The sequence below is a fragment of the Triticum urartu genome, chromosome 1, assembly GCF_003073215.2.
Source record: "Triticum urartu cultivar G1812 chromosome 1, Tu2.1, whole genome shotgun sequence".
NCBI classification, from domain to species: Eukaryota; Viridiplantae; Streptophyta; class Magnoliopsida; order Poales; family Poaceae; genus Triticum; species Triticum urartu.
The window spans coordinates 459,381,403-459,453,491 of record NC_053022.1 but is presented as its reverse complement, the minus strand read 5'-3'; the positions used below and the strand labels follow the sequence as shown (position 1 = coordinate 459,453,491).

The 72,089-nt window shown below is 45.1% G+C and overlaps 2 protein-coding genes and 1 non-coding gene across 3 annotated transcripts; all 3 read right to left on the bottom strand.

The window, feature by feature from the left end:
• Positions 1–49,101: 49,101 nt before the first annotated feature.
• Positions 49,102–49,183, bottom strand: TRNAS-AGA. Its single transcript has one exon. It is a non-coding gene; the product is annotated as a tRNA-Ser (tRNA).
• Positions 49,184–52,200: 3,017 nt separating this feature from the next.
• LOC125518861 (cytochrome c) lies at positions 52,201–54,495 on the bottom strand. Its single transcript, XM_048683736.1, has 3 exons — positions 54,287–54,495; positions 53,358–53,491; positions 52,201–52,625 (listed from the first exon to the last, which is right to left on the bottom strand). The coding sequence occupies exons 1-3, from the start codon at positions 54,396–54,398 to the stop codon at positions 52,530–52,532; spliced, it is 342 nt and encodes a 113-aa protein (XP_048539693.1). The 5' UTR covers positions 54,399–54,495; the 3' UTR covers positions 52,201–52,529.
• Positions 54,496–56,015: 1,520 nt separating this feature from the next.
• On the bottom strand, positions 56,016–61,716 carry LOC125518852 (proteoglycan 4-like). Its single transcript, XM_048683731.1, has 10 exons — positions 61,118–61,716; positions 60,080–60,187; positions 59,021–59,683; positions 57,738–58,790; positions 57,595–57,656; positions 57,463–57,513; positions 57,283–57,370; positions 56,806–56,895; positions 56,595–56,683; positions 56,016–56,455 (listed from the first exon to the last, which is right to left on the bottom strand). The coding sequence occupies exons 2-10, from the start codon at positions 60,149–60,151 to the stop codon at positions 56,431–56,433; spliced, it is 2,193 nt and encodes a 730-aa protein (XP_048539688.1). The 5' UTR covers positions 60,152–60,187; positions 61,118–61,716; the 3' UTR covers positions 56,016–56,430.
• Between the last annotated feature and the right edge of the window lie 10,373 nt (positions 61,717–72,089).

The following is a 72,089-nucleotide window of genomic DNA, read 5'->3' as shown; positions in this document are numbered from 1 at the left end:
CTCCCACTTCCTCCGAGGCCTAGGCCTCACTCTGGATCCCTTCGTCAGGGGTTTGATGTTCTATTACGGGCTAGATTTCCATGATCTAGCTCCGGACTCTTTTCTCCACATCTCGACATTTATTTTTGTGTGTGAGGCCTTCCTCCGCATTACCCCTCACTTCGGCCTGTGGCTCAAGACCTTTGAAGTGAAGCCGAAGATGATCGAGGGGCAACATGCAGCGTGCGGAGGTGCATCAATAGGCAAGATGGCAGGAGCTCCATGGCCGAAAGGTTCCTTTCCAGAGGTGTCCGAATTATGGCAACGGGAGTGGTTTTACGTCACGACTCCCAGAAGTGCCAAGTGGGTGGCTGCCCCTGCTTTCCGCTCGGGCCCCCACCATGACTAATGTCATGGATTAGCAGAGGTCTGAGCTGGGGTCCAGCCAAGGACGTGCCTATACTACAAAGCCACATTCGAGATCTCTTCGAGGGAGATTTTAAGTTGGTCGTGGTAATACAAGTTATGCTGGTTCGTCAAGTCCAGCCTTGCAAACGCCGGCCCCTTCGCTTGTGGGAGTTCAACCCAGAAGGACCGCGTGCCATTCAAAGTTTCCTCGGCCTGACGCATGAGGAGATGTACAAGTCATTCTTCGGACCTCAAATAGAGTGTCCGGATACTACCGAGGACGTGGGCCTGAGCAGTAACCGCGCCGCCAAACAAGTAAGAAATCCTATAGCCGAACACACTGTCCTTTATTCATCATGAAGTTATTTCTGAGAGTTCGCTCTTTGACCAGGACTGGCTAACAAAGGAGAAGATGATTCGGTGTTTGGCCCCCCTCCCTGAGGGTTTGGAAAATCCGGTATTGGAAAAGATGCTCGAGCTCGCACCTTGCCCGGAGCCCTCGAAGGAAGATACGGGGCGGATAATACGGGCGGACGAGGGCCCCCATCGCTGCTAGTTCCCACCGAGGGAATGAGCGAGGAAAAGGACTGCTTCCGAGGATCCAGAAGCCGAGGCCTCCAAACGGGAGAAGAAGTCTCCCATAGAGGGTCCTGCCTCGGGGGGTGCCTTTGCCGCACAAAGTCCGCGGGGGGATCAGCCCTCCAACGAGTCGTAAGTGATCCAAAAAATACTTTAATAGTGAAGGTATACTATCTTTCTTCTGAGAAAATAACCACCGCATATATCTTGCAGTTCGGGCCTTAGCCCCTCTCAGCTGAGCTCGTCTTCGGGGGATCTTCTTCCAGATATGATGGAGAGCGAAACGCCTCCCCCGGACTCCTCCGCTCAAGAAGCGGGCGACCCCAAAGTGTCGTCACGGAGGGCCTCTCCGGATACGGTGAGGCCAGAAGATAATCTCATAGACCCCCGAAGTCCCCAATGTCCGGCTCCCGAAGAGAGAAAACAAAAGAATCCGGCACCGTCTGGTATGCGGTCGGACGTTCTGAGGGAGCTGGTGGGGCGAGCGGCCATCTCAGAAGAACACCGTATGATGATGGGTACGGTGATGGAGAGAATTTCGTCCGCCGAAAGCGGATTACATGAAGCCTTTATAAGTCTACTGACAGGCTTTGAGGTACGTGAGATAATATGTGATAGTACCGCACATGTTAGGTGTGCCCTGTGTAGATAGTAGCCCCTGAGACTCTGGTTGTCGTCGAGAATGGCGGCGAACAGAGGATCATAGTCCCAGGCAATAACCAGACTGCCCTTATGTGCAGGTGGTGGAAGCTCCGGTGGCTAGCCGGACTAGTGAGTTTGCCAAATTAAAACGGCAACTGGATGCGGCAGACGCCGACATCGAGCTTGTTAACAAGAGGCTTGACGAGGCACATGGTAAGTGTTATTATCTGGTGAACGCCACATAGTAAGAGCAGCATGATGCCAGTATCTTTAATATGTTGTGACTGCAGATGGAGCTGCCACCGTGGAAACCTTGCGGGCAGAACTTGCCCAAGCCAAGGAACAAGCGAGGATTAGTAATGCGGCTGCTTTGAAGGCGGCCGAAGAGTTGAAAGCCGAGAAGGCCGCACATTGCGAGAGTTAAGAGAAGATGGCCAAGATGGCCGTAGAACTAAAAGACACTGCCGACCGTTGCTAGCTCCTTGAAAAAGAAAACCGAGTGAAGGCAACGGACCTTGAGAAGGCCACGATGGTGGACAAAGACACCCGCTCTGCTATGAGAGCAAAGAAGGAGGAGCTGCGGGAAGCCGGGGATATTGCGGCTGGGAAGCCCTTCATGCTACGAAGGAAGTTCAGAGATCCACGGTATGCCCCTCTGGATCGGCTGTGGAGTTCAGCAGATGCGTATATGGACTTGGCGGCGAGCGCTGCCGATGCGGCCAAATACTTCCAAGGTCAAATGGATCGTGAAGTGGACAAGCTGTTCTGGTTGCAATTCAACATTCCAGAGCGTCCGCTTCCATTGACTGATCAGCTAGCCGAATGGGCCAAACTAAATAGGTTGTCCGGACTCGCCATGAGGTCTGTCGTGGATCAGCTATGGCCGGAAAAGCCAAAGCCGAACAGCTATTTCAGTTTGGTGCAGCGGTTCCTCGGTGCGGTGCCGCACATTAATGCGATGCAGAGGTCGGCGTGCATAGAAGGCTCGCGGATGGCCCTTGCCCGTGTTAAAGCATACTGGGCGGAGATGGACACTACCGCTGTTGCGGCGCAGGGTTCGGCCATAGGCCGATTGGCTGCCGAGCACTATTTCGAGGAGGTTCTCGAGGGTGCTCGTTTGATAGAGGCCCGGTGCTCGAAGAATATTATGTTTGAGTGATATGTATTCTCATTGTAAACACAATGCTTTTATGAAATTTTATAAGGCTATGTTTATACTTTTTCCTGAAAGTAGTATGATGCCTCCTGTGCGGCCGTTTATGTATACATGTGTATAACCTGAAAGATTGCAGCCGTCGGCTTCAACCCCCATGCATATAATGCGGAGGTGCTCACGAAAAACGCATGTTCACACTTAACCCAACGTCTTGGTCCTATTAAGGAGGTGATAGCGTAGCGAACGAGGCAACCGAACTATAATGCTTTAACACTTTCACTTAGCCATAGAAGTTTGACAGTGGGGCTACTAGATAGCCCCTGGTGGCTCCGCACTCTCTCGATCTCGGGGTGCCTACATGCCTGGCCGGAAAACAACCCTTCGTTAAGGCGGAGGAATTCTAACATTTCGATAGGTCATCGAGTGGTTGACCAGTCTCACGCTATATCATGACAGTCAGTTTTTGGCTTTCTCTACTGAGGTGCTTGTCCGGATGAACCAGGGCACAATCGCAGTAGTTCTCCTGGTGCTGCCTTAGCCGATAAAGCGGAACGTAAGGCACCAAAACACAGGAGCTGGGCAAACCCAACATTTGACCAAAGACAATGATTCGGAGCTGATGCATATAAGGCCAAACTCGCGACGCCGAACACTCCCTAAGGTATTCGGTCTTTATGGTATAAATCGAGCCTAAATAGTGCCCTTTGTAAGAAGCCCCTTGTGTCCAGGTACGTGCATTATTTTGACGTGGCCACATGTCAAGACGTCAGCATCCTTCTCAATTGTGCTAAGAATTCGGTGGATGTGTATCAACAAGAGACAGTAAAAAAGGTTTACGCAGGGTCTTAATCTAAAAAGAATCCTTGGAATGGGTCCCTGCTGCACGTTTGCGCCTGTGTCTCCGTTGTGCTGTATCCTGGACGGGTGTAGCACGATGGTCATCTGTAAAAGAGAGGAATTTAGGTGAAAAAGTTGTCGTGCAGAGAGATAGTTTTTAAAGGAACCATGTATAACTAGAAATGAGTATAAATTGCCACTTGTCTGCGCGCGTTGGGCCCCTTGTATTTGTAATAGGGGTGTGGCCATCAATCCGGTATAAATTACATATAGCAGCACCGGACTCGTCTAACCGCGTCCGTGGTCTTGACGACCTATCAAATACTTTAGTTGGCGAGGCCGTTTTTAGTGTGCGGCTGCCAAGGCAGTCGCATTCTTTTCGGCGCGCAAGGATCTCTTAATACTTCCGTTCGCTGTAATGATGCCGCGTGGACCGGGCATCTTGAGCGTCAGGGAAGCGTAATGTGGTATTGCATTAAAGCGAGCAAAAGCTTCGCGTCCAAGTAGTGATTGATAGCCACTTTGGAACGGAGCAATGTGGAAGGTTAAATGTTCGCTACGGAAGTTATTGGGGAAGCCGAATATAACTTTTAGTAGCAGGGAGCCCGTGCAATAAGCCCCTGGGTCTGGCGTTACTCCTTTAAAGGTAGTATTGCTATGGCAAATTTTCATTGGTCTATCCCCATTTCGCGGATTGTATCCTGGTATATCAGGTTGAGACTGCTGCCACCGTCCATCAGGACTCGTGTGAAGTGGTATCCATCAATTATTGGGTCTAATACTAGGGCAGCCCATCCTGCATGCCGGATACTTGCTGAGTAATCACGATGGTCGAAAGTGGTCGGTTGAGACGACCAGTGGCAGGACTCCGCGGTGATAGGCCCTTGGGCATATTTTTCTGGGAGTGTTGTTTTGTTTCTCCCCTTGATCACGTGTAACACGTTTACTGTTTTGACTTCTGGTGGAAATTTCTTTTGTTCCCCAGTGTCTTGCTTGAGAGGCTCATCCTCGTCTTCACTTGGTGTATCCTCCCCCTTGTGTACGGTGTTGAGCTAGCCGGACTGCTTGAAAACCCAACATTCTCTATGGGTATGATTAGCGGGTTTACCAGGGGTGCTATGGATCTGACATATTTGGTCCAGAATTTTGTTTAGGCTGGACAGTTCGTCTCTGGCGCCTTTAGAGGGCGGCTTTTGCTGACCTGGCCGAGAGCTTTTGAATCCGTCGTTTACTGTCGTGCTCTTCGTGCTGTCTTCTTTATTTCGGCGTTTGTTATTGGTGTTGTGCCGTAATTTCCCATTTCCATCTCTAACTTCGGATGTACTGGGGTTGCTGGTGTTGCATCTGGCTAGCCAGCTATCCTCACCCGCGCAAAAGCGGGTCATGAGGCATGTTAATGCTGCCATTGTTCTCGGCTTTTCTTGGCCGAGGTGTCTGGCAAGCCATTCGTCACGGACGCTGTGCTTAAAAGCTGCCAAGGCTTTGGCGTCCGGACAGTCGACAATTTGGTTCTTTTTAGTAGTTGTCCCAAAGCTTTCGGGCTGACTCTCCGGGCTGTTGAGTTATATGACTCAAATCATCCGCGTCCGGAGGTCGGACATAAGTCCCTTGAAAATTTGCCCGAAAGGCGTCTTCGAGCTCTTCCCAACTTCCAATGGAGCTTTCGGGGAGGCTCTTAAGCTAGTGCCGAGCTGGCCCTTTGAGTTTGAGGGGTAAATACTTAATGGCGTGGAGATCATCTCCCCAAGCCATGTGGATATGGAGGATATAGTCCTCAATCCAGACCCCAGGGTCTGTTGTTCCATCGTATGCCTCTATGTTTACGGGTTTGAATCCCTCTGGAAATTCATGGTCCAGCACCTCATCGGTGAAACATAGGGGGTGTGCGGCACCCCTATATCTGGGTGTACTGCGTTGTTCGGATGTTTGTTGTGTTGCATCGTATGCTGGAGCACGCTTGTGTGGTCCGTAGATGGATCTAGTTTCGCCCTCCTTTTGATGCGAGCCCTCACGTAGACCGCGTATTGGCTTATGTGCGGCATTGCTTGCCGCTTTATGTTGGCCGTGAGGTCGTCTATCCGACCAGATGGCTGTTTTAATTTTTGGTTGTGGGGGGTCTGAGGCCTCCTCATCAAATTCAGGTAGCAACTTCCGCTTTGGGTAGCTCTTGGTGGGGCGATTGCCGCCGTACTTCGCTGCTGTGTTGAGTACTTTACTCCATCTGATTTGGAGTGTGTCCTGCGCAGCCTTGAGCCTTTGCTTCTACTTTTTCAGACTCCTCGCGGTGGCAACAAGCCTTTGACGGGCATTCTGCTGCTCCGGGTGCCTGTCCGGCGTTATGTCGTCCGGACTATTATCTTTCACAGAATTGGTTTGTTCGGTTTGATTCTCCGTATTGCCGTGGTCCGGCGGTGGTTCGCCCTGCTCCAACGCTGGGTCTGTATGATCGTTATTTCTGCCGAGGCAGGATTTGGGGCAGCGCTTGCGCCGCCGCTTTGACTGCTTCTTGAGGGAACAAGCCTTCGTTGCGTCCTTCCGTTCCTCGTCGTCGTCTTCTTTTGGTGTGTCAACCATGTATACGTCAACCATGATGAGGTGGACGTCCAGCGCCCTGTGGGCGGTGGTTCCTCTTCACCTCCCGCATCGTCGTCCATACCGTCGATGTCTTCGGAGTCGAAGTCGAGCATGTCGGTTGAGTCATCGACAGTGGCTATTAAGTGGGTGGTGGGTGGGCATCGAATTTCTTCGTCGTCTGCATCCCAATCATGTTGGCCATAATCCGGCCAGGGCTCTCCTGACAAAGATAGAGACCTTAGTGAATTCAGAATATCGCCGAAGGGCGAGTGCTGAAAGATATCCGTGGAGGTGAATTCCATGATCGGCGCCCAATCGGATTCGATTGGCAGGGGTGCGGGCGGTTCGGAGTCAGAAAAAGAGTCCGGCACCTTGGAGTCACGGGCTGCACAGAGGATTAGGCTGGTGTTCGGCTCGATCGCCATTGAGACTGCAGCCCCTGAGCCGGTTTCTAACCACCCGTCCTCGATTGGCGCAGTTGTCTCCGAGCTAAGGGTCGAAGCTGATTCGGGCGCGGCCTCTGGGGTACTATTCGGCGGCAGAGCTAGGTCATACCTATCGTGACAGTGCAGCGCGCCCGGCTGTGGCCCGAATCCGTCAAAGATCAAGTCTCCGCGGATGTCGGCTGTGTAGTTCAAACTTCCAAATCTGACCTGACGGCCAGGGGCGTAGCTTTCAATCTGCTCCAGATGGCCAAGCGAATTAGCCCGCAGTGCAAAGCCGCCGAATACGAAGATCTGTCCGGGGAGAAAAGTCTCACCCTGGACCGCATCACTATCGATGATAGTAGGAGCCATCAAGCCTAATGGCGACGACACAGAGGAACTCTCAACGAAAGCACCAATGTCGGTGTCAAAACCGGCGGATCTCGGGTAGGGGGTCCCGAACTGTGCGTCTAGGCCGGATGGTAACAGGAGGTGGGGGACACGATGTTTTACCCAGGTTCGGGCCCTCTTGATGGAGGTAAAACCCTACGTCCTGCTTGATTGATATTGATGATATGGGTAGTACAAGAGTAGATCTACCACGAGATCAGAGAGGCTAAACCCTAGAAGCTAGCCTATGGTATGATTGTATGTTGTGATTGTTGTCCTACGGACTAAAACCATTCGGTTTATATAGACACCGGAGAGGGTTAGGGTTACACAAGGTCGGTTACAAAGGAGGAGATATCCATATCCGTATTGCCTAGCTTGCCTTCCATGCTAAGTAGAGTCCCATCCGGACACGAGACGAAGTCTTCAATCTTGTATCTTCATAGTCTAACAGTCCGGCCAATGGAGATAGTCCGGCTGTCCGGAGACCCAACCCAGGACTCCCTCAGTCACTGTCATGCTTCTCTGCTTGAAGTCATCAAACTCCCTTTTCTTGATCTTCATAATACTTCTGGGAATGTGTGCCCCATGAAAACCTGCTTTAAATTCTTCCCAGGTGATATTATTTTCATTGGGGTGCATGTGTAGGAAATTTTACCACCATGATGCAGCTGCTCTAGTGAGGTAGTGAGGCGCATAAAGTACCTTCTCACGGTCTGAACATTGTGCAATAATTAACTTCCTTTCAATGTCTCGAAGCCAATCATCGGCCTCAAGAGGTCTATCAGTGTGAGAGAACATTGGGAGACGTGTCTTTTGTAGCTCAGATAATTTGGAATGCTGCTGATATGGTTCACGGTGATTTCCCATATTGATAACATGGTTCATCATTTCTTGATGCTCCTGCTGGCCTTGCTCATAAAGGCGGCATACTTGAGAAAATGCTGTTTCACTGCCTTGCTGACTTGACTGCCCCTGTGTGAAATTATTACTTGTCTGGGTACCATAATTTTCTTCCGGCGGACTTGGCATGGAACGAGTCCAGGGACGAGGCATATTCCACTCTGGGGTATTTTTGCAAAACTCATGAGAAAAACTGAGTGGCAAAAATAAATAATTATGAAAAGGCGGAAATTTTAAGAACTCCACATTTTTCAAGAAAATACTTGATTGCGCATGGAGAAGGACCGCTCAGTACATATCTTACACGCAAGCTGTAATTATACAATACATCACTCAGGACGTGCGTACACATTCCTGACATGTTATTTAGGCTAGTGCACTTCTCCGAGTTCCTACATGATGCGCACACAAACTACTTCTCACCAAACCTATATACATATAAACATATCATACAAGTTGGTACATTGCACGGCTCCTAGGCGCATTCAGTCGGAAATGGTGAGAACTTCCCTCTGCCTGCCGAGGGTGAGACCCAGTGGTGCTGGAGACTCCACCTCCTCCTCACTAATAGGCTCCAGGCGCGAAGCACTGGTTTGTGGAACTGGTGCGGGCGCGGTAGGTGGTGCAGCTCTGACTGGAGTAGGAGCAATGACCTGGTCAAACTCCTTAGTGGTAGGCAGGCGGCGAGCGGTGTCTAAGATGGCAGGTGCATAGGATGCTGAGGACAAGACGTAAGTCAGTGGTGGTGGTGTATGGAGAAGCTCCCTCCTTTTGGCGGAACAGCCCTGAACGAAGTCCATACGAGCAGCCACAAGGTCGTCCACGAGGTTATCAAAATCTGCCTCAAGAGCCTTGAGATACTCAACCAACATTTCAATAGCCTCATCTCTCTCCCCCCCTAGCGCAAGCGAATGCATAGTGACAAGTGTATGGCACGTGGCATGAGAGGTAGCGGTAGCGACGAGTCTTCATTAAAGGGAGCGCATCCCGGAGACGAGCTATCGCCTCACGAGCGGCCATCTGCATGGCATGCCTCTCTGTAGGCATGGCCCTTCCCACGAATCGGAAGCGGCGTGACTCCGAACGTCCTCCCTTGAATTGCACCGAGGCCTGGTGCATAGATACGCTGTCGCTGAGCTTGTGCTGGTAGAGTGTGAACTCCGGGTGAGCCGATGGCCCAATCGCGACCTTGGTGATGGAGACGAGAACCTTGATAAACCCCGCAGGTACATTGGCGAACACCTATGACTCGCAGTCGTTGCCAACCATCTACAAAGGTAGGCAAAAATACCGAATAGTCAGTCAGATCATAAATTTATGACGACTAATAGAAAATTGCTACATTTGCAAAATGTTAAAATAGCACTTAATACGCTAATAACCGATTAGCGATCGCACCTAGTGGCTTCCTACAGTCAGCCTGGCTCTAATACCAACTTTGTCATGACCGGTTCTCCAATAAAACATTTATTGAAAAGCCGACCCTTGTATTGACCAGTATAGAAGGATCCTTCTTACCGGTAGACAAATCCTTGATACAGAAATCCAGAAGTACTAAATATTATACAAGGTTGAGCTGAGGTTGCTCAACAATTTATTACAGGTACGTCGATATTACACATAAAGGTGGATATGACACAAAGGTATGGTGGCATAACTACTGACTCGTAATAAAAGTGGCGTGGATATGTCACAGTGAAGTGGGTGACATGACTCCTAAATCCTACAGCTCATCAAGCGTCGGAGTGAGGCTCGATGATTTTATTTGCATAGTGGAAGCGTATATAATACAAGTGATCAACTCCAGGATCGCACGGGGCTGACTGGGACTCCTCTAGGTGTCTGACTCGCTATCGAACTCTTCATCCATAAGATCGCCTTCGTCAACATCTTGCCAAATCAACAAGCCAGGTGAGTACTTTGAATGTACTCGCAAGATAGTTTGGACATAAGATATAACAAATGCAAACATGATGCACATGAGCAGATTACTAATGCACATTCGGATAATTAAATTTGCACTGCACGATAAATAAAAGGAAATCAGGCAGTGGTCCTCCCGAAATCCCAATAAAATAACTGAAGACCGATCGGGTGTCTGAAGCGACGCCTTGAAAGGTAGAAATAAATTAACATGCCGCAGTCGGCGTCAGGGCGACACCACATAAAGGGCTTATATTGCAAAGTAAATAACAGTGCGTGCCACAGTCGGACGTCTAGGCAACATCTCGAAAAGGGCTTATAATGAAAGTAAATAACAAGGGTGCCACAGTCGGATGTCTGAGCGACATCACATAAAGGGCTTATATCGAAAGTAAACAACAAGCATGCCACAGTCGGACGTCTGAGAGACATCACATAAAGGGCTTATATCGAAAGTAAATAACAAGAATGCCATAGTCGAACGTCTGGGCGACATCACATAAAGGCTTATATCAAAGTAAATAACAAGAATGCCATAGTCAGACGTCTGAGCGACATCACATAAAGGGCTTATATCAAAGTAAATAACAAGAATGCCATAGTCAGATGTCTGAGCGACATCACATAAAGGGCTTATATCGAAAGTAAATAACAAGAATGCCATAGTCGGACGTCTGAGCGACATCACATAAAGGGCTTATAGTTTATCATTCGAATTCAAGTAGTTCCCGAATTTAAATCATCACAAGGCAAGGAAATACTCAGCCCATAATAATAAACTAGTTAGTCCATTCACGGGAATAACATTCAGCCGAGTCTACCACTCTCAGTTTCATGCTTATTCTCCGGAGACTGTCACTGGGTTGACACTGAGATCGACGCTGAGACTGACACTGACACTGAGATGATGTCCAAGTCCCTGGTCGTGGACATGGATACTAGAACAGTTTGACTCTGCAGAGTTTGTACTCTTTAACCACAGCCAACGGATTTCAGTAGTCACAAAGGACTAGTTCCGTTTACACTATTTTAGAAGAAACACATCTGACCAGTACACACCCATTCCACATTATGCTGCCAGGGGTCACCCTAGGCAACGTTCAAGAAAAACTTTGAGACGGGGAGGCTACAACCTCGAATAGCATGGGATCAAATTTATATTCGCGCGCTCTAAGGGGTGCCCCCCTCTCGGTCCCAACCGGAAACACCCATGCCCCCTGACCGGATGACGGGCTTTAATCCAGGGCCATGGAACCCTCATCACGGCCCCTCTATTTGGTGTGTACAAGGAGAGAGGTTTGCAACTTACTAAACCGCATTCTTTACAGAAAACATGTGGTAGTACGGACGGGGACGAATGGGAACAAGACTTGATCCACGTTAACACTGGAGTTACGCGGTTGACAAAAGACCGGCATGCTTCAACAATACCATCTTACAACCTATCATGCCACCACATGATCAGGTTATCTCACCACCATATGAAAACTTCAAACTTCGAAGCTCACCTGTAGCTTGCCTTGCATGCAATATAACATTCACAATATGCTTATATAAACATGCTATAAGAAAACTACTCAAGCAAACATGCAAAACACTCATCATATCAAAGGTTCAAACATGCTTGCCTAGTTCGGAGTAGTCGGAGTCTAGCTCGGCGAAGTTCGCGTTTTCGTCACCTCCTCCGGTATCTACGGTATAGAGAAATCGCATACTAACGTAAATACCGTGTGTGTATAAAAGTTGCTCCAAAAAATTTCAAATAAATATGATAAAAAACTAGACAGAAAAATAAAGATGACAGAAAAAGAATCAATTCAAAATCTTCTTCTGTTAAAAAGTTATAAAGGTTTTAGCCCAGGGACTCATCTATAATGAAACAAAAAGTTTCTAGGGGTTTAGATTATAAAAACAGAAAACATTTCAATTAGAAATACGCTAACCCAATAGGGAAAGCGTACTTTGCCCGAAGGCGTTTCTAGAAAACGTTTCGATTAGAATAAGAAAGGCTGACGAGGGGGTCCCACTCGTCAGGTTTAAATATTTGAAAATGAAAACAGAGTATGCCGGCGCCCGAGGACCGCGGTGGTCGCCGGCGTCAATCCACGGCGAGGTAGAGGGAAAGGAGGGTACCTACGGGTTCCCAGGGCTCTTCTGCACCTAAGGGTGGTGGAGTTGGTCGTCGGTGAGTACCACGTCGACGGCGGCCTCTGCTCCGGCGGACGGTGGTTCGGGCGGTGGTGGATCTCGTTGGGGAGGGCTGCAGATGTCAAATTGAGCCTAGGGTCAGATGAGTGGGTGCACTAGGAGGCTTCTGGCAAGGTTTGGGAGGCGGGGTGGTCTCACCAGAGGGAATCGTGCCGGAGCCCGAAACGGATCGGGGCGGCCAGAGTCGGGGAAGAAGGCCTCCCCGAGGTCTTCCTAGTAGCTAGGCGTGGCTCTGGTGAGGTGTAGGAGTGGTGCTGGGTCGAAGGCGATCTCGAGGCCTCCTTTTATAGCTGATCCGAGGCGGTTGCCATGAACGGGATAACTCCGGCGGCGATTATGGCGAGGCAGTGGCCGAACAGGCGGTTTAGGTGACTGGGCATCAACGTGTTGGTCTACTGGTTTCATCCAGAGGCTAAACTTGGCAAAACTTGGGCGATACTCCAAGTTCTCGACGGAACGGCTTCACGGGCACGGCGGCGGTAGAGAGCACGCTCTGCGCCTCTCAGGCCACGGCGATGGTGCTGCAGCGTGCACAGAGAAGGGGATGGCCACGCGGAGGCCTCTAGTGGTTTGGGCGGTGCCGGACGGCGTTGTTCTGCAGTGCTGGCCCCTGTTGGCCGCCACGGGTGGTTCTGCCACCGCGGAAGATGTCGGCGTTGGCGGGACACGTTGCCACCGACGCTTGTGCCCGTCCAAACGACCGTGCGGCGCTCTGGATAAGGAGGGGGAACAGGGAGCAAGGTGCCACTGCAGTTACTGGCGAGATCGACGCCGTGCTCTGAAGAAAACAACGCTATCGACTGAACCCAACACTGAAACTCTGAATTTTTTGAATTTGAACAGCAACAGTGCATGCCAACTGTTCGATGAAATGATCTTGGCATGTGGAAAAAATTTCTGGAGCTGATCTTTGGTGAGGTGGTCTCTTGATGCATCTAGGGGCTGCCTGAATTATCTCAGATTTTTAGGAAAAGAAAACAAATGAATTTTACCAAAAATGGCAAATCTGGTCCAAATTTGCAGTGGGCAAATTTTGAAAAATTTGAACTATGGGCCAGTGGATCTTGATGGATCTTGGTTGGGGGTGCTAAGGACTAGTCAGAGGAGTTTAATTGGAGTCAAAACTCAAAGGGAAAATGGCAGTTCCTTTGTAAACCACCAAAGTCCAAATAAATGACAGAAAATTATTTTGAGGGCAAAATAAATAGAAATAAAATTTAAAAGAGGTTGAGACTTGCTGGAATAGGATGCTTGGCTTGACTCAAAGTGGGGAGATTGTTTTGGAAGAAGATTTTCTTCAAAGGCCATGGCAAGAGGGTACTTTTTGAAAGGGGAAGAATAAATCCAAAAGTTTTAATGGAATTCTTTTTAATGAAAAGTATTGCAAAAACCTTCCAATGTTATTTGGGTTGAGCTAACACAAGATGAGAAATCCTTAAGCCCAAAGATCAAGATTTTGGTTGAACCCCAACAAAAAATACTTGTCATAAGAGAGAAATTTTTTTGAAAAGGAGAGTCCTTTAGAAAAATTTTAAATAACCCCCTTCAAATCAAATAAAGAATTTGGTGAAACCAAATCAAAAAATTTGGAGTGTTACAGCCTCCCAACAAGCGCTATCGTTTAACGCCCCTAGCTAGGCATAAAAGCGAGGATAGATCTAGGAATTGCCATCTTTGGTAGGCAATCCATAAGTGGCTCTCATAATAGATTCATATGGTAATTTAATTTTCTTTCTAGGGAAGTGTTCCATGCCTTTCCTTAACGGAAATTGGAATCTAATGTTCCCTTCCTTCATATCAATGATTGCACCAATCGTTCAAAGGAAAGGTCTACCAAGAATAATAGGACAAGAAGGATTGCAATCTATATCAAGAACAATGAAATCTACAGGCACATAATTCCTATTTGCAACAATAAGAACATCATTAATTCTTCCCATAGGTTTCTTAATAGTGGAATCCGCAAGGTGCAAGTTTAAAGAACAATCATCAAATTCACGGAAACCTAGCCAATCACACAAAGTTTTTGGGATCGTGGAAACACTAGCACCCAAATCACACAAAGCATAGCACTCATGATCTTTAATTTTTATTTTAATTGTAGGTTCCACTGATCATAAAGTTTTCTAGGGATAGAAACTTCCAACTCAAGTTTTTCTTCGTAGGATTGCATTAAACAATCAACGATATGTTTAGTAAAAGCTTTATTTTGACTATAAGCATGAGGAGAATTTAGCACGGATTGCAACAAGGAAATACAATCTATCAAAGAGCAATTATCATAATTAAATTCCTTGAAATCCAAGATAGTGGGTTCATTGCTATCTAAAGTTTTAACCTCTTCAATCCCACTTTTAATAATTTTTGCATCAAGATCTAAAAACTCTGAATTTTTGGGACGCCTTCTAACTAAAGTTGACTCATCTCCAGTCCCATAATTATCAAGATTCATATTGCAAAACAAGGATTTAATAGGGGACACATCAATCACTTTGAGATCTTCATCCTTATTATCATGAGAACCAGAAGAACACGCTTTCACAAAGCAAGCCCTTTTTGCACGCATCCTAGCGGTTCTTTCTTTGCACTCATCAATGGAAAATCTCATGGCTTTGAGAGACTCATTGATATCATGCTTAGGTGGAATAGATCTAAGTTTCAAAGAATCAACATCAAGAGAAATTCTATCCACGTTCCTAGCCAACTCATCAATCTTAAGCATTTTTTCTTCAATCAAAGCATTGAAACTCTTTTGCGAACTAATAAATTCTTTAATACTAGATTCAAAATCAGAGGGCACCTTATAATAATTTCCATAAGAATTGTTGTAGGAATTACCATAATTATTAGATGAATTATTAGGAAACGGCCTAGAATTAAAATTATCTCTATACGCGTTGTTACCAAAATTGTTCCTACCAACAAAATTCACATCCATAGATTCATTATTATTCTTAATTAAAGTAGACAAAGGCATATCATTGGGATCAGTAGGATACTCTTATTAGCAAACAATTTCATAAGTTCATCCATCTTTCCACTCAAAATATTAATCTCTTCAATTGCATGCACCTTTTTACTAGTAGATCTTTCAGTGTGCCATTGAGAATAATTAACCATAATATTATCTAGGAGTTTGGTAGCTCCTCCTAAAGTGATTTCCATAAAAGTGCCTCCCGTGGATGAATCTAAAAGATTTCTAGAAGCAAAATTCAATCCAGCATAAAAATTTTGTATAATCATCCATAAATTCAAACCATGTGTAGGGCAATTACGTATCATTAATTTCATCCTCTCCCACAATTGTGCAACATGCTCATGATCAAGTTGCTTAAAATTCATAATATCGTTTCTAAGAGAGATGATCTTAGTGGGAGGAAAATACTTAGAGATAAAAGCATGTTTGCACTTATTCCATGAATCAATACTATTTTTAGGCAAAGACGAAAACCAAGCTTTAGCACGATCTCTAAGCGAAAACGGAAATAGCTTAAGTTTAACAATATCATTATCCACATCTTTCTTCTTTTGCATATCACACAAATCAACAAAGTTTTTTAGATGGGTAGCGGCATCTTCACTAGGAAGGCCAGAAAACGGATCTTTCATGACAAGATTCAGCAAAGCAGTATTAATTTCACAAGATTCAGCAACGGTAAGAGGAGCAATCAGAGTGCTAATAAAATCATTATTGTTGGTATTGGAAAAGTCACACAATTTAGTATTATCTTGAGCCATTGCGACAAGCAAGCAATCCAACACACAAGCAAACAAGTGAAGATAAGGCAAACGGAAAGAGAGGGCGAAAGGAAAAGAGGGTGAATAAAACGGCAAGGGTGAAGTGGGGGAGAGGAAAACGAGAGGCAAATGGCAAATAATGTAATGCGAAGGGTAAGAGTTGTGATGGGTACTTGGTATGTATTAACTTGGCGTAGATCTCCCCGGCAATGACGCTAGAAATCCTTCTTGCTGCCTCTTGAGCATGCGTTGGTTTTCCCTTGAAGAGGAAAGGGTGATGCAGCAAAGGAGCGTAAGTATTTCCCTCAGTTTTTGAGAACCAAGGTATCAATCGAGTAGGAGACCACACACGAGTCACCTCGTACCTACACAAACAAATAAGAACCTCGCAACCAACGCGATAAAGGGGTTGTCAATCCCTTCACGGCCACTTGCAAGAGTGAGATCTGATAGAGATAATAATAATTAGATAAAAAATTTGGTATTTTTATGATATAAATTGAAAGTAAATATTGAAAAATAAAATAGATTGGAAACTTGTATGATGGAAAATAGACCCGGGGGCCATAGGTTTCACTAGTGGCTTCTCTCAAGATAGCATAAGTATTACTGTGGGTCAACAAATTACTGTCAAGCAATTGATAGAATTGAGCATAGTTATCAGAATATTTAGGTATGATCATGTATATAGGCATGACGTCCGTGACAAGTAGACCGACTCCTGCCTGCATCTACTACTATTACTCCACACATCGACCGCTATCCAGCATGCATCTAGAGTATTAAGTTCATAAGAACGGAGTAACGCTTTAAGCAAGATGACATGATGTAGAGGGATAAACTCATGCAATATGATATAAACCCCATCGTTTTATCCTTTATGGAAACAATACAATACGTGTCGTTTCCCCTACTATCAGTGGGATCGAGCACCGCAAGATTGAACCCAAAGCTAAGCACTTCTCCCATTGCAAGAAAGACCAATCTAGTAGGCCAAACCAAACTGATAATTCGAAGAGACTTGCAAAGATAACCAATCATACATAAAAGAATTCAGAGAAGATTCAAATATTGTTCATAGATAATCTTGATCATAAACCCACAATTCATCGGATCTCGACAAACACACCGCAAAAGGAGTTACATCGAATAGATCTCCAAGAAGATCGAGGAGAACTTTGTATTGAGATCCAAAGAGAGAGAAGAAGCCATCTACCTAATAACTATGGACCCGAAGGTCTGAGGTAAACTACTCACACATCATTGGAGAGGCTATGGTGTTGATGTAGAAGCCCTCCGTGATCAATGCCCCCTCCGGCGGAGCACCGGAAAAGGCTCCAAGATGGGATCTCACGGGTACAGAAGGTTGTGGCGGTGGAATTAGGTTTTCGTGGTGCTCTCCGATGTTTTGATGGTACGTAGGTATATATAGGAGGAAGAAGTAGGTCAGTGGAGCCACGAGGGGCCCACGAGGGTGGAGGGCACGCCCAGGGGGGTAGGCACGCCCCCTGCCTCGTGGCCTCCTCGTTGATTGCTTGACATCCACTCCAAGTCCTCTAGATCACGTTTGTTCCAAAAATCACGCTCCCAAAGGTTTCATTCCGTTTGGACTCTGTTTGATATTCTTTTTCTGCGAAACACTGAAATAGGCAAAAAAACAGCAATTTGGGCTGGGCCTCCGGTTAATAGGTCAGTCCCAAAAATAATATAAAAGTGTATAAATAAGCCCATTAAACATACAAAACAGAATATATAATAGCATGGAACAATCAAAAATTATAGATACGTTGGAGATGTATCACTATCCTACATGCCCCATTATTCTTGGTAGACCTTTCCTTAAAACGGTTGGTGCAATTATCGATATGAAAGAAGGAAACATTAGATTTCAATTTCCGTTAAGGAAGGGCATGGAACACTTTCCAAGAAAGAAAATAAAGTTGCCATATGAATCTATTATGAGGGCCACTTATGGATTGAATGCCAATGATGAAAATACCTAGATCTATGCAATATGCCTAGCTAGGAGCGTAAAATAACAACCCAATTTTTATTTTATGCTTTTTTGTTATTGCTTCTATTTTTTATTAAATATGCAATTATACTTCTGCTATGACTGTATTTTAGAGTTTTAATTAGTGTTTGTGCCAAGTAAGACCTTTGGGATGATTTGGGTGATAGTTAATTTGATTTTGCTAAAAATATATAAACGTTTGCGTCTAGTACAAGAATTGTTCAAATTCACTGGAGCGTGATAAAATTCTAAGTTTTTTACACAAGATTGATATACAAATTTTATACGTGATCCTAATTTTTTCAGATTTTTTTTCAGTTACATAAGTTTGGCTAAGGTCCGTATTACTGCAGACTATTCTGTTTTTGACAGATTCTGTTTTCATTGTGTTGTTTGCTTCTTTTGATGAATCTATGGGTAGTATCGGGGGGTATGAACCATGGTGAATTTAGAATATAGTAGATATAATGCAAATATAAAATTGGAATGAGTTTACAACAGTGCCTAAAAGTGGTTATTTGCTTTGTTTCACTAATGGATCTCACGAGTTTTCTGTTGAGTTTTGTGTTGTGAAGTTTTCAAGTTTTGGGTAAGTTTCGATGGACTATGGAATAAGGAGTGGCAAAAGCCTAAGATTGGGGATGCCCAAGGCACCCCAAGGTAATATTCAAGGATAACCAAGCATCTGAGCTTGGGGATGCCCCGGATGGCATCCCCTGTTTTGTCTATGATCCATCGGTAAATTACTTGAGGCTATATTTTTATTCACCACATGATATGTGTTTTGCTTGGAGCGTCTTGTATTATATGAGTCTTTGCTTTTTAGTTTTCCATAGTCATCTTTTTTTACACACCTTTTGATAGGGACACACATTAATTGTGAATTTATTAGAATACTCTATGTGCTTCACTTATATCTTTTGATGTAGGTAGTTGCTCTAGTGCTTCACTTATATCTTTTTAGAGCACGGCGGTGGTTTTATTTTGAAGAAATAGATGAACTCTCATGCTTCACTTATATTATTTTGATAGTCTTATAAGTAGTATGGCAATTTGCTTGGGTTATGAATTTAGTCCTAATATGATGGGTATTCAAGAGGGATATAATAAAAACTTTCATAAAGATCATTGAATATATGGGAAGTTTGATTCCTTGCATTTGTTTTGAGATACAAAAATGGTGATATTAGAGTCATGCTAGTGAGTAATTGTGGTTTAGTAAGAATATTTTGTTAAGGTTTGTGATTCCCGAAGCATGCACGTATGGTCTCTCGTTATGCGGCGAAGCTGGAGCATGATTTACTTTTGATTGTCTTCCTTATGATTGGTGGTCGAGGACGAGCGATGGTCTTTTCCTACCAATCTATCCCCCTAGGAGCATGCGTAGTAATACTTTGCTTTGAGGGCTAATAAACTTAAACTTTTGCAATAAGTATGTGAGTTCTTTATGACTAATGTTGAGTCCATGGATTATACACACTCTCACCCTTCCACCATTTCTAGCCTCTTTGGTACCGTGCATTGCCCTTTCTCACCTTGATAGTTGGTGCAAACTTCGCTAGTGCATCCAAATCCCGTGATATGATGCGCTCTTTCGCACATAAGCCACCTTATATCTTCCTCAAAATAGCCACCATACCTACCTATTATGGCATTTCCATAGCCATTCCAAGATGTATTATGCCATGCAACTTCCACCATTCGGTTATTATGACACATACCATCATTGTCATATTGCTTTGCATGATCATATAGTTGACATAGTGTTTGTGGCTTGGCCACTGTTCTTATTTTGTATACATGTCACGCTAGATCAATGCATGAGGCATTCATATAGAGTCATATTTTTGTTCTAAGTATCGAGTTGTAATTCTTGAGTTGTAAGTAAATAAAAGTGTGATGATCATAATTATTAGAGCATTGTATCATGTGAGTAAAGGGTAATGGAGACTATGATTCCCCCACGACTTGGGATTAGACTCCGGACTTAAATAAATAAAAAGATCCCAAAGAGCTCAAAAAAGAGAGGCCAAAGAGCCCGAGAAAAGAAAAGAAAGAAAGAAAAAAAGAGAAAAAAGGAGAGAAGAGACAATGTTACTATCCTTTTCCAAACTTGTGCTTCAAAGTAGCACCATGTTCTTCATGATAGAGAGTCTCCTATTTTGTCACTTTCATATATTACTAGTGGGAATTTTTCATTATAGAACTTGGCTTGTATATTCCAATGATGGGCTTCCTCAAATTGCCCTAGGTCTTTGTGAGCAAGCAAGTTGGATGCACACCCACTTAGTTTTCTTTTTGAGCTTTCATACACTTATAGCTCTAGTGCATCCGTTGCATGGCAATCCCTACTAACTTGCGTTGACATTAATTGATGGGCATCTCCATAACCATTGATTAGCCTCGTCGATGTGAGACTTTCTCCTTTTTTATCTTCTCCACACAACCTCCACCATCATATTCTATTCCACCTGTCGTGGGTTTGTCACGGCAGATGTCCTCGCGAAAGGACTTAGTCGTGGAGCCATCGCGACGGGTTAGCTTAAAGGGGTTAAACCGGACAAGGGGACACGGGAGTTTATACTAGTTCGGCCCCTTCGATGAAGGTAAAAGCCTACGTCTAGTTGTGATTGGTATTGCTAGGGTTTCGAAGGCCAGGGAGCGAATCCACTTTGTCTGGCTCTCGAGTTGTTGTTGTCTGTCCCTAAACCGCGGCCGGGTCGTCCCTTTATATACATAGGTTGACGCCCGCCGGGCTACCGAGTCTCGAAGCCGGTTTATAAACATATCCGGTTCGGCCTCTCTCTTTCTATCTTACTATACAAGTTACATGACTAGGCTGGTTTACATTTACAGACTGTAACCCGCCTTTGGGCCCTCCATAAAGCGCCATCATCTTTACATCTTCATGGGCTTCTAATCTTCAAAGAGTCAACCCGGCTACATAAGGCCGGTTTACCTCTAGTAGTAATATCCCCAGCATTAGGCCCCAGATTGGTTTGAACTTGTTCATGTCAATCTTCCACACTTTAGAAAAAATCTTCTCTCTTATCTTCATTTTTGATCTTGTAAACCGCCATGACGTCATACTTCAAAATTACGATAAACCGTCCTGACGTCATCCATCCGTTGATGTTGGAGATTTCCTTCATTTAATATATGTCCAGTCATCGAGGCGACACCTTTATTAACTTATCCATTTTTTGGGCTCCTCGATTCCCGTACTTGCCATTTTTTCACTTCGCCTTATAAATAGGACCGAGGGGTCATTTTCACCATTTCCCCCCGTGCCTCTTCGCATCGTCTTCCTCGCGCCGCTCAGCCTCTAGAACTCCGCCGCCACAGTCGACCGTCGTCTCTGCTCCGACCTTGGCCGCTGCATCGCCCGGAACGCACCAGAAAACTGCAGCGCCCTTCCGCTTCCTCACCAGCTCCGGTAAGTTCTCTGCTTTTTTCACCATAGATCTGTTCTAGGGTTTCGACATTCTTCGCAGTTCTTCCGAAGTTCATCAGTGCTATTCTTACCTGTTCTTCCTTTAACAGATGGACACTTCATGCTTGATGCATCTCTTGCCATAGCTTACCTACCATGATTATCATAAATCCTTATGCGCAAAGAACTGATCTAATCTGTCAAAAATTGCTTCAGTTCTGCACCCCTTCAAGATCCAATTATTTTTGCTTTTCTGTCTTATCTTTAGATCCGAAAGTTTTATACATCACTGTGAGATCTGTTTCTATGTTCCTGTGAGATCCGTTTCTCCTCGCACCAATATAAGCGGTTTATCATTGTATAAATAGTCTATGCCATTAGCCCTATGATAAACCGGAAGAGCATGTTACCTTCAAAATTATGCCCCGGTTTAACAGTGTTTGATCAATCCTGCGCTAGCATTACCTTTCTCTCTCATTATACTAGTCTCTGGGTTGTACCAGTTATCATATCAGCATGTTTCTTACTCCCTTGTCTCTTGTGTATAATCATGCGTAATTTATAAACCGGCCTTTCATTTTCAGTTTGTTCGCTTTGCAATGGCCAAACGATTCACTGCCTGCAACTGGGCTCGTTCCCGGGTTACTGAGGATCAATTGAATGAGATGGTTAGCATCGGCTCTCTGCCTAAGAAAACTGAGATCAAATGGCGAGTTCCAGGAACAGAGAATCCTCCAACCCCAAGACAAGGCGAGGTGGTAATCTTTGTTGACCATATAGGCCGTGGTTTCAAACCGCCAGGGTCAAAATTTTATCGAGATGTACTTGCCAGCTTCCAACTGCATCCACAAGATATTGGTCCCAACTCAGTCTCCAACTTATGTAATTTCCAAGTCTTCTGTGAAGCCTATTTACAAGAAGAACCAACTGCAGAATTGTTCCGGGATTTCTTTCACTTAAACCGGCGCATAGAGTTTGTGAATGGCCCGAACATAGAGCTTGGTGGTGTCTCAATTCAAAAGCGGAAAGAAGTGGAATTTCCTCATGCCAAACACCATAGCCACCCAAAGGAATGGAACCAAACATGGTTCTATTGCAGAGACACTTCGCCTGAGGATGAAAATCCCCTCCCCGGCTTCCGTGATCATAGATTATCCAATACTCACCCAATGCCACAACGCCTGAGCTCTTCAGAAAGGGAAAAATATGCTCCTCAAATCGCCAAGCTCCGGGCATTTATGGCAAACGGTTTAACAGGCGTGGATTTTGTGCATTGTTGGATATCCTGGAGTATCTTGCCACTAAGCCGGCGTCCCGGTTTAATGTGCGAATATACCGGTGAGGTTGACGATCCTCAACGCCACTGCAACATCCAATTATCTGAGGAAGAAGTTACTGAAGGTGTAAAGAAAATTCTGAATGAACGGAACTGGTCTGTAGTCAAACCGGTCTGAGTCCCTTCTGCACCAAGAACAAACCGCCTGTTGTAAGCATTACACTCCATCTTCATCTCTAATAACTTTGACTTATACAAGTTGTAACCCTTCTTCCTTAATATATAGGGTGATGACCATTTCTGGAAACGGAAATCCATAGAGAAAGCGGCAAAGCCAACTGGAGATAAAGTGGTCAAACCAACCCGCCCGAAGACCAAAGCCGTAAAACGGACGACAAAGCAGAAAACGGCTGACCAAATTAATATGGAACTTGATGATGATACTGATGACCCAGAAGTTGAGGTAGAACTTGACTCACTTGGCTCTCTTTTTCTGCATCTTGTTAACAATGATCTTCCTCGGGAGGAGGCAGAAGCTAGTCAGGCTGACGACGTAGAGGTAATTACCCTTTCGTTCAGTTCAGACTCTATGCCAACACAAAAAACTCGCCAAACAATCCGGAAAGCAAGCTTTTCTCATCCTCTTGCTCACTTGGATCCAACATTTATTTTGAAGACTCAACAGCATGAAGCTCGCCGGACAACCCGACACAGTGGCCAACAGGTCACCTCTGCCGGTTTACCTGATACTCCGGTTCGGAAGCGCCGGTCTGAGGTCTCTCCTACTTCTGACCATTCTTTTCCCAAGGCAGGTTATTTCAGAGAGCCTCTTAATCTGTCCGATTCAAATTATCAAGTGACACCACCTTCCTCTTCTGGTGAATCGACAGCAACTCAACTCCCCCCTTTGAAAACTGTGGCTGGGTAAGTTATGAAAAACCTTTCCTTTCAATGCGCCCTACATCTCTTGAACAGGATGCTAACCCTTTTTTATTCTGTTTGCAGGGCCAAAGCCAGACCCAGCAAGAAAGCGCGGGTCACCAATCCGCCAGAAGACCCTGTTGCCGAAGAAGAAGAACCAAGAGGCGAACCAGAGCAAACTGGTGAACCGGAAGGCCTCCATCCTGAAACAACTTTTGATGATCCGCCCCTTGACGGCCAACATACTGACGAACCAATAGATGCCGAGCCTGCCGCCCCTGATACTGAACCGGCAGAACCAAACCGGGCTAATCCAATGAAAGACACTGAAATTCCATCATCATCCACCAAAAATCCTGAAGGCCAAGGTGATGATGTTATTATTACTGGAACAGGCCACAGCGCTCCTGGTCATCCCGTCATTTTGTCTCAGCATAGTGCCAAAGAAGAGCAAATTGCTAGGGATAAAGGAAAATGGAGCAGCCACTTATCAAACTATGCTCATCTTAACGATGATGAGCTTCATTCCGGCTTCTTGAACCGTCTGCACTCAAACCGGGATTATGAAGCCGGTTTGGTGAATTTGATGAAAGAACGATACGAGGTAAATACTTCTCCCTTGCATGTTGATTTATAGCTGAAATACTATTCCAAGTAGCCTCCAAGAGCCGTTTTATGATTGTTAATCATAAACTGGATCTTTGTGACACTTCATCATTGATCCTTGCCAAGGCGTGTCCTCAATCATAGATAGGACTCATGTTTGAAAAATTAGATAACGTTCTGCAGCATAGCCCCCAAAGGCCGGTTTAATTTGACAAGTGAATCCAGTTTTTAATCCACACCGCCAGTTTAGAACAAACGTACATTAGCCCCCAAGTGTCAAGGATAATGCTTGCATTGTTCTGGATACTTGTATAGAGGGTAGTATTTGAGAGTAAATAGGCATTAGCCCCCAAGTATGAAGTGGATAACTTGTTATATGCTTTATACTTCATAAATATGTTGTTTTGTTGAATATACCTTCAATGTTGTAGGCTGAACTGAGAAGCAAAGATGCCCAGAACTCTGACTTGCAAGAAAATGTGAAGTCTCAACAAGCCGAAGCTGCAAAAGCCAAAGAGGAGCTGACACAGGCCCTGGCCGGAATGGAAAAATTGAAAGAATCTTCAACCGAGACCGTGCTGAATGGGAAACCGAAAAAGCCGGTTTGACCAAAAGAGCTGTAGATGCCGAGGAAGCCCTGAAACCGGTGGTTGAAGAACTAGCCGGTTTGAAGCGCCAAATCAATGCTATGACCTCTGCTATCTTTGGTAAGTGTCTGCTTATGTATGTTGCACCAGTTAATGAATCTTAAAACTGACCAAAATATTGATAAAATCTTTGGCAGGAACTCGGATCACTCATCTTGGTGCGGATATGCGGATGAAGCTCAAAGCGGCATATACATTGGTTGAGCAGCTATACTCTGGATCTCAGCGAGCCATTAGTACAGCGGCTTATAACAAACCGGCGCCAACGTTGATTAAGGAGACCCTTGAGAAGCTGGGCATGTTACCGGTGCGTATTAGCGAGTTGAAAAGAGCCGCTGCGAGGGCAGGAGCATTAACCGCCCTTATTCGAGCCAAGGCCTGGATTCCAGACCTTGAAGCGGAGGATATCATTAAAGGATATCCAAGTGTTAAAGAAGATGGTTCAAACTTTGACAATGATGATCTTCGGCGGCTAACCAAACAGATGCGGCCAGCGGCAAGCAAATTGGCTGAGGACACCGATTTGTCCCATTTTCAACCGTTTTATGATGCAGAAGGGAAAAGACAGCCAGCCGATATCCATGAAGTCGAAGAACTTGTGCCTCCGATTCGTAAGAACACGTATGCCCCTGATATTAACCCTTCTGATCTTATCCATGAGGAGGCAGTGTTCCAAGCTTTAACCGGAATCGACTGGTCAACGTCTGATTTCCAGCGGCTGGGGAGGGATGAAGAAGTGCCAACATCAACTGATCCACAACCGTCAAACCGTCGGGATGAAGAGTCTTGATCCGGTCGCCAGTTTATATGGCTACTGTGAAAAACAATGGCACTGTTTGAACCTCTTTGAAGCTTCATGTAATAGGATAGCTGAAACTTTGTTTATCTGCCATGCCATCGAGCATGTTTCATAACGCTTTGTGACAATCTGTGCCGCCCTTCAGGATATATTTTATGCATAGCCTATGATGACTTGCCTTCCTGGGTCCAAAAAACTTAAAACGTGTCTAGCGCTTTACCACTAAACATGTCATAATATCCAAGAAGTATATAGTACTTTAGCTGAATAATCAAGTGTTTGTATAAAAAATAATGTACAGAACATACCTCATTGATTGACCAAACGTGTATACAGCAAAGGTGTTTAACACCAACCCGATACGTTTGGTAATTTCATCTTCATAATGCCGGTCTATCTATTAAACCGGACTGGTATAACCACCAGATTTTCTTTATAACACTGTGATTTAATCAAACCAGACCGGGTCAATGAACACCGGTTTATAATTGATCATGTGCCAACAACTGGTGGTTGGAAAGCAAGCTGGGTCAAGGACGCCGGTTTATCAAATAATACTTATGATTGTCAACAAACAAAATTCAAATAAGAAAATATGCGAGGCTTTTTACGAGCTGCCAGGCTCCAAATCGAGGCTTTTCATGGGCTGCCAGGCCTCTGAGTTAAACCATTTAATAAAGCCTTTTAAGATGGGCCTCCAACTAACCAATCATCGTCTTAACTGTGACAAGTTCAGGGTCTATGAAATATTGACTTGTCACACGTTCGATGGGTCATGCCAGGATTACCTGGATAGGAGTGGCTTACTTGATGAAGGCAGGTTAACCCGGGGTTTTAGGTGAATACACCAGGCTTCCAAGCCGTGGCTTGATAGCCAATTACTAGGGTCCTTTCAAACTCTTTGTTGTTTTGCAAAAAAGAGCCCCCAAGTAACTTTGTGAGCGATGCTCAGCGTGTGCCTATGTTTGAATTTGTACTGTGTACCATACTCTCTTTGGCTCCACAAATTTTGTCCTTGTGTGGCTGAAATGCCTATCAAGAGGTGTAGCTATGGTTCAAACATGACCAAGCCCCCTAGTGATTTTCTTTATCTTTATGCAACTGCTAAAGCCGGTTTAACAAAGACTCCGCTTTGACCGTTAACTTGGAAAAGCACACATATGATATAAGAAAGAACAGATACCCGATTATAACGGAGGCTCCGGTTTATTATATGGTGTATACACTGTCATAAATATGTACAGGTGAAGAGCCTATGGCTTCAAGTATAGTAAGGCCGAAGGAGAGCTATGTTCCATGGCTGCTTTGTCTCCTCCTCTGATTGACGTCAGTCTTCATGCTCTCGAACATCAATGAGGTAGTAGGATCCGTTGTGCAGATTTTTGCTGACCACAAAGGGTCCTTCCCAAGGGGGGGATAACTTGTGCATATCAGTCTGGTCCTGGATGAGCCGGAGCACCAAATCACCTTCTTGAAAGGTTCTAGTTTTAACCCGGCGGCTGTGATAACATCGGAGATCTTGTTGATAAATCACCGAACGTGCTGCTGCAAGATCCCGCTCTTCATCCAACAGGTCTAGAGAATCCTGACGTGCTTTCTCATTATCAGCTTCAACATAAGCTGCCACACAGGGCGAATCGTGACGGATGTCACTAGGAAGAACCGCCTTCGCTCCATAAACCATGAAGAAAGGTGTGTAACCCGTAGACCTATTGGGTGTGGTGTTGATGCTCCATAACACAGAAGGTAGCTCCTCGACCCAACAACCTGGCGTCCGCTTTAAGGGAACCATAAGCCTTGGTTTGATACCCCGTAGAATTTCTTGATTTGCCCTTTCCGCTTGACCATTAGATTGGGGGTGAGCCCCTGATGCTAGATCAAGCCGGATGTGCTCACGTTGACAGAATTCTTCCATCTCTCCTTTTGATAAGTTAGTACCATTATCTGTTATAATGCTATGTGGAAAGCCAAACCGGAATATCACCTTTTTGATGAATTGAACCGCCGTGGCTGCATCACACTTGCTGACTGGCTCTGCCTCTACCCATTTAGTGAATTTATCAACTGCTACTAACAGGTGGGTCTTCTTGTCCTTGGAGCGCTTGAAGGGTCCAACCATATCCAGCCCCCAAGTTGCAAACGCCACGTAATTGGAATCATCCGCAACTCTTGAGCCAGAACATGCGCACGGCGGGCAAACTTTTGACATCCATCACATCTTTTGACTAAATCCTCCGCATCAGCATGCGCCGTCAACTAGTAAAAACCGTGACGAAAAGCTTTAGCAACCAACGACTTTGAACCGGCGTGGTGACCGCAATCCCCTTCATGAATTTCTCGCAAAATCTCACAACCTTCTTGAGGAGAAACACATCGCTGAATTGCTCCTGAAACACTGTAACGATGTAACTCCCCATTGAGTATGGTCATGGACTTGGAACGCCAGATTATCTGTCGAGCCAACGTTTCCTCAGCTGGTAACTCGCCCCGGTTCATGTAATCCAGATATGGGATCGTCCAATCCGGTATGGCATGCAGAGTTGCCACCAACTGAGCCTCCGGATCAGGAATGGCCAAATCTTCTTCGGTTGGTATTTTGACTTACGGATTGTGCAATACATCAAGAAAGACATTGGGCGGAACCGGTTTACGTTGGGAACCAAGATGACTTAAAGCGTCCGCCGCTTCATTCTTCCGCCGGTCTATATGGTCCACCTGATAACCTTTAAGTGACCAGCCACGGCGTCCACCTCTCGCCGATATGCAGCCATGAGTGGGTCCTTAGAATCCCAAGTGCCAGACACTTGCTGAGCCACTAGATTTGAATCGCCGAAGCACTTAACCCGGCTCAAATTCATCTCTTTAGCCATCCGAAGACCGTGGAGTAAAGCCTCATATTCAGTTGCATTGTTAGTACAAGGGAACATTAAACGGAGGACATAACAAAACTTGTCACCTCATGGGGAAGTTAATACGACTCCAGCCCCCGAACCCTCTAACTGTCTGGACCCATCAAAATGAATAGTCCAATATGTATTATCAGGTTTCTCCTCAGGTGCCTGTAACTCCGTCCAATCGTTGATGAAATCTACAAGTGCCTGGGACTTGATCGCCGTGCGGGGTATATATTTGAGCCCGTGAGGTCCAAGCTCAATGGCCCACTTGGCAATCCGGCCAGTTGCCTCTCTGTTTTGAATGATGTCGCCCAGAGGAGCTGAACTGACCACTGTGATAGGATGGCCCTGAAAATAGTGTTTGAGCTTCCGGCTTGCCATAAATACCCCTTACACCAATTTCTGCTAATGCGGATACCTCTGCTTTGACTCAATGAGCACCCCACTGATGTAATAAACCGGCCGTTGAACCGGATACTCTTTGCCAGGCTCCTTGCGCTCTACCACAATGGCTACACTGACAGCCCGAGCATTAGCAGCCACATATAGTAATAATGGCTCTTTATCGATAGGTGCTGCCAGCACGGGTGGTTCCACTAGCTGCCTCTTCAGATCTTCAAACACCTTATCAGCTGCCTCACTCCAGACAAAGTTATCCGTTTTCTTGAGCATCTGATATAAGGGGATGGCCTTCTCTCCAAGGCGGCTGATAAACCAGCTCAAGGCTGTAATCCGGCCGGCCAGACGTTGCGCATCGTTAATACACGCCGGTTTAGCCAAGGATGTAATCGCTGCAATCTTTTCCGGATTAGCCTCAATGCCTCTGTTTGAAACTAGAAAACCTAAGAGCTTGCCTGCCGGGACACCGAAAACACACTTCTCCGGATTGAGCATCATCTTGTAGACCCGGAGATTGTTAAAAGTTTCTCGTGGATCATCTATCAAAGTTCCCTCCTTTCTGGATTTGACCACAATATCATCTACATACTCATGAACATTGCGCCCAATTTTCTTATGAAGGCAATTCTGAACACATCGCTGGTAAGTTGCCTAGGCACTCTTGAGTCCAAAGGGCATGGAAACATAGCAGAAGGCTCCAAAGGGAGTTATAAAGGTTGTCTTCTCCTGGTCCTTAACTGTCATTTTGATCTGATGATAACCAGAATAAGCATCCAAAAAACACAAACGGTCACAACCCGCCGTAGCATCAATTATCTGATCAATGCGAGGGAGAGAAAAGGGGTCTGCAGGGCAAGCCTTGTTTAAATCTGTGTAGTCCACACACATGTGCCAAGTGCCGTTTTTCTTAAGAACCAGCACCGGATTGGCTAACCACTCTGGATGAAAAACTTCAACAATAAACCCAGCAGCCAACAAACGGGCTACCTCTTCACCTATAGCCTTGCGTCTCTCCTTGTTGAAACGACGGAGGAACTATCAGACCGGTTTGAATTTAGGATCAATGTTGAGTGTGTGCTCAGCGAGTTCTCTCGGTACACCTGGCATGCCAGAAGGTTTCCATGCAAAGATGTCCCGATTCTCATGGATGGACTCAATGAGCGTGCTTTCCTATTTGGGATCCAGGTTAGCGCTGATGCTGAACTGTTTGGATGAATCGCCAGGGACAAAGTCAACCATCTTAGTGTCCGTAGCTGATTTGAACTTCAATGTTGGATCATGTTCCGTAGTTGGCTTTTTTAAGGAGGTCATGTCTGCCGGATCAACTTGCTCCTTATAGAATTTTAACTCCTCCGTGGCACAAACTGACTCAGCATAAGCCGCATTGCCTTCTTCACACTGCAAAGCAATCTTTCTACTTCCATGTACTGTGATAGTCCCCTTATGACCTGGCATTTTAAGCTGTAGGTAAGCATAACATGGCATTGCCATAAACTTAGCATAAACCGGCCGCCCAAACAAGGCGTGGTACAGACTTTTGATTTTTACCACCTCAAATGTCAATGTTTCTAACCTTGAATCGTAGTCATCTCCAAAAGCTACCTCCAAAGCTATCTTACCAACAGGATATGCAGACTTACCAGGCACCACACCATGAAATACTGTATTCGACGGTTTAAGATCCTTATCTGTCAACCCCAACGGCGGAATGTATCATAATACAAAATATTGATACTACTTCCCCCATCCATGAGCACTTTAGTGAACCTGTATCCCCCAACTTGAGGGGCTACCACTAAGGCCAAATGACCTGGATTATCAACCCAGGGCGGGTGATCCTCTCTACTCCACAAAATAGGTTGCTCCGACCAGCGTAAATACTGAGGTACTGCCGGCTCAACAGAGTTGACTGCCCTTTTGTGAAGCTTCTGATCACGTTTGCACAAAGTAGTAGTGAAGACATGATATTGCCCGCTGTTCAGCTATTTGGGATTGCTCTGATAACCCGACTACTGCTGCTGCTGCTGACTCCCCTGATGGTTGTAACCTCCCTGGTTGCCTTGGTGTCCTTGATTGACGTGTCCAGTTTGATTGCCTAGAAATCCTGAACCGAAACCACCACCTCCGTAACCCGGCCCGTGGAAACCTCCTCCTAAACCGCCGTGTGGGCCGCTGTCATATTGGAACATATTGGAATTCTTCAAATCCCGCATGATATAACAATCTTTCCAGAGATGTGATGCCTGTTTCTCCTTCGATCCGTGCTTTGGACAGGGATGATTTAACAAACGCTCCAAATTGTTGCCTTTACGGCGCTAGCCATTCTCCTGCGCGTTGGTATTTGCGACAAAGTCCGAACCACTATCGGCCTTGCGCTTATCCGCATTTCCTTGGCCTGTCGGATTGTGTTGTTGGCCCTTGGCATTGCCGTTCTTCTTACCCTTCTCCGGTTTGTCCTCCTCTGAATCCGGATCCTTGGTATTATCTGAATTGGCATATTTAACCAAAGCGGCCATGAGTGTCGACATGTCGTTGCAGTGGCGTTTGAGCCTTCCCAACTTCTGTTTTAATGGTTTGAAATGGCAATTGCCCTCTAACGTTAACACTGCGGTGTCTGCATTGATACGATCTGATGAATGCAAAATCGCCGAGACCCGTTTGACCCAATGGGTCATGGACTCCCCTTCCTCTTGGACACAAGCGGCCAGATCTACAATTGACATTGGCTGCTTACACGTATCCTTGAAGTTCTGGATAAACCGGTGCTTCAGTTCGGCACATGATCCAATAGAGTTGGTTGGCAAGCTCTTCAACCAAGTGCGAGCTGTTCCTTCCAACATCATGGTGAAATATTTAGCACACACCGCCTCGTCCACATCTAACATCTCCATAGCCATCTCATAGCTCTCCACCCACACCTCTGGCTGCAAATCGGCGGTATAATTTGGTACCTTACGAGGTCCCTTGAAATCCTTGGGTAGTCGCACATTACGCAAAGCGGGAGTTAAACATGGTACCCCTAAGGAACTGAACATCGCCCCTGGCTCCATGGAGGCGGTGGGGTAAACCGGAGTATGTTGTCATGCTTCGTGTCGAGCTATCAACTCGGCTTCTCGTCATGCGCGGCCATGGTCCACAACATCTTGCGCATTAGCACCTCCCCCGGCCGGGTTGTTCCCTCGTGGCGAATTTCGGTGGCGTGCACTACTGGACATGGCCGGTTCGTCTTCCACGTGTCTGCTATAACTCCGGCTTGGACGGGGAGTGGAATGAATCCTCTCACGGCTGTGTGAATATGCTTGTTGTTGATTTAGTGCTGTCTAAAGGAGATCCCTGGCCCGACGCGCTTCCACTGCAACTGGTGACTCGCCGTCGGTTGGGAGGGCCGCCAGGCGTGAAGCGGCAGCCACAATGTTGTCCAACGGATTGGAATAATGTCCGGGCGGCGTTGATGGTACAACATTGTTCTGGCGAGGCAGGTCCGTCGTGCGCAGCTGAACCGGCGCTCCTGCTCCCGGCGCCTCCGCCCGGTTTAGCGTGGGTTGGTTACCAGCTCATGTACCTGGCGTGTTGAAAAGATTCTGTGGCTCATAAACCGATGGGAGACGTGATCGGTACCTTCTTCTCATGACTTCCTCTGAAGCATTCTGATCCAGTCTAATCCGGTAAACCTGTGCTTCCAACTCGGCCCGCTCCATAGCCATCCTGGCGTTCTCTGCTGCCAGGTCCGCTTTAGCCTGGGCTATCTGATCTTTCACTTTTGCAATCTCTGCATCGTGCTGATCCCTGGCTGCTGCGTCTACCTCCGCGGACATCAATGTTGCCAGAGCGTCGAACAAATCAGACAAGACTTGGGCCGGAGGTGGCGTCGAGCTTCCTGCCCCTGCTAGTGTGGCCGTCGTTGAACCGGAGAGCATCGCTGCGGCGGTAGATGAATGAGGCGTCGATTGTGTGCCGGCCATGAAGATGGCGGCCCGGTTTGGCAGACCGGGGGAATCCAGAATACTGTTGCCCTCGGATCCTCCCTCAATCCGGCCGTCCTGCAACTGGTAAAGCGATTCAGTTTCTCCAGAAGACTCGTCATCAGAGCAGACTACGGTTTCTCCATCGGACACCGGTCCATCCTCGTACCCTGATCCATGGACGACACCTACGAAAACATGCCTTGCCTCGGGCTGAACCGGCGAAGAACTTGCACGCCGAGCCGTTTCGATGATGTCGGTGCAGATGTCCGGCTCGGGGGCCGGTTCGCCGATCTTGCCGATGAAGACGTGAATCCCACCAAAGGGGACCCGGTACCCGTATTCGATTGAATCGGCCTCGGGACCCCATCCTACGTTGTCGATGTAGAGCTTGCCGCGGTGACTCTTCGTCATCCGGCCCACAGCGTATCCCTTGAGTCCATCGAAGCTGCCCTTTAAGAACTCAAAACCATCGTGCGATAGCCCCACGGTGGGCGCCAACTGTCGTGGGTTTGTCACGGCAGATGTCCTCGTGAAAGGACTTAGTCGTGGATCCCTTGCAATGGGTTAGCTTAAAGGGTTTAAACCGGACAAGGGGACACGGGAGTTTATACTAGTTCGGCCCCTTCGATGAAGGTAAAATCCTACGTCTAGTTGTGATTGGTATTGCTAGGGTTTCGAAGGCCAGGGAGCGAATCCACTTTGTCTGGCTCTCGAGATGTTGTTGTCTGTCCCTAAACCGCGGCCGGGTCATCCCTTTATATACATAGGTTGACGCCCGCCGGGCTACAGAGTCCCGAAGCCGGTTTATAAATGTATCCGGTTCGGCCTCTCTCTTTCTATCTTACTGTACAAGTTACATGACTAGGCCGGTTTACATTTACAGACTGTAACCCGCCTTTGGGCCCTCCGTAAAGCGCCATCATCTTTACATCTTCATGGGCTTCTAATCTTCAAAGAGTCAACCCGGCTACATAAGGTCGGTTTACCTCCAGTAGTAATATCCCCAGCACCACCCATAGTGCTATATCCATGGCTCACGCTCATGTATTGTGTGAGAGTTGAAAAAGCTTAAGAGCGTTAAAAAGTATGAACCAATTTCTTGGCTTGTCATCGGGGTTGTGCATGATAAATACTTTGTGTTAAGAAGATAGAGCATGACCAGATTATATGATTTTGTAGGGATAACTTTCTTTATCCATGAACTTTTGAGAAGACATGATTGCTTTTTAGTATGTTGTATTATTGTTTTATGGCAATATTAAACTTTTGTCGTGAATCTTATGGATCTGAATATTCATGCAACATAAAGAAAGATTACATGATAAACATGTTAGGTACATTCCACATCAAAAATTCTATTTTTATCATTTACCTACTCGAGGACAACCAGGAATTAAACTTGGGGATGCTTGTACGTCTCCAACGTATCTATAATTTTTTTATTGTTCCATGCTATTATATTATCCATCTTCGATGTTTTATACGCATTATTATGCTATTTTATATCATTTTTTGGGACTAACCTATTAACCTAGTGCCAAGTGTCGGTTCTTGTTTTTCCTTGTTTTTGTCTTCTACAAAAAATCAATACCAAACGGAACGAAACTTTTTCAGGATTTTTCTTGGACTAGAAGACACCCAAGAACCTTCGGGAGGGGGCTAGAGGAGCCACCAGATGGTGACAAGACCTGGAGGTGCGGCCTAGGGGGGGTGCCCCACAGGTTTTGTGGGGCCCCTGATGCCTCTCCAACCCTAATCTTTGCTCTATAAATACCCAAATATTCCCCGTATACCAGAAGGCACACCAAAAATATTTTTCCGCCGCTGCAAGTTACTGTCCTCGTGAGATCCCATCTGGAGACATGTTCTGGTACTCCACCAGAGGGGGATTCGATCACAGAGGGCCTCTATATCAACCTTGTTGCCCTTTCGATGATGTATGAGTAGTTTACCACAGACCTATTGTGACGCCCCAAGACCGGAGCTTCAGATGCCTTCCAAGGTTTCCGAGTCTTGTTGTGTGATTTGTTTTTGCTTGTTGCATTCATCTTTGCATCATGTGCATTGCATCATGTCATCATATCATGCCATTATTATTGCAACCGTTTCAAACTCTTTTAAATAAATCGTATGGATCTTCGATCCATTTAAATCGAGGGAAGGATAAATTCTCTTTATAACATATACCCCAATATTAGGGAGCTATATTAAATATTCCACTATTTAGGAATTCACCTTAACACACTTGCAAATAATCACATGCCTTTTCCCGCTTCAAGTTTGGTCCCCAAACTTTGCCCATAATTTCTTTCATCGCTTTCCCGATCTCCACAAAAATTCTGAACATTTTTTGACACTCCGAAATCCTACACTCCATTCAAACTCCTTTGGTGCAAGTCAAATAATTTTGGATTTAACTTTGCCTTTTTGTTGTTGTTGTTTTTGCGGGAACCACTTTTGTTGAGTTGGAAATATTCCATAAAGCCTGACAAAAATATCTCACAATTTTATTCTTCTCCATTGCCTTTTCTCTTGAGACTTTTGGTCTCTCCCTTTTTTCCTGAAAAGAGAAGGGAATAGAAGAGAGGAGAGAATGAGAGGTAGCCCGCTAGCCTCCTGGGCCTCCCAACCTCCCACACCGGCCCACCCGAGGCCATCCTTTCCCGCGGCCCAAACCCCCCTTCTAACCCTAGGCCCACCTAACCCTCTAATCTAAGCCCCCATCTCCCGATCCCCTCGTCCTCTCCTCTCGTCTCCCTGATCGTGCCGCCAGAGAGGAGCGAGAATGCAGCCTCTGCTCGATCTCCCTGTCCCTCTCATTTTTCCCCCACGCCGCCACTCACACACACGCACGCATCACACCAGGGATCCCGATCCCATCTCCTCTCCACACGCGCTGCTCTCCTCTCCCCTGCAGCCTCTCTCTCGGGCCATGGCACCCGCTCCTCATCTCTCCTTCCTCGCGCTGCACCGCTCGCCCGTTCCATCGCCTCGCCTTCCTCCCCAACAACGCCGTCCTCCCAGCGCCCCCTCTCTCTCCGACCAGCGCTCGTCCACGCCGGAGTGCCTGCCTCCCGCGCCACCTCTCCTCTTGCTTCTCCTTGCAGAGCACCCCCGCGCCTCGGCCTCCTTCTTCCTTGGCTCTAGCCGCCCCTGCCGGCGACCAGAAGGCCACTACCGTCCATCTCCTCCACCAGCAGCCTGCAACGCCAAAGGGGAGTCGAGCTCCTCCCGTTCCCCATGGTGGCTGCTTTCCCTACCCCGAGCTTCTCTGCAGCCAGCGTCCAAGTCCTGCGCCCCATGACCTCGCTGCATCTCGCGCTGCTGCTCTAACTTGCCTCCCTCCTTCCACGCCCAATCTTCACCCGCGATCCGTAGGCGTCCTCCCCTGCCGTCATTGCTGGTCTTGAGAGCCATGGCTGCGGCTTGTCCTCTGTCGCTGGTTTCGTGCACCTCCGCTGCCAGTTGCATGGACGCCAAGATCCCCTTTGTTTTGCCAAGACGCGACAACCAGGAATGCTCAAGGACGCCTCCGTGGATTTCGCCAAGTTCGACCACCGCTGAACAAAGGGTTTTTGCCTTGCCCATTTTGGATACGCCAAGTTCACCGGATGCCTAGTACGACTACAAGACCGGAACCCAAGTTCCACGGGGACCTTGTACCACTACCGTCACAAGAACCGAGACCGGAAAGTTCGAAGACCCCAAGTTCCACGACACCGATGACATGAACATCTACGGAATGTGTACGACTACACGGCGTTGCGCCAAGTACCCCGATGGCCGGAGCCCTCGGATCCGTCAAGCTCGTCTATGAACCGAGAACAACTACCGTCTCCGAAGAACCGTGTAACGGAACCGTCAAGTTCGACTATGACTCGTGTATGACTACGCGGAATTTCTCGGACGCCAAGTTCAATGATGCATCAAGTTCCTCGCCGTGACCCCAAACATCTACGGAAACTCGTGCTACGATAAACATGTACCACTACCGTCGTCGAGGTCACGAGAACCTCTACCGTCGACCCTAGAGCATGCGAGAACGACTACTTCCACTACCGAACGTCCCGAGAATGTCTACTTCCCCTACACCGCATCGAACTTGAACCCCTCTGATAACACACGCTTCGAAGGTATAACCATCGAGACGACGCCCGCGAATGAACGCATGTGTGTTGTATGAAATGCTCGCGTTTGCACCGTGCCCGACATGTTTTCTTGCATGTTCCCCGTTGCCATACCGTCGTCTCGTGGGACACCCGTTTTCCGGGATCACCCCACCATCCTTGCATGACATGCTCCCGTCACACTCTCTTTTGCACCGGCATCTCAATCGAGTTACCGGAACCGGAAAGTTGTCGTGGCATCATTTTCGGATTCGTTGCCGTGGCACCCCTTTCGTTTCCGCCACGATGACAAATGCTTCATAATGCTCTTGTTAACATTTTCATAAAACTTGCACATGTCATCCGCATCATGATAACAACATTTAAAATGTTTAAAATTGTTGTTGCATTAAATTACTAAGACATATGGGGAGTTACCGGATTTGTTGTTTGTTATATCCGGCCCCATTTAGATTGTTTAAATGGTATAGTTTTGTTATGCTTCACCTCTTGCCATGTTAACCAACATTTAATATTGGTGAGTACATAACTGAGAGAGAACTAAATAATTGATGTGGTGTTCCGTCAATATGAATCCCGATGCATATTGGGCTCCATTTAACTTGTAGTTTTGTTTGTGCACTTTGCCATGCCATGTATCATTAAACCGGACATGCATCATGCCATGTTTATGTGATGGTTGTTTACTATGTTGTTTGCTTCTTTCCGGTGTTGCTTCTTCGGGTTAGTTCCGATAACGTTGCATTTGTGAGGATTCATTCGACTACGTCCGTTTGTCTTCTTCATGGACTCGTTCTTCTTCCTTACGGGATTTAAGGCAAGATGACCATACCCTCGAAATCACTTCTATCTTTGCTTGCTAGTTGCTCGCTCTTTTGCTATGCATATGCCGTGATACCTACCACTTGCTATATCATGCCTCCCATGTTGCCATGTCCAGCCTCTAACCCATCTTGTCCTAGCAAACCGTTGTTTGGCTATGTTACCGCTTTGCTTAGCCCCTCTTATAACGTTGCTAGTTGCAGGTGAAGTTGAAGTTTGTTCCATGTTGGAACATGGATTTTGTTGGGATATCACAATATATCTTATTTACTTTAATGCACCTATATACTTGGTAAAGGGTGGAAGGCTCGGCCTTATGCCTGGTGTTTTGTTCCACCCTTGCCGCCCTAGTTTCCATCATACCGGTGTTATGTTCCTTGATTATGCGTTCCTTACGCGGTTGGGTGTTATGGGAACCCCTTGACAGTTCGCTTTGAATAAAACTCCTCCAGCAAGGCCCAACCTTGGTTTTACCATTTGCCACCTAGCCTTTTTCCCTTGAGTTCTGCAGACTCAAGGGTCATCTTTATTTTAAACCCCGGGGCCAGTGCTCCTCTGAGTGTTGGTCCAACCTGTCAGCCGCCGGTGGCCACCAGGGGCAACCCTGGGTTGGCCTACCGGAAGTTTGGACAATCCGGTGTACCCTGAGAACGAGATATGTGTAGCTCCTATCGGGATTTTTCGGCACATCCGGGTGGCTTTGTTGGTCTTGTTTTACATTGTCGAAATGTCTTGTAACCGGGATTCCGAGTCTGATCGGGTCTTCCTGGGAGAAGGAATATCCTTCGTTGACCGTGAGAGCTTATGATGGGCTAAGTTGGGACACCCCTGCAAGGTTTTGAACTTTCAAAAGTCGTGCCCGTGGTTATGGGCAGATAGGAATTTGTTAATGTCCGGTTGTAGATAACTTGACACTTAACTTAACTAAAATGCATCAACCGCGTGTGTAGCCGTGATGGTCTCTTTCTGGCGGAGTCCGGGAGGTGAACACGGTGTTGGAGTTATGCTTGAACGTAAGTAGTTTCAGGATCACTTCTTGATCACTTCTAGTTCACGACCGTGCCTTGCTTCTCTTCTTGCTCTCATTTGCGTAAGTTAGCCACCATATATGCTAGTGCTTGATGCAGCTCCACCTCACATACCTTTTGCCTACTCATAAGCTTAAATACTCTTGATCGCGAGGGTGTGAGATTGCTGAGTCCCCGTGACTCACAGATTACTTCAAACAGTTGCAGGTACCAATGATACCATATAGGTGAAGCAACCGAGCTCAAGGAGGAGCTCGATGAAGATCTTGTTCATTGTGTTGTTTCGTTTCAGTTGATCAGTAGTGGAGCCCAGTCGGGGCAATCGGGGATCTATGCATTAGGGGTGGTCTTCTTTTATTTTGGTTCCGTAGTCGGACCTTGATTGTATCTGGTTGATGTAATGATATATTCATGTATTGTGTGAAGTGGCGATTGTAAGCCAACTATGTACCTCTTTCTTATTCAGTACATGGGATGTGTAAAGATTACCCCTCTTGCGACATGCCTACTATGCGGTTATGCCTCTAAGTCGTGCTCCGACACATGGGAGATATAGCCGCATCGTGGGTGTTATACCTATGGGTTCATAGCTACTAGCTAGATGGCTTCTTCTCTCTCTTTGATCTTCAATACAATGTTCTACTTGATGTTCTTGGAGATCTATTCGATGTAATCTTCTTTTGCGGTGCATTTGTTTAGATCTGATGAATTGTGGGTTTATGATCAGATTATCTATATGAATATTATTTGAGTCTTCTCTGAACTCTTTTATGCATGATTAATATAGCTTTGTATTTCTCTATGATCTATTGATTTGGTTTGGCCAACTAGATTAATTTTTTGCCATGGGAGAGGTGCTTTGTAATGGGTTCAATCTTGCGGTGCTTATTCCCAGTGAAAGGAACATGACGTATTTGTATTGTTGCCATTAAGGATGAAAAGATGGGGTTTGTTCATATTGATTGGATCTATCCCTCTACAACATGTCATCTTGCTTAAGGCGTTACTCCGTTTTTGTTAACTTAATACACTAGATGCATGCTACATAGCGGTCGATGTGTGGAGTAATAGTAGTAGATGTAGGCAGGAGTCGGTCCACTTGTCACGGATGTGATGCCTATATTCATGATCGTTGCCTTAGATATCGTCATATCTGTGCGCTTTTCTATCAGTTGCTCAACAGTAATTTGTTTACCCACCATATATTTTCCTTCAAGAGAGAAGCCTATAGTGAAAACTATGGGCCCCCAGGTCTATCTTTTATCATATTATTTTCAGATCTAAAAAATAAAAATACCTTGTTGTAATTTATTTACTTTTATCTTATTTTTGCACTTTTATTTATCTTTCATATCTATCACTATCAGATCTCATCCTTGCAAGTAACTGTGAAGGGATTGCCAACCCCTTTATCGCGTTGGGTGCAAGTATTTGTTTGTTTGTGTAGGTTCAATCATTGGTGACTTTTGTGTTCCTCCTACTGGATCGATACATTGGTTCTCAACTGAGGGAAATACTTATCTCTACATTGCTGCATCACGCTTTTCTCTTCAAGGAAAAAACCAACGCAAGCTCAAGAAGTAGCAGCTCCCAAAGATCGCACCGAAGCCAATGGCGGCGCATGGAAGGCAGACAGTGGAGCCAGGTGACACCGATCACTGCTAGGTTGCAACCATGGCTCAGGCCTTTTTTGCCGGTCCAAGCAATGTCGGCGTCCTTCATCCATCGCCATGACCTCAAGGCCAACATACACGAGAGGTCACGAACCCAGGAGACCTCTCGCCACAACCCAAGGAAAAATGTCATGAGCCCAGGGAAGGAGAGTCGAGGGAACCACAAGACTCCTAGAACAAAGCCTCCTAATCAGGCAAGCCTTGTGTGGTTCAACCAAGCCGAGCTCTCTGGCAACTATCAGCAAGATGAGGAGCCCGCCCGAGTTCTCTAAGACCGAAGAAACTCCAACTCCATATAGGCTCAGGGGCTATTGGTGGTGCCCTACACTGGGGGTGATTCCTCTCAAGGGAGCCAGGTGGAAGGCCTACTAGGGGCCCAAGAGGCCTGCCAAGACCCTGGCATGGAAAGGAAGCCCTAAGAGTAGACGGGCATCCACAAGACCATCTTGGCCCCCAAGCCAACCTGGCGGTGGGCAAGATTGGATCTGCCCTTTGTAAACTACTACTTCTAAGCTACATTGGGATTTCCTCGAAGAGGGGAGGATGATGCAGTACAGTAGAGATAAGTATTTTCCTCAGTTAAGAACCAAGATTATCAATCCATTAGGAGAACCACACAACACCTCGTTAGCAGTACCTACACACATAATAACAAATACTTACACCCAACGCGAACAAGGGCTTGTCAATCCCTCGGCGGTTAATAGCCAGGATCAAATCTCATAGTGATATATAGATAAGTAAAACAAAAAATAAAATAAAGTAAAGAAAATTGCAGCAAAATATTTTTGGATTTTAATATATGATAAAAATAAGACCCGGGGGCCATAGTTTTCACTAGAGACTTCTCTCTTGAAAATAGCATATGGTGGGTAAACAAATTATTGTTGGGCAAGTGATAGAAAAGTGAATAATCATGACGATATCCAAGGCAATGATCATGTATATAGGCATCACATCCGAGACAAGTAGACCGACTCCTTCCTGCATCTACTACTATTACTCCACATATTGACCGCTATCCAGCATGCATCTAAAGTATTAAGTTCATAAAGAATAAAGTAACGCCTTAAGCAAGATAACATCATGTAGACAAAGTAAACTCATGCATGAATAAACCCCATCTTTTTATCCTTAATGACAACAATACAAATATGTGTCTTGTCCCCTTCCGTCACTGGGATATAAGTCACCGCGAGATTGAACCCATCACAAAGCAGCTCTCCCATTGCAAAAAAAAATCAATCTATTTGGCCAAACCAAATCAATAAATCGGAGAGAAATACAAAGCTATAATAATCATGCATAAAAGAGTTCAGAAAATACTCAAATAATATTCATAGATAATCTGATTATAAACTCACAATTCATCGGATCCCAACAAACACACTACAAAAAGTGATTACATTGAATAGGTCTCCAAGAACATTGTATTGAAGATCAAAGAGAGAGAGAGAGAGAGAGAGAGAGAGAAGCCATCTAACTACTAGCTATGGACCTGTAGGTCTGTGGTAAACTACTCACACATCATCGGAAGGGTAGCAAGGTTAATGTAGAGCCCCTCCATGGTCGATTCCCCCTCCGGCAGAGTGCCAGGGAACGCCTCCAGATGCGATCTCGCGAGAACAGAAACTTGCACCGACAGAAAAAGTATTTCGAGTGGCTCTCCGATGTCAAGGGAATATTTGATAATTTATAGAGGTGAAATTAGGTCAAGAGGTGCCACGAGGGGCCCACAAGGGGGCACGCCTCCTGACCCTGTCGCTCCCTCATGGCTCGTCAGGTCTTCTCCCGAACCTTCTAAGGTCTCTTCTAGTCCAGAAAAAATTAATCCAAAGTTTTTTCTGTGTTTGGACTCTATTTGATATTGATTTCCTGAAAAGCCAAAAACAAGAAAAAATAGCAACTGACACTAGGCACTAGGTTGAATAGGTTAGTCACAAAAAATGATATATAATTGCATAATAAACATCCAAGGTTGATACTATAATAGTATGGAACAATAAAAAATTATAGATACGTTGGAGATGTATCATAAACCCCTAGCCCTCCCCATGTATATAAGTTGGCTATGGGGCTCTCAACCTCATCTACTCTCTCGTTGATTAAACTCTCGGTAGCCTCTCGTAGTCTCCTTTGTAATCCCTCACACGAAGCATACCCACCATGAATAACAACAACAAGCATAACATAGGGTATTACTTCTCATCGGAGGCCCGAACCTAGGTACATTGTGTGTGCGGACTCCGTTCCGGTACTTCAGGTCATGTTCGGCACCCTATCGAGGGTATTGACGACTTTCCGCTCCGCCAGTACCTCGAATGCTCATTGGTTTGTTGATATTCTTCATGAGCGCTTTCAACCTTCTCACTTCTGGCTTCGGATAAAGGCAATTCCCTTTGGCATAATTAGGTGTCCCGTAGCCGTCACAATGCAATTTGACGACATGTTTGCTCAACTTCCCTCCCTCAAGTTCCTTTGGTTGGTTTCTTTTTTTCCTTGATTCCTTGTTATACAGAGGAGGCATAATCTAAACTCCATTCATCTTGGGCCATTCCCTTTTGCTTCTAATGGGCATAATATTCTCACTAATAAGCCTTCAGAAAAGTGTCGATGCTACATGATTTGGGCACCTTTGCTCTCATGAGATATCCTCTCATGTCTCGGTGCAAGCAATAACATGAGACACATGGAATACTTTCCAGGTCTGCCATCTCATGCTATACAAGCTCTTTACCAGCGACAAGAGCAAAACAATTGGCAACATAATCTTCATGTTTTTCCTCTTGCCACTTGTTGTTTTTTGAGGAATCCGCGTCGGGGGGAGGAGGGGGGTTTGATTATCTCACGCATGGTCAATAGAGGAACATGAAACGCGTCTCCATTTAGTATGTAAGTTACATTGTTAAAAAATGCAACTTACAAACATGGAATAATAAAACATGACACAACACAATGAAACAATAAAGGTGCTTGTGATAAAAAAACTTCATAGATATCGTTGAGCAAGTTATCACATATCGGAGATCACTAAGAAAGGGTCATACCCAAAGTGGGTGCTTACCTGTTTAAAACTTCACAAGTATTGTTGAGTAACATATCACATATTGAAACTCACTAAAATAAGGTCAGCCATTTCATGCTATACAAGCTCTTTACTAGCGACAAGAGCAAAACAGTTGGCAACATAATCTTCATGTTTTTCCTCTTGCCACTTGTTGTTTTTCGAGGAATCCACGTCGGGGGGAGACACATGGAATACTTTCCAGGTCTGCCATCTCATGCTATACAAGCTCTTTACCAGCGACAAGAGCAAAACAGTTGGCAACATAATCTTCATGTTTTCCTCTTGCCACTTGTTGTTTTTCGAGGAATCCGCGTCGGGGGGAGGAGATCACTAAGAAAGGGTCATACCCAAAGTGGGTGCTTACCTGTTTAAAACTTCACAAGTATTGTTGAGTAACATATCACATATTGAAACTCACTAAAAAAGGTCAGCCATCTCATGCTATAAAAGCTCTTTACCAGCGACAAGAGCAAAACAGTTGGCAACATAATCTTCATGTTTTCCTCTTCCCACTTGTTGTTTTTCGAGGAATCCGCGTCGGGGGGAGACACATGGAATACTTTCCAGGTCTGCCATCTCATGCTATACAAGCTCTTTACCAGCGACAAGAGCAAAACAGTTAGCAACATAATCTTCATGTTTTTCCTCTTGCCACTTGTTGTTTTTCGAGGAATCCGCGTCGGGGGGAGGAGGGGGGTTTGATTATCTCACGCATGGTCAATAGAGGAACATGAAACACGTCTCCATTTAGTATGTAAGTTACATTGTTAAAAAATGCAACTTACAAACATGGAATAATAAAACATGACACAACACAATGAAACAATAAAGGTGCTTGTGATAAAAAAAACTTCATAGATATCGTTGAGCAAGTTATCACATATCGGAGATCACTAAGAAAGGGTCATACCCAAAGTGGGTGCTTACCTGTTTAAAACTTCACAAGTATTGTTGAGTAACATATCACATATTGAAACTCACTAAAAAAAGGTCAGCATGCCACTTGTTGTTTTTCGAGGAATCCGCGTCGGGGGAGGAGGGGGTTTGATTATCTCACGCATGGTCAATAAAGGAACATGAAACGCGTCTCCATTTAGTATGTAAGTTACATTGTTAAAAAATGCAACTTACAAACATGGAATAATAAAACATGACACAACACAATGAAACAATAAAGGTGCTTGTGATAAAAAAAACTTCATAGATATCGTTGAGCAAGTTATCACATATCGGAGATCACTAAGAAAGGGTCATACCCAAAGTGGGTGCTTACCTGTTTAAAACTTCACAAGTATTGTTGAGTAACATATCACATATTGAAACTCACTAAAAAAAGGTCAGCATGCCACTTGTTGTTTTTCGAGGAATCCGCGTCGGGGGAGGAGGGGGGTTTGATTATCTCACGCATGGTCAATAAAGGAACATGAAACGCGTCTCCATTTAGTATGTAAGTTACATTGTTAAAAAATGCAACTTACAAACATGGAATAATAAAACATGACACAACACAATGAAACAATAAAGGTGCTTGTGATAAAAAAAACTTCATAGATATCGTTGAGCAAGTTATCACATATCGGAGATCACTAAGAAAGGGTCATACCCAAAGTGGGTGCTTACCTGTTTAAAACTTCACAAGTATTGTTGAGTAACATATCACATATTGAAACTCACTAAAAAAAGGTCAGCATGCCACTTGTTGTTTTTCGAGGAATCCGCGTCGGGGGAGGAGGGGGTTTGATTATCTCACGCATGGTCAATAAAGGAACATGAAACGCGTCTCCATTTAGTATGTAAGTTACATTGTTAAAAAATGCAACTTACAAACATGGAATAATAAAACATGACACAACACAATGAAACAATAAAGGTGCTTGTGATAAAAAAAACTTCATAGATATCGTTGAGCAAGTTATCACATATCGGAGATCACTAAGAAAGGGTCATACCCAAAGTGGGTGCTTACCTGTTTAAAACTTCACAAGTATTGTTGAGTAACATATCACATATTGAAACTCACTAAAAAAAGGTCAGCATGCCACTTGTTGTTTTTCGAGGAATCCGCGTCGGGGGAGGAGGGGGGTTTGATTATCTCACGCATGGTCAATAAAGGAACATGAAACGCGTCTCCATTTAGTATGTAAGTTACATTGTTAAAAAATGCAACTTACAAACATGGAATAATAAAACATGACACAACACAATGAAACAATAAAGGTGCTTGTGATAAAAAAAACTTCATAGATATCGTTGAGCAAGTTATCACATATCGGAGATCACTAAGAAAGGGTCATACCCAAAGTGGGTGCTTACCTGTTTAAAACTTCACAAGTATTGTTGAGTAACATATCACATATTGAAACTCACTAAAAAAAGGTCAGCATGCCACTTGTTGTTTTTCGAGGAATCCGCGTCGGGGGAGGAGGGGGGTTTGATTATCTCACGCATGGTCAATAAAGGAACATGAAACGCGTCTCCATTTAGTATGTAAGTTACATTGTTAAAAAATGCAACTTACAAACATGGAATAATAAAACATGACACAACACAATGAAACAATAAAGGTGCTTGTGATAAAAAAAACTTCATAGATATCGTTGAGCAAGTTATCACATATCGGAGATCACTAAGAAAGGGTCATACCCAAAGTGGGTGCTTACCTGTTTAAAACTTCACAAGTATTGTTGAGTAACATATCACATATTGAAACTCACTAAAAAAAGGTCAGCATGCCACTTGTTGTTTTTCGAGGAATCCGCGTCGGGGGAGGAGGGGGGTTTGATTATCTCACGCATGGTCAATAAAGGAACATGAAACGCGTCTCCATTTAGTATGTAAGTTACATTGTTAAAAAATGCAACTTACAAACATGGAATAATAAAACATGACACAACACAATGAAACAATAAAGGTGCTTGTGATAAAAAAAACTTCATAGATATCGTTGAGCAAGTTATCACATATCGGAGATCACTAAGAAAGGGTCATACCCAAAGTGGGTGCTTACCTGTTTAAAACTTCACAAGTATTGTTGAGTAACATATCACATATTGAAACTCACTAAAAAAAGGTCAGCATGCCACTTGTTGTTTTTCGAGGAATCCGCGTCGGGGGAGGAGGGGGGTTTGATTATCTCACGCATGGTCAATAAAGGAACATGAAACGCGTCTCCATTTAGTATGTAAGTTACATTGTTAAAAAATGCAACTTACAAACATGGAATAATAAAACATGACACAACACAATGAAACAATAAAGGTGCTTGTGATAAAAAAAACTTCATAGATATCGTTGAGCAAGTTATCACATATCGGAGATCACTAAGAAAGGGTCATACCCAAAGTGGGTGCTTACCTGTTTAAAACTTCACAAGTATTGTTGAGTAACATATCACATATTGAAACTCACTAAAAAAAGGTCAGCATGCCACTTGTTGTTTTTCGAGGAATCCGCGTCGGGGGAGGAGGGGGGTTTGAATTATCTCACGCATGGTCAATAAAGGAACATGAAACGCGTCTCCATTTAGTATGTAAGTTACATTGTTAAAAAATGCAACTTACAAACATGGAATAATAAAACATGACACAACACAATGAAACAATAAAGGTGCTTGTGATAAAAAAAACTTCATAGATATCGTTGAGCAAGTTATCACATATCGGAGATCACTAAGAAAGGGTCATACCCAAAGTGGGTGCTTACCTGTTTAAAACTTCACAAGTATTGTTGAGTAACATATCACATATTGAAACTCACTAAAAAAAGGTCAGCATGCCACTTGTTGTTTTTCGAGGAATCCGCGTCGGGGGAGGAGGGGGGTTTGATTATCTCACGCATGGTCAATAAAGGAACATGAAACGCGTCTCCATTTAGTATGTAAGTTACATTGTTAAAAAATGCAACTTACAAACATGGAATAATAAAACATGACACAACACAATGAAACAATAAAGGTGCTTGTGATAAAAAAAACTTCATAGATATCGTTGAGCAAGTTATCACATATCGGAGATCACTAAGAAAGGGTCATACCCAAAGTGGGTGCTTACCTGTTTAAAACTTCACAAGTATTGTTGAGTAACATATCACATATTGAAACTCACTAAAAAAAGGTCAGCATGCCACTTGTTGTTTTTCGAGGAATCCGCGTCGGGGGAGGAGGGGGGTTTGATTATCTCACGCATGGTCAATAAAGGAACATGAAACGCGTCTCCATTTAGTATGTAAGTTACATTGTTAAAAAATGCAACTTACAAACATGGAATAATAAAACATGACACAACACAATGAAACAATAAAGGTGCTTGTGATAAAAAAAACTTCATAGATATCGTTGAGCAAGTTATCACATATCGGAGATCACTAAGAAAGGGTCATACCCAAAGTGGGTGCTTACCTGTTTAAAACTTCACAAGTATTGTTGAGTAACATATCACATATTGAAACTCACTAAAAAAAGGTCAGCATGCCACTTGTTGTTTTTCGAGGAATCCGCGTCGGGGGAGGAGGGGGGTTTGATTATCTCACGCATGGTCAATAAAGGAACATGAAACGCGTCTCCATTTAGTATGTAAGTTACATTGTTAAAAAATGCAACTTACAAACATGGAATAATAAAACATGACACAACACAATGAAACAATAAAGGTGCTTGTGATAAAAAAAACTTCATAGATATCGTTGAGCAAGTTATCACATATCGGAGATCACTAAGAAAGGGTCATACCCAAAGTGGGTGCTTACCTGTTTAAAACTTCACAAGTATTGTTGAGTAACATATCACATATTGAAACTCACTAAAAAAAGGTCAGCATGCCACTTGTTGTTTTTCGAGGAATCCGCGTCGGGGGAGGAGGGGGGTTTGATTATCTCACGCATGGTCAATAAAGGAACATGAAACGCGTCTCCATTTAGTATGTAAGTTACATTGTTAAAAAATGCAACTTACAAACATGGAATAATAAAACATGACACAACACAATGAAACAATAAAGGTGCTTGTGATAAAAAAAACTTCATAGATATCGTTGAGCAAGTTATCACATATCGGAGATCACTAAGAAAGGGTCATACCCAAAGTGGGTGCTTACCTGTTTAAAACTTCACAAGTATTGTTGAGTAACATATCACATATTGAAACTCACTAAAAAAAGGTCAGCATGGGGAAAGAGTTGTTTAAAGCTTTCCAAGTATTGTTGAGTAACATATCACATATTGAAACTCACTAAAAAAAGGTCAGCATGCCACTTGTTGTTTTTCGAGGAATCCGCGTCGGGGGAGGAGGGGGGTTTGATTATCTCACGCATGGTCAATAAAGGAACATGAAACGCGTCTCCATTTAGTATGTAAGTTACATTGTTAAAAAATGCAACTTACAAACATGGAATAATAAAACATGACACAACACAATGAAACAATAAAGGTGCTTGTGATAAAAAAAACTTCATAGATATCGTTGAGCAAGTTATCACATATCGGAGATCACTAAGAAAGGGTCATACCCAAAGTGGGTGCTTACCTGTTTAAAACTTCACAAGTATTGTTGAGTAACATATCACATATTGAAACTCACTAAAAAAAGGTCAGCATGGGGAAAGAGTTGTTTAAAGCTTTCCAAGTATTGTTGAGCAACTCAGATATTGAAAATCACTATAAAAAAATGGCAAAGCGTGGTCGGCAGGATTCGAACCTGCGCGGGCAAAGCCCACATGATTTCTAGTCATGCCCGATAACCACTCCGGCACGACCACGAATGTGGTAACAATCAAATTTAGCGTTATTTAGACAGGTAGTACTTACGATGTACGGAGCACTTGAACTTTGCTCAACGCGTGCAGACGTACCGCCGTACGAACCGCACTAGGCGAGACTGGTGTCGACACGGTACGTACCGTGGGTGCACCGCACACCCAAGCTCAGCCCATTTCGGAAGGGGGCCACGGGCCACCGTCAGAGGAAGATGACTTACTTTTTTTTTTGAAAACAGAGTTTTTCATCATTACTCAAACGTAAACAGTCAAATCCTTGGCTACAAAGTCCAGCACCACGGCTGGAGTTTCACCCTGCCAAACCACACTAGTCTCTCGCTCCAACCCAGCACCAATAAGCTGCCAGTTTATCAGCAACTTTATTACAGGTTCTTGACGAAATATGACAGGGGAACTAAAAAAAACTGCGTGCAGGTCCTCTTCTATCTCCTCGAAGAGCATCCCGTGAGCAGCAAGGTCGTAGTCCTTGCTATTAATCGCAGCCACTAGCACCTGGGAATCAGATTCAACGATCATGTTATTACGAGATTGCGTAAGTGCAAGCCAGAGCAGATAAAGTCATCGTGTGTTTTTTTTGCGAGGAAGTCATCGTGTTCTGTTTTGATTATTTATTTTGCATAAATAAATATACCATATATTTGTTTGATAAATATAATCTATTAATCTTCATTAAAAACCTAGCTAAACTGATATAAATATTTGCATTTATAAGTTATCAAAGATAGATAAATTTAACCTCACACGCTTTCTATTGAACGTGTCATATATTTCTTAACGAAGCAGATATTGTCTTGCTTTTATGGTGGAAAAGAAGTGTGTAATGTGGGTGTACTCTTCTGCTCATTTTGTCCTGAAATATATTTAGATGTTGTCTTCAACATTTGTACGGTCTCTAATATGTACCTTTGATAATAGTTTTTTGTATATACATATATTATTACAAAATTATTAAAAAAAATGTTATAAACACATAGAGTATTTATAAGTGTAAATTCAGTTGCTACCTCCTACTTTTAGATATATATTTTTACACTAGTTACCCCCATTTCATGGCTTTTCATCCGCATTATTCCATTCAGCAAAAGTTTTGCCCTTTTACCCATTTTGAAGCTTTTAGGTTGCCGAAAGTTCCTCCAACAGTTCTTTTGCTGAAAAAACCATCGTGGACCTAAATCAAGTACAATACAGTACCTGGAAGCAAATATGGGGAAGAAGAATAAAGTGAAAGCAATTAACAGGTGGTTGTGGAAGCAAATATGAGAAGAAGAAAATTAAGGTGAAACCAATGAACGGGTAGTCGTCCGATGTGGAGGAGGTGCGTACGTACACCTAGCGATCATGAAAAAAAAAAATCATTCCCGGCTAAGTCATTCTTCCTGTTGAGAAATAAACTCTAGAAGAAGAAAAAAAAGTGCAAGGTGGAATAAAAACTGGCAAACTTTTTGCTAAAAAATATGCTAAAAATTTAACGTCGGTTTTTTAGGCATGGCAAATCGAACTTTTTTATGGCAAATTATGTTTTCGCGAGGATGGCAATTTCCTTTAGCAAGCATGGCAAATCCTTGTCATGTTCAATTTTTTGTCAGGATTTGCCATGTTTGCTAAAAGAAATTGTCACCCGCGCGACAACATAATTTGCCATCTCGGGCATTCGATTTGCCATGCTCAAAAAACTGATGTTGAATTTGTGGAGAAATCATTTGCTAAATGAGGATGAAAACAGACTCGAGCTAAATGTAATCCGAACGACAATAATCTATATAAAAAATATCAAGAGTTAAAAGTTAAAATTCACTCTTATTTATAATGACATGTCAAAGAATATTGTTTTCAAAATAGAATCTAAATCTTCTATAAACATATGTTTTGTTTGTCTTTGCCTAGAGCAAACATAGCATTGGTTAAGTTCCGCTTGTGGTGGACCCTATCAACCCGACTTGGTCCATTTGGATTTCTGAGAACATCAAATTACCTCCTCTAAAATATGTCCTTGCTAACTTGCCATCCCCGACAAATCTGCTAGCAGCCCATTCGAGTTACAAGGCAACTAGCATTTTGTCATAGAAGTTCATGAAATGATGTTCTTGTTCTTCGTTCATTTTCGATGTTTTGAACCACTTAGATGCAATTAAATTTAGATTCTAGCCGAGAAGAGAGAGAGGGGGGGGATGATGTTTGGGTTTCTAGATCAAATTTTAAAAGTTAATACTGAGGATGACTCTAATTTAATAAGCCCATTTTCTCAATGGCGAAGTACTCCTCATTTGTGCAAGAGGTCTTGTATTCAATTGTGCAAGATGTCTTTGGGAAAATGAAGAGAGATAGCTCCCTAGCAATAGATTGTGTGAAGCACTCTGTTTCCATTGGAGGGCTAAAAAACTCCAAAATTAAAAAATAATTTGGCTATTTAATACTCCCTCCGTCCCATAATATAAGAACGTTTTTGCCACTACACTAGTGGCAAAACAGTTTTTATATTGTGGGACAGAGGAAGTATTTACAAAATAAAAGGAGTTTTTTAGAATGTGTGAGGTTTGGGTATGTTAGGGGAATGATCATAGAAGATAGAATAGATTTTATTGGCCCGTTGAAAACCATAAAACAAAAGTACTCCAGAAGACAATTGCGATGTACTCCCTCCGTTCTTAAATACTTGTCTTTCTAGGCATTTTAACAAGTGACTACATACAGAGTAAAATGAGTGAATCTACACTCTAAAACATGTCTACATACATCCATATGTAGTAGTCATTCAAAATGTCTAGAAAGACAAATATTTAGGAACGGAGGGAGTACTAGCTAGAGTTTATCATGGTAATTCCATACAATGTTTGGTGGGTAGTGAGCACTGGTTACTTCGATTCTCACATTTATACTTGAAATTTTCGAGAGTACAGATACGGAAACGCCCACAGGACATATGAATGAAAGTCTACATGGTAAAAGTCACAACTGGAAATACACATAGGACAAGCAACATGGCAGAATAAAGGGTCAGATTTGACGACTCCATAACACGGGCAGAAAGCTTTATATCAATTTTAAAGATCTCATGTTCATCAACATGGGTGTGCATTCCAGTCCCACCGCCACCTGGTGGTCAAAATGTGCGTACTGGGGTTTTCCAGCAACCGAATCAAAAGACTGACAAAGATTTCCAACTAAACCTAGTGATATGAAACCCATATCATGAAAACGAAATTCGCAAGATAATTGTCTCGTGGATCACACCCCATCAAACCAGAGTGACTATTAATGTCTAATCTTCTTATTTTACTGCAAAATGAATTCACTGGCCATGACAAGATCATAGCATCATCATGCCCGTTCAAGAGGAGGTGGCTTTCTTCAGGTACGCAATGAGATCAGCACGGTCCTGCGGCTTCTTCAGCCCAGGGAAGACCATCTTGGTTCCAGGAATGTACTGCATGGGAATAACAAGGTTTGGGTTAACAAGATACATTTCAAGAGAAGAGAATTGTTAAGGGCATGCTACGAACTGAGTGCGAGCATACAAGCTGATGCTAAATACATCAAGGCAAAACCATTTATCAGGACATCAGCCAGAATATGAATCAAGGATTATGTAAACAAGCTTACAGTTCCCAAAAAACAAAACTGTCCATATAGATAATACAGTACAAATTATAATCCAGAGAAGAACACAGCCAACCATTCAAACATGGCCAGAAGGAAATCAGATACACTACAGCAGGACTAGCTTCAGATTTGTTTTGGAATGCTTGGACATAACTACCAATAAGAGGTGATGTCTGGACTTTGGATAGTGGAATATGCAAGTAACCAAAACATCAACACAGTTTAATCAGAAACCTAGGTGCTGTTTGGCATATCTCCATAGGCTTCTCTACAGCTTTTCAACACATGAAATTCATTGATGTAATCACAAATTAGGTAACATAGGTCCCTAGATTATGCATACACTAGTGATGCAGACAAGCTTCTATACAGTTTTGCACGCAAGTACATATCACAATTTGAGAATACTTCATATATTGTCATCCTCACAAAGGAGTGAACCCAAAATATGATCATAGAGTGGAGAACACAGGTTGCTATCAAAGGCGTCCTAGAGTACAACACAACCACAAGTAAATGGAACTTCTGAAGTAATGTAAGTGATCAATAAGCATACCTTCTTAGGATTAAGCAAGTAGTCATACAGAGTGTTCTCCTCCCACTCCACAGCCTTGTTCTTGTTTGCCGCAGAGTAGGAGTAACCAGCGGTGGTACCCGACTGCCTCCCAAACAGACCATGCAAGTTTGGACCTGCAAGGACAAACAAAATGCTTAATATCAACAACAACCTTCTATCATATGCTCATGCATACATAGTAAGATGGGATGTGATGGAGGTTGAATCCTAAACGGACCATCTATTTAACACGGTAGCTAATCATTTTTAAGAAACCCTGTGCTACATAACAAATCATTAAAATAACCAGAAATGTAACAAAACTGGTCCATTTCGGACCGCTTGCGTCCCACATCAGAGACTAAGGAAATATGCATGCCTTCTATCAATCCCAGAATAAGCAGATCCCTAACATCATATATCAGATGATCGCAATGAAATAGTCACAAGCACGGCCAATAACATCAGCAAATTAATCTCGATCAGAGAGAGCACAGCAGCAGCAGCCTAATCGCACTAAGCAGGCGATTCAAAGCAACAAACAATCGCGGAGGCAAGCCCTGCTGCAACAGATCACGATTCGAGCAATAGGTAATCTCTAGCAAATATAGATTTACAATACAGCAAGCACCAGAAATCGGGAAGAAACATCTCGCCATCGACTGCTAAGCATAAGCAGAGCTACGAATCCAGTGCTCAATCGACCGCCCCATCACAAACCGCGACAGATCTAAGCGCTACTTCCGACAGCAGAAAGGGCACACACACAGATCTATCCGCGCAGCATCCGATCTGATCTCAACCACCGCCCCACACGCGCAGATCGAAGGAGCCATTCGGATCTCCCGCGCCCAACACGGCGAGGGACAGGCGAGAATAGATAAACACGCTGAGGCGTTGGGGGGAGACCGGCGGGGGAGGCGCCATACCTTGCTTGTGGCCGGCGCCGGCGTCGACGGTGTGGCACTGGGCGCACTTGGTCTTGAAGATCTTGGCGCCTGCGTCGGGGTTGCCGGGGGGAGCCTCGGAGAAGGAAGCCATCGCCGCCGCCGCCGCAGAGACTCGCCGGAGGACTCGAGGGGGGGAGGCCAAGTGAAACTTTTGCTCGCCTTTCTGGCTGCGGGCGACTTCGTGGGGAAGGTGTTGTATAGACCGGTCTAGCGGCGCGGCGGGGCGCGGAAGTACGGGAATGCCCCTGGGGCCTCGCGAGCGCTAGGCACGTGGGCGGGGGTGTTTCGGGAAAAAGAGGAGGTTCCGGAAGGTTTCCGTGGCTTGGAGGAAAAGAAAGGGAAGGGGGTGGGCGGCGCGTGGACGGTGAGCGTGGACACCAGACGCTCCGCTCGGTGTTGGGCGCCCACCAACTAGGGCTTCCCGTGGACCGGGTCTTTTCTTCTGTTTTTCTATGGTGCACCGGGTTTATCGACTCTGCTTTGGGGTCAAAGCGCTCCACTCGTGTCGTCGGATGGGGGAAAGGGGAATCTTGGCCGTTCGTGGGCAGGGCGTAGGTGTACGAACGATCCTGGTTGAAATTAGGTATAGGTCTGATTTTACGAGTGTGGCAAAATGCGTGGAGAAATGGAGATCAAGGAGAATCCTTGCAATTTCTTTTGTGTAAAAAGGTCCCTGCCATATTTTAAGTCTTATATAGGTCCTTACAAAACATAATCATCATAAAGAAAAATGAAAGTGTATTGAAAGCCTTGAATGTGTTGATGTCTTTTTCCTCCTGCATCCGGTGACAGTGCGCTGTGATCATATCTCGATGTCGCATCTGGGTCTCCACCTTATGAGAGCAAACTTTTTTAAGCCAAGGAGCCTGTAGAAGCAGCGGTCGAAAAATCATCGATGTAGACCAACACACGTCGATGCCCACGATCTTGCATATCACTGTCCAAGGGAAGAAAAAAAACAACGATAAGGAATAAGGGGCATGTAGAAACTCTGAAGACCAGGAAAACAAGAGAATCCAGATGAATCCACTGGAAACATAAAACCGAACGGACCCGGAGGACCCATCGGAGACACAACTCATCATGTACTCTGCCGATGATAAACACACCAATGGAATGGGGAAAGAACGAGAAGAAAATTATTCCCCCAAACCAAACACAAGGATTTCCTGATGTAAACCTGGAAAAAAAAACACTCGAGCTCGCCGTCGTCCAGGACCTTGCATCGACGCCCTTTTCTCTGGCCAGGCCAGGCTAGGCCGCCATTGAGGATCGTCGCGCTGAATATGTGACCCACCGGCCACCGTTTGATCACTCATCACATCACCGTCGCCGTCCTACGGCTGTCCACCAGCTCCTCCATACCGACTCCCGACGTGCAACAGCCCCTCCAACACCACTGGGGTCTGGGGCTTTGCCCCGCGACACACCCCGGTGGCGGCTAATGCCCGCGGCGTGCCTCTCTCACGAGATTAGTCTAGAACCCATGCATCCTGTGTAGTAAGGTTTTCAATTTAGTACGGCTAAAATGTGCAAAATTTGCCAATAGAAACAGTGGGGTTCCTTTGCATCCTGGTCGACTGGCCATAATAACAGCTGAAACAAGAGATCGGGTACATCATTTCTGCTGATCAGCTTGACGCATGGTGATAGATCCAGACCGCCGGTCGTCCTTGTCGATCGAACCGAACAAAGGCTTGCAATCAGCTCCAAAGAAAGACAAGAAAACACCATACATGAACAATTGCATCTACGGATCAAACATGAACATTGTCAACAGGTGGAGAAGCACTCCCCTGAACTTCCCGAGCTTTCCTGGGGGTCAGTGTTCTTCAACTAAAGCTCAAATTTATTTCAGGTATTTACAACGTTCTAGGTAGGGGTAAATCTTAAGGCAGTAGAGCTACGGCGGCATTAGTGGATATGATACACGTAGGTACATACGCTACTACGGTTAACAGGTGACAAAAGTGGTGGTGGTAGCGACGCAGGCCAGCATCAACCGTGGGCACGGGGAATAGCACGGATGATGCTTAGGCTGCGTGGAGTTGCATCCGATTCCTTCACGGGTTCAAAGCTATCTTGTTCAGCAGGATCCTAGAGGATGGAGACCTGGGGCTGGGTTAGTGCCAGTGTGGAGTAGAAGCCCTGCATGGACAAAGATTCATGTATGTTAAGTCATATGCCATAGGCAGATGTTGGACACAGCAAGTTATAATGAGGGATGACAATATTAAGCGTTTTGTTCAGGCAAATGTTTTCTGGTGCTCATGATCAAATTGCTTACTTTGGCTTTCTACCACCAACAGACAATTTATTGGGGCTTGGCTTGCTCGGCGACTGGGATGCCCCGCGTGGTGGGGGAGGCGGTGGCGGCTGCAGAATCAAGTGAGCAAAAGGTCAAATCTAATGTAAAGATACACCGTAAATTATGTATCTGATCATGAATATCTTTTAGATCAACAGTTATTATTCTGTAGCAAAATAAAAGCACATACATTTGGTACCCTTGTCTTTGCGCTTCCGGTCTGCAAAGGAGTTGCATTCTTTGATGCAAATACTCGAGATCCAACTGTCTCCTGAATGCCCTGCAAAAGAATCACAATAGCAATTACATCTCTGCCTCTCTGGTGCTTATTCTTGAACTTCCACTCTCTTGTTATATTATAATTATATTATTTCTTTACCGATAAGATCATGATGTACCATGGGTGAATGTAAAATTCTATTCAAAGTCTCATAATGAGGTGTAAACTGTATGCATAATGTAGAATATGTTCTAAATTTCATGCTTCCTTGCAGCAACTGACACGCTCAAAGAAGACTATCAGCATAGTGTGAGTCTGTAGAGAAGCATTCATATATAGACAAAACAAATCATGCAATCAGCTTATCAGCTTAGCAAGAAAATGAGCACAATGCTGTGATCAAAATAACCAATGGCACCGAATGAAAACAAGGTCACACTTAGTTACCTGCTTATTTGGCTTTCTGATGTTCTCTACGACTCGATTGGCTCCAACATTCGAAGTCAAAACTTTCCTTGGAGGAAGATTAACAGAACTACACAAATAAGAGTGGTAATTGTTATTAGCAGAATGATTAAACCAAATTTGATAATCCAAACCATTACAGCTGCGTAACAAAATTAGCACCTAGATTTTAGTTTCCCGCCAACTTGGAGTTCTAACCTTTCCTTAGCATAGCTGCCAAATGATGCAAAAAGAAGAAATCAAATATGGTACAAAAACAATTAAGCATACATGTCTGTAAGTCTGTACTGGTACCTTTTCATCTCTGGTTTGCTAGTTTTAACAAGATTTCGAGTAATTGCCTTCTGGGGAGTAGCCTGCATGAGAAACAGAGAGGAAACAGTCAGAAATGTGTATGTTAATTATGTGTTATGGTGAGAGAAGGGATTGGAACGTACCGCTGTGGCCATAGCACCATTTGAATTACCCGGCATTGCTCTCAACCTTATTGGTGTTTTTGGATCCAATTTCAGGGTATTCTCTTTGGCAACAGCTCGTCTTTCTCCCGTTGAAGGGCGACAAGGCGTGATGGCAACATCAGCATGCTTTGCTGCACTTCCCCTGCTGAGGCATTGTTCAGGAGTTGAAGGGCAACAAGGGTTGCCAACATTAGCATGCTTAAGCCCATTGTCTCTGGCAACAGGGCGTCTCTCAGCAGTAGAAGGCCTGCGAAGAGGAACAGCATCGGCATGCTTTGGAGCAGCTTCTCTTTTTATAGGGCGCCTCTCAGCAGTAGATGGTCGACGCAGGGTGACAACATCAGCATTCTTCTCTGCAATCCCTCTTGCGACAGGCCGCCTTTCAGCGCTAGATGGCCAACATGGACTGGCAATACCAGCAAGCTTTGGTGCTACCTCTCTGCGTGTAGGGCGCCTTTCGGCAGTAGAAGGTCGTTGTGTGCTAGCAATGTTGGCATGCTTAGGCGCTGGCTCTTTGGTGGTAAGGCGCCTATCAGGAGTAGATGGTCGGCGTGGGGTAGCAATGTTAGCATTATTTGGTGCCGGCTCTTTGGTGATAGGGCGCCTATCAGCTGTAGATGGCCGGCGTGGGGTAGCTACGTTGGCATGCTTTGGTGCCAGCTCTTTGGTTATAGCGCGCCTTTCAGCAGTAGATGGTCGACATGGGCTAGCAATGTTTGTTTGATTTTCTGCCAGGTCTCTAGTGGCAAGGCGTCTTTCAGCAGTAGAGGGGCGACATGAGTTAGCAATTCCAGCAGGGTTCCGTGAACCGTCTCTGGTGACAGGCCGTCGTTCCCTGGTGGAGGGCCGTTGCGATGCTGCTGAGGAAGGTCTTCTAAGAGCTATGGCACCAGGATCTTCTTTGGGCACACGTTTGGTTCTTCCCGTGGTGCCAATCACATTGGTGGTTGCTGCTTTTGGATTCCGCAATGATTGAATATTTCCAGGCTTGGTTTTCTGATTTATCACAATGGGCTTGGCTGATTCAGGACCCTGAAAATTGTTCATGAAAACCATATTATTAGTTTCAGGGAAATGTTCCTGTTCTGTGACATATCATAAATGCAGGTATTTATTTTGTGCCTTGCATGATTGAGCAGTTGGTCATCATTATGGGGTCCAGGCCATTATGCTAGTTATCAGAAAACAAGGCAAATGTAGATAGCAGCAAATAATTCGAAGTTCTAACAAGATAAACACCAGACCACGATGAAAAAGTTTACCTTACTGACAACTGTGTGATCAGGATTATAACTAGAAGTCATCTTGACCGTCTTTGGAATAATTTTTGAAGCTTGACTAATCCGGGAGCATTTCTCAATAATTCTCTTAGGGGTCATCGTAGCTTCATTGGGCATCAGCAGATCATCTTGACCACATTTAGCATTTTGTTTATCACTGCTTGCATTTTCTCTGGTTTCTTCGCCAATTATCTGTAAGCCTCCAACTGATGAAGAACGAGTCAATGTGGAAATTCCATTACCTATGCTCTCATTGTGATCCTTGTAGCATCCCAGTCGATGCTCAGGTGTGGTCTCGGCTGCTATTTGTCCCATGGAATCATCAACATGAGTTCCAGATCCAGCAGGAGATGCATGCTTTGCAACTGGTTCGTCTTCTCCTGTCTGACTAGAATCACTACCATCGCCACTGTACTCTAGATTCAGTTCAGTTTGTTGGTTTTGTTGTTCTAAAGCCTTTAGCTCCCTAATCCTCTTAAAGTATTCTTCAAAGTATGCCTTCTTCTTAGCAACTAATCCATTGAATTTAACAAACTCCTCAGTGCGCCTGTCATTGGTAAAAACAGACCACTTTTCCCATGCTAGTGATTCCAAATCGAATCTTCCAAAAGATATGGAACCATGGTCAAACACTTGTGTTGTTCCCTAAGGGCAGAAATAACACAGATATAAGAAGAGTGAGATTATTGACAAAGGTATTGATTCTTCACTTACAGATGGCAACAATTAGCTCTTTATAAAAAGCCTGGTTCAGACTACTAACTATTACAGAGATGTCTGACAGTAGTTAGCATGGATTTTCTAGCAATTTCAGTTGCAACAGGTAGATAGGCACTTGCCAGTTCATAGATCTACTATCAATCTTTACTTAGACTGAGGATCATATATATATTGATAAAAAAATAAAGGTTCTTACCAGACAGGCCTACGTAATACAAAATAAAAATAGTAATTACCATGGAAATTGGTCCTTTTATTATAATCCAGGTAAATTCTTTGTCTGAAATTAGCCATACTATGATACTATGGAAGTGTAATTACCTGAGAGGTATCCTGTCCAGATGATTCCTCATGCGGCCACGCAAAACAGTTTTGATTGACCTCTGTCGCCATAGTATATTGCGTGCCTAATTCATTAAACTACAATCCCTGCAAAATCGAACCAGCCATAAGCATAAGAAGAAGATACTAACAAGAGTCATCCACTGCTTTTTTAGAACTACTCCCTCCGTCCCAAAATTCTTGTCTTAAATTTTTCTAAATACGGATGTATCTAGTTACGTTTTAGTATTAGATACATCCGTATCTAGATAAATCTAAGACAAGAATTTTGGGACGGAGGGAGTACTATCTAGTGTTTTTTCAGCAAATTCAGGATTCAGATATTTGGAGCTAGGTCCACTGGAAAATCTCAAAACCCGACAGTGGCATCTCTGACAAGAACAGGTGCTATCTAGCAAGGAAGAATCAGATCCTGTCTAGTAAAAGGCTAAAAGCTTAAAAATAATATCACCAATCATCCTGCTGAAAGTGGCAATCCCCCCAAGTCCACTATTTGGAACCAACAATTTTCCATCGCAGCAAATCAATTCATGAACCCTGATCATTTCCAACTGCACCGTTGGGCCCTTGACACCTACCTTCGGAAGACAACATGTCACCAACACGAAATTTGTGCATTCGACAACTAGTCAAACAAGCAAACGTAACCCCACGGGAAATGATTGCATTATTTTCCCCTAAAATAACCAAGATAAGTTCTTGCAACTAGAGGATACGAGTGACAATTCGGAAAAGAAATGCGCAAAGAACTCACGCTAAAACACTTCAGCGGAACTGCAAGAACGAATGGTCGCTCAAACTGCTGAAAACCCTACCCCCGGTATGGACTTGCAGGAAAATCACGACCGAATCTAGAAACTTTTGAAGGGAATTTTTCAGAAATCACGCCGCAGATTACGCCCTTGCCAAATTAGGGCCGGATCTAGGTGGTGTGCCGGGCGCGCACCCAAAATTCGCGGGTATCAATCAGTTTGGGTTTAAGCAAGCAAAAATCACAGGAGGAGAAAAGGCTCATACCTCAAGAAAGCGACGCCCAAGATCGCTGGCGCAGCGGAGCGGAGGCAGCACAGCAGGGCCGCGACGAGGTAGAACAGCGGGACGGCGCGGCGGAAGGAAGCGAGGGAGCCCTAGGGCACAGCGGAGGCGCGCTGCGGGGGAGAATCTAGACCCGCATTGGGCCGGCGTGGAGCCTGGGGTAGGCCAGGGGCGAGAGGAAAGAAAGGTACAGTACAAGATGGTGGAGAGGGGAGGAGAAGGGAAAGTGTAGCTGCGGAGTAGAGGTACGAGATGCTGGCGGCTCGGACAGGGAGCCCCGACCCCCACCGTCGAGCACGGGCCTGGAACCGGCCGGCGGTCCGGCGAGCGCGGCGCGGCAGATCCGGGGGAGGGAGGAACCGCTGGGGCGAGCAAGAACTGTGGGCTGTGACCGCCAGCTCTCCCTTCTCTCTGGTGGCGAGCGCCCCGTGGTGTCTGCGCTCTGGCTTTGCCCTACGGTTGGGCGTACCGAAAGAGAGAGAGAGGATTTGATTTGTTTCTACCGCGGCTGGTGGTGGCGGATGGCAGTGTACGGCGGCGTTTATTGCTGCTGCGACGGGGAGGGGAGCGGGGCGGGGGAGCGGGGGAGGGAGGGGATACTTTCCTTGCGTACTTGGGGCCGGATTAGGTGGGTGTTAGCGGGGACGACAGTGTGTGAGTGAGTGTCAAGTTTTACTAACCGTTGGGGCCGAGAGGGCTACTCGCCTCTCTCTTCTTTTTAAAATAAAACCTGGCCACACCCTATTGTACTACTACTTTTTTCATTTTTTGGATTTATGTAATGTGAACTGTGGTTATAGAAACAGATAAATACAGGGGGTTAACTATGTGAATTGTAGAAAAAAATCCAGATTAGGTGCGAGCAATACAAATATTCGGCTATGAAAAGACTGAAAGGGAACCCCGCAGTGGCACCCGCCGAGCTCCACCTCTGTAACACCCCGGATATGATTTACCCAATATGTAATCCAACTCTTGCCGTTTCTGGCGTTAAGTTATTTTTATTTTCTCGGGTTCGGGTTTTTGTCTCCGTGTGTTGTTATCATTGTCATGCATCTCATATCATGTCATCATGTGCATTGCATTTGCATACGTGTTCATCTCATGCATCCGAGCATTTTCCCCGTTGTCTGTTTTGCATTCCGGCGCTTCGTTCTCCTCCGGTGGTCAATTCTACCTTTTTTTTCGTGTGTGGGGATTAAGCATTTCCGGATTGGACCGAGACTTGTCAAGCGGCCTTGGTTTACTACCAGTAGACCACCTGTCAAGTTTCGTACCATTTGGACTTCGTTTGATGCTCCAACGGTTAACCGAGGGACCGAGAAGGCCTCGTGTGTGTTGCAGCCCAACACCCCTCCATTTTGACCTAAAACCCTCTCCATCATCTAGAGCGTTCGATCACGATCGCGTGACCAAAAACCGCACCTCATTTGGACACTCCTAACTCCCTCTACCTCTATATAAAGAACACCCCAAAAATCTCCTTCTCCTTCCTCCCGAAAACCTAGCTCCTCGTCCACCGCGCCGCGCCGGACAAAATCCGCGCCGACGAACATTGTCCGCCCGATCCGCCGCCGCCTCTCCCGTCCCGCCACGTGGCACGCCCCGCCGCCGCCGCTCCGGCCCGAGTCGGGCCCCCGCGAGCCCGTCGCCCGCGCCGCCCGGTGGTCTCTCCTCCGCCGGCCTGCTCCGCCGTCCGCCGCCACCACCTCGTCGCCGGCCGCCGCGCCGCCTCCCGGTCCGCTCCGCCGCCAAGCCGGGCCTCGCCGCCGTCCCTCGCCGCGGACGCCGCCACCGCGCCGCCGCACGGCTCCGGCCTCCTCCTCCTCTCCCTCGACGCCGTCCCCGCCTTCCACTCCAGCCGGCAAACTCCGGCGAACTCACTCCGGCCAACCTCGGGAAACGCGCCAGATCCAGATCTAGATCCCCGTCTCGGTTGACTTTTCTGCCCGAAATCCTAATTATTTGCTCATGTTCATCGTGCTATAACTTTGCATCCGTAGCTCCGTTTTGGGCATATATCATATCAAAATGTTCGTCTTAGAGAGCACATCATTTCATCCCATTGCATCATTTTCATTTGAGTTCATCTTGATGCTCGAAATGCTGTTAGAAGAGTGCTATTTGAGATAATTGTCAGATCTGCTGCTCCAATTAGATATTTGTCATTTTTGCCATGATTAATGTGTGCATGATATACCCAGGTGCTCTTCATGTGTTTTGTTAAGGGTTTTGTCATCTTTCCAGAGGTGCAACCCATGTATTTTTGTGATGTGTGTGATGACTAGCACAAGCTTGCAAAGTGGAGCATTCGTTAATGCTGATTTCAGGGACTTAGCATTTCCACTAAGTCCTTGGACTGTTTATCTCATATTGCCATATGTTCATGTTGTTTCCTAGTGATCCGTGCCTCTTTTGAGGATGATCAGTAAGGATGTTTTGTTAATCTTGTATTGTTCTATCCATCCATGTCCTTGTTTGCAATTGTGGAGCACCCTATCTTGAGTCAATCAAGCTCTACTTTTGTCATTTCGAGAATCTGGGCAGATTGTCTACTTGTTAGCAATTTTGCCGAGGATGTTGTAGTTGATCCGTGCATGCTATGCTATTGTTCTTGCCATTTCTAGCTTGTATTTTGTGTATTCTTGATGGGTGTATGCTTAGTTTGTCATGACTTGCTCTGTGGTGAGTGCATCGAGCTCGTAAACATGCCTACTTGATATCTGTTTCCAGCATGCTCCAGTTTTCATTAAGTCTGAGAACTGATTATGTTTTTGCCATGTTCACATGCTTGCAAATGTATTTTCTGATCCCTTTTGGCTCATGGTCACTAAGGGACTTTTGTTAAGCTCTTTGAGTAGCTCCATGCCATGCTTTACTTTGCCATGTTCAGGTCCTGTAGCATATTGTTTTCATGCTCCAAAGAGTGCTACCTGATCTGAAATTCCAGACAAGTGTTAATTTCACTAAGTCTGAAATCTGTTTATCAAATGCATTTTTGCCATGCTTGTTTGAACCTGTTAATGGATGAATTGGCCGTAGCTCAGTGCTAGACTTTTGTTAAGCATCTTGAGTGGATCCCTGCCATGTATTTTGATGCCATGTTTGGGTGTTGTAGCATGTTCATCTCATTGCATTTAGATGGCTACTTGATGTAAATCGCAGATCGTGGTCATATTTGAATTGCTTGCCATTTCCAAACCGTAACTCCGATTCCGGCGTTCTTTATATCGTTTTCAAGCGATTTCATCTCATCTTTCCAGTGGAACACTTGGATTTCCAATGTGAGGCCAGGTTCATGCATCCCTTGTCAAATCTTGCATATGCATCCCGCATCGCATCCCGCATAGCATACTATCCTTGCATCATATTGTTTGAGCTTTGCACGTGGTTGATTGTGTTCCGTTTGCTTGTTTGTATTGTTTGGGTAGAGCCGGGAGACGAGTTCGCTAATAAGGAGACCGTTGAGTTTGCTTTCGAGGATCCAGTCAACTCTGACAACTTTGCAGGCAAGATGATCATACCCTCGAAATCACTACTATCTTTGCTATGCTAGATGCTCGCTCTTTTGCTATGCCTATGCTACGATGCCTACCACTTGCTTATCATGCCTCCCAAATTGCCATGTCAACCTCTAACCCACCATGTCCCAGCAAACCGTTGATTGGCTATGTTACCGCTTTGCTCAGCCCCTCTTATAGCGTTGCTAGTTGCAGGTGAAGATTGGAGACCGTTCCTTGTTGGAACTTTATTTACTTGTTGGGATATCATTATATTGCCATGTTATCTTAATGCATCTATATACTTGGTAAAGGGTGGAAGGCTCGGCCTCTCGCCTAGTGTTTTGTTCCACTCTTGCCGCCCTAGTTTCCGTCATATCGGTGTTATGTTCCCGGATTTTGCGTTCCTTACGCGGTTGGGTTATAATGGGAATCCCTTGATAGTTCGCCTTGATTAAAGCTTTTCCAGCAATGCCCAACCTTGGTTTTACCATTTGCCACCTAGACTTTTTTTCCCTTGGATTTCCGGAGCCCGAGGGTCATCTTATTTAAACCCCCCCGGGCCAGTGCTCATCTGAGTGTTGGTCCAACCGAGCGATGTCCGGGGCTACCAGGGGCAACTCTGGGCTGGCCTACCCGATGTCTAGCTCATCTGAGTGTGCCCTGAGAATGAGATGTGTGCAGCTCCTATCGGGATTTGTCGGCACATTCGGGCGGTGTTGCTGGTTTTGTTTTAACCTGTCGGGGTGTCTTGAAGAACCAAGGTACCGAGTCTGATCGGAACGTCTCGGGAGAAGGTCTATTCCTTCGTTGACCGTGAGAGCTTGTCATGGGCTAAGTTGGGACTCCCCTGTAGGGATTTGAACTTTTGAAAGCTGTGCCCGCGGTTATGGGCAGATAGGAATTTGTTAATGTCCGGTTGTAGATAACCTGAATCTTAACTTAATTAAAATGAATCAACAGTGTGAGTTACCGTGATGGTCTCTTCTCGGCGGAGTCCGGGAGGTGAACACGGTGTTGGAGTAATGCTTGCGCAGGTTGTTTCTCTAGTTTCTCGTTTGCGCTTTGCCCTCTCTTCTCGCTCTCCTTTTGCGAACAGGATAGCCACCATATATGCTAGTCACTTGCTGCAGCTCCACTTATATTTACCTTGCCTTACCTATTAAGCTTAAATAGTCTTGATCACGAGGGTGCGAGATTGCTGAGTCCCTGTGACTCACATATTACTTCCAAACCAGATGCAGGGCCTGATGTTTCCGCTCCAGATGGCGCGCTTGAGCTCAAGTGGGAGTTCGACGAGGACTCTCAACGATACTATGTTTCTTTTCCTGATGATCAGTAGTGGTGCCCAGTTGGGATGATCGGGACCGTGTCGCATGTTGGGTTGTCTTTTATTTTGGCGCCGTAGTTGGGCCATGAGTGTTTGATTGTTGTAATGCTATTTATGTACTTGATTGACGTGGCGAGTGTAAGCCAACTATGTTTTCTCCCCTTTATTATTTATATTACATGGGATGTTGTGAAGATTGCCTAACTTGCGACATATGCCTTCAATGCGATTATGCCTCTAAGTCGTGCCTCGACACGTGAGAGTTATAGTCGCATCGAGGGTGTTACAAGTTGGTAATCAGAGCCTTCCCCGACCTTAGGAGTCCCATTGCTTGATCGTTTTAGCAGCCGAGTTGTGTCTAGAAAAATGTTTTGAGTCATTTAGGAATTATATATCGGAGAGTTTAGGAATTATTTTTACTTCCCAGTCTCCTCATCGCTCTGGTAAGGCATCCTGACGTAGAGTTTTGACTCTTCTCTTCTCAAATTTCACTAAAAAAATTAGGATCACGCGGGTATCTTGGAATCGTTCCGATGGCTTTGTGACGAGAACATTGTCTTGGTGCCTCCTGTCAGGGGTTTTGTGGCAGTGTCCCGGGGAGTTGAGCTCCGAGGTGTTGTCGTCATAATTTTATCGTTGCAGTTCTGGAATACCTGAGTTTAGTACACCGACATCGAAAATCTCTTTTATGCAGTTCGTTGGTGAGATAACCTCGACGCCATCCAGTACTGGGGCGGGAGTTCGGGAGTATCGCCATAACTTGTATAATGGATGTTTTTCGAAGGTTGAGATAGATGGTTTCCGAAGTTTTCTCGGTTATGTGTTGAAAGATGGATACAGCTGGATGTAGGAATTGCTAGATTTGGGTGAGATATTATGCTTCCCCTGTATCCCCAACACCTGATTGCATAACCGGAAAGTTTCGGGAGTTTCATAGGTGGGGATTCTTCTAGCTCTAGTTCTTCTTCCACGGATATTTGGTTTGAGATTGGATTTCTTACCGAGTATTCGTTCTTGATCCGTACCTTGTTGATTTATTTCTCTACCTAAATTCTAAGTGGCTTCTCAATTTATGGATATGTGACCATTTTAAGAGGAATGCATTCGTTCATTTTGTTCGGATGTGAAGACTATATGTTGCAATTTTCATTCCGTTGGATTCAGCTTCATTTTATCTGTCAATGTGCTAACGGTGGTCAACCTTTTCAGGATGGCTCCCGCTAAGAGCACCAATCAGAATCAGAATCAAGATCCGCCACCACCTTCACCTCCTCCGGAGGCATGGCAAGCTGTGATGGCCGCAACCAATGCAAACACACAGTTGATCATGCAAATTCTTCAAGAGCGCAATCAAGCGAACCAAGGCAACCAAGGCAACAATCAGAATCACTTTGCTACACTCAACCAGTTCCTTGCTAACGGGCCAAAAACTTTCAGCAATTGTGTTGAGGCAACTGATGCTGACGATTGGCTCGTGGATCTGTGCAAGCATTTCGAGTGCAGTAACGTCAGGCCTGAGGACTTTGTCAAGTTCGCTTTCTTCCAACTCAAAGATCAAGCTGCAGAATGGTTCCAGCAGTACAAGAATTCTAGTGGAGGACGTGCGATTACCTGGGATGAATTCCATCAAGACTTCAAAGCTCATCATATCCCTCAGAGCATGGTTGAAAGCAAGCGTGAGGAATTCCGCAACCTGAAGCAAGGCTCTTTGTCTGTCTATGACTACAACAAGTTGTTCCAGAAGCTCGCCCGCTTTGCCAAGCAGGACGTACCTGATGAGAAGAGCATGATATACCAGTTCAGGGGTGGTCTCAGGGAAGAAATTCAGCTAGCTCTTGTTCTCTTTGAGCCCTTGAGGTACGATGAGTTCTACAACATGGCATTGAAGCAAGAGGCCACTCAACTGAGGTGTGATGCTTCCAAGAAGCGAGCCAGAGACACTACTCCTTCTTCCTCTACTCAAGTGGCCAAGCAGCAGAAGTATTGGCTTTCTCCTCCTCCGTTTTGTCAGCCGTATCAGCAGAAGAGCAAAGGTGGCAGTGGATCTTCCCACCCACCCAACCCTGGCTTTCAGAACAAGACTTCGTCTCAAGCTCCAAGATCAAGTCTCCATATCGCCGTCCGCTTTCAGAGGTCACGTGCAACAAGTGCCAACAGAAGGGTCACTGTGCCAACAAGTGTTTCAACTAGAGGCGTCTTCCTCCTCCTCCTCCTGTGAGATCGGCAAGTACAGCTATGGTCAAGCATAACACCAAGTCCGCCAAGGTCAACTTGATGAATGCAACTCAGGCAGAGGACTCGTCAGATGTCATCATGGGTAACCTTCCTGTTAATGATATTCCTGCAAAAGTTCTTTTTGACACGGGTGCATCGCATTGTTTCATCTCGAGACCATTTGTTTCTAAGCATGAGTTGTCTTTACAAGATTTGCCTAGACAGTTATCTGTTGTTTCTCCGGGTAAATTCATGAATGCAAGCGCTATCGCCCCGGATGTTACTATCACGTTGGGCGACTACAAGTTCTTTTCTTCTCTGGTGGTTCTTGGTAACTCGGATATTGATCTTATTCTCATAATGGATTAGCTTTCTAAGCACAAGGCGCATCTTGATTGTGCAGCCAGGCAGATTCAATTGACTCATTCGTCTAAGGATGTAATTGTCTTTGCCGCTCGTGATGATACCATCCGTCTGTTTTCTCTCAATGAGAAAGGTGAACTGGATGCTATCTCGCAGATTCCAGTCGTTTGCGAATATCAAGACGTCTTTCCAGAAGAGCTTCCAGGAATGCCTCCGCACCGGCCAGTTGAATTCGTCATCGATCTTGAGCCTGGCACGAAACCTGTGTGCAAGCGTCCTTACAAGCTCGGACCTGAAGAGTTGAAGGAGCTGAAGAAGCAACTCGATATTCAAGAAAGAATGAGTCTCATCCGGCCTAGTTCTTCTCCGTGGGGTTGTGGTGTTCTTTTTGTGAAGAAGAAGGATGGAACGGACCGACTTTGTGTTGATTACCGTCCATTGAACAAGAAGACCATCAAGAACAAATACCCACTTCCCAACATCAACGAGCTGTTCGAACAACTCAAAGGTGCTCAAGTATTCTCCAAGCTTGATCTCCCTATGGGTTATCATCAGATTCGAATTCGTGAGCAAGTTATTCCCAAGACGGCTTTCAGGACAAGCTATGGTTCATATGAGTACACTGACATGTCTTTCGGCCTCGTCAACGCTCCTCCGACTTTCTCTCGCATGATGAACTTCATCTTCAACGCCTACACCAATGACTTCGTTTTGGTCTATCTCGACGACATTCTGGTTTTCTCGAAGAACAAGGAAGATCATGCCAAGCACTTGCGTTTGGTACTCGATAAGTTCAGAGAACACAAGTTCTACGCCAAGTTCTCCAAGTGCGAATTTTGGCTCGATGAGGTTCTTTATCTTGGTCATATCATCTCTGCCAAGGGCATTGCGGTGAATCCTGAGAAGGTGTCTGCAATTGTGAATTGGGAACCTCCTCAGAACGTGAAGCAACTCCGTAGCTTCCTCGGTCTCGCAAGCTACTGTCGAAGATTCATTGAAAACTTTTCTAAGATCGAGAAGCCTCTCTCAAATCTTCTCCAGAAGCACGTCAAGTACGTTTGGTCTCCGGAGTGTGACATTGCTTTCAACACTTTGAAAAATAAATTGATCACTGCTCCAGTTCTGACTCCACCTGATGAATCCAAACCGTACGAGGTCTTTTGTGATGCCTCTCTCCAAGGTCTTGGCGCAGTGTTGATGCAAGAGAAGAAAGTTGTGGCTTATACCTCTCGCCAATTGAAGCCCAATGAGAAGAACTACCCCACTCATGATCTCGAGTTGGCGGCAGTTGTGCATGCTCTTTTGACTTGGAGACATCTCTTATTGGGAAGAAAAGTGGACATTTTCACTGATCACAAGAGTCTCAAATACATCTTCACTTAGCCTAATCTCAACCTCAGGCAGACTCGATGGGTCGAAATGATTCAAGAGTATAATCCGAGTATCGAGTATACCCCAGGCAAGGCCAATGTGATTGCTGACGCTTTGAGCAGGAAGGCTTATTGCAACAGTCTGATTATCAAGCCTTATCAACCCGAGCTTTGTGAAGCTTTCCGCAAACTTAATCTGCAAATTGTTACACAAAGTTTCCTCGTCAACCTTCAAGTCTCTCCTACCTTGGAAGACCAGATTCGCCAAGCTCAGCTTCTTGATGCTATGGTGAAAAAGGTGAAGATTGGGATTGCCAAGAGTCAACCCAAGTACAAGTGCTACCGCCTTGATGACAAGGATACTCTCTTCTTCGAGGATTGTATTGTTGTGCCCAAAGGTGACCTTCGTAAAGTGATCATGAACGAGGCTCACAATTCTCTCCTCTCCATCCACCCTGGGAGTACGAAGATGTATCAGGACCTCAAGCAGGCTTATTGGTGGACTCGAATGAAGCGTGAGATTGCTCAATTCGTGAATGAATGTGATGTCTGCAGAAGAGTGAAGGCAGAACACCAAAGGCCAGCTGGTCTCCTCCAACCTCTTGCCATTCCAGAATGGAAGTTTGACCACATTGAAATGGACTTCGTGACTGGGTTTCCAAAGTCCAAGCATGGCAATGATGCTATATTCGTTGTCATCGACAAACTCACTAAAGTGGCTCACTTTCTGCCTATCAAAGAGTCAATCACTGCAGCTCAATTGGCGGAACTCTATACCTCTCGGATTGTCTCTCTGCACGGTATTCCTCAAGTGACCTCTTCTGACCGTGGCAACATCTTTACATCCAAGTTTTGGGATTCTTTTCAGAAGGCCATGGGCACCAACATCTGCTTCAACACAGCTTTCCATCCTCAAACTAGCGGTCAAGTCGAGCGTGTCAACCAGATTCTTGAAGATATGTTCAGGGCTTGTGTGATCTTGTTCGGCATGAAGTGGGAGGATTGTCTTCCTTATGCCGAATTCTCCTACAACAACAGTTTTCAAGCAAGTTCGGGCAAGGCCCCATTTGAAATTCTGTATGGCAGGAAGTGTCGTACCCCTCTCAACTGGTTCGAAACCGGTGAACGTCAGCTTCTGGGAAATGACTTAATCACAGAGGCAGAGGAAATGTGCAAAGTCATTCGAGATAACCTCAAAGCAGCCCAATCCTGCCAGAAGAGCTACTATGATAGTAAGCACTGTGATTTGGCTTTCGAGATCGGAGATCATGTTTACCTCCGCGTCTCTCCTATGGAAGGTACTCGTCGCTTCGGTATCAAAGGGAAGCTTGCCCCTAGATACGTGGGACCTTTCAAGATCGTCAGCAAGAGAGGCGATCTCGCCTATCAACTCGAGCTTCCTTCAAACTTTGCAAATGTTCATGACGTGTTCCATGTCTCTCAGCTCCAAAAGTGCTTCAAAACTACTGACCGCACCGTCAACTTCGAGGACATTGAGCTCCAAGAAGATCTCTCTTACCGTGAGCACCCCGTTGCTATTCTTGAAGAGACTGAACGCAAGACTCGCAACAAGTCAATCAAATTCCTCAAAGTCAAGTGGTCACACCATTCCGACCGTGAAGCTACCTGGGAACACGAGGATCACCTCCGTTCCGAATACCCGGCGTTCTTTCAGTCCTAGATCTTGGGACGAGATCCTTTCGTAGTGGTGGAGTGTTGTAACACCCCGGATATGATTTACCCAATATGTAAATTAACTCTTGCCGTTTTCGACGTTAAGTTATTTTTATTTGCTCGGGTTTGGGTTTTTGTCTCCGTGTGTTGTTATCATTGTCATGCATCTCATATCATGTCATCATGTGCATTGCATTTGCATACGTGTTCATCTCATGCATCCGAGCATTTTCCCCGTTGTCCGTTTTGCATTCCGGCGATTCGTTCTCCTCCGGTGATCAATTCTACCTTTCTTTCATGTGTGGGGATTAAACATTTCCAGATTGAACCGAGACTTGCCAAGCAGCCTTGGTTTACTACCGGTAGACCGCCTGTCAAGTTTCGTACCATTTGGACTTCGTTTGATGCTCCAACGGTTAACCGAGGGATCGAGAAGGCCTCATATGTGTTGCAGCCCAACACCCCTCCATTTTGACCCAAAACCCACCAAAATCCTCTCCATC

Excerpts from the sequence above, each read along its gene's own strand:
- LOC125518861 (XM_048683736.1), bottom strand. The coding sequence starts at position 54,398 with ATGGCTTCCTTCTCCGAGGCTCCCCCCGGCAACCCCGACGCAGGCGCC. Across the intron at positions 53,492-54,286 it reads CGGCGCCGGCCACAAGCAAG|GTCCAAACTTGCATGGTCTG; the intron begins GTATGGCGCCTC and ends TTGTCCTTGCAG. Across the intron at positions 52,626-53,357 it reads ACTTGCTTAATCCTAAGAAG|TACATTCCTGGAACCAAGAT; the intron begins GTATGCTTATTG and ends ATTCCCATGCAG.
- LOC125518852 (XM_048683731.1), bottom strand. The coding sequence starts at position 60,151 with ATGGCGACAGAGGTCAATCAAAACTGTTTTGCGTGGCCGCATGAGGAA. Across the intron at positions 58,791-59,020 it reads ATCACACAGTTGTCAGTAAG|GGTCCTGAATCAGCCAAGCC; the intron begins GTAAACTTTTTC and ends AACAATTTTCAG. Across the intron at positions 56,896-57,282 it reads TCAGAAAGCCAAATAAGCAG|GGCATTCAGGAGACAGTTGG; the intron begins GTAACTAAGTGT and ends ATTCTTTTGCAG.